At 39.6% G+C, this 72,089-nt stretch overlaps 1 protein-coding gene across 3 annotated transcripts; it reads right to left on the bottom strand.

Moving 5' to 3' along the window:
* Positions 1-31,823: 31,823 nt before the first annotated feature.
* Positions 31,824-56,967, bottom strand: FAM204A (family with sequence similarity 204 member A). Of its 3 annotated transcripts, none has more exons than XM_054034193.1 (8): positions 56,904-56,967; positions 54,296-54,571; positions 53,193-53,283; positions 52,534-52,570; positions 51,825-51,924; positions 48,553-48,642; positions 34,134-34,240; positions 31,824-33,605 (listed from the first exon to the last, which is right to left on the bottom strand). In XM_054034193.1, exons 2-8 carry the CDS (start codon positions 54,554-54,556, stop codon positions 33,554-33,556), a joined length of 738 nt encoding a protein of 245 aa, XP_053890168.1. In that variant the 5' UTR covers positions 54,557-54,571; positions 56,904-56,967; the 3' UTR covers positions 31,824-33,553. The 3 variants fall into 3 exon arrangements, with proteins under 3 accessions (XP_053890168.1, XP_053890169.1, XP_053890170.1); XM_054034194.1 differs by lacking the exon at positions 56,904-56,967 and adding an exon at positions 56,772-56,833; XM_054034195.1 differs by lacking the exon at positions 56,904-56,967 and adding an exon at positions 56,024-56,079.
* Positions 56,968-72,089: the final 15,122 nt, after the last annotated feature.

Raw genomic sequence — 72,089 nt, 5'->3', positions numbered from 1 at the left:
CATAACCCCGTCACCCCAGTCTCAAACAGTTCTGCTGACTTCCAGCAGAAAGAAACAAAAAGTTTACCTCTTGGCTTTCAATACACTCCAGAACAAGGAGTAATAACAGAAAAAGGAGTAATGGTCTCAAGTCACAGTGCGGGAGGTTTAGGTTGGATATTAGGAAAAACTTTTTCACTATGAGGGTTGTGAAGCACTGGAATGGGTTACCTAGGGAGGTGGTGGAATCTCTTTCCTTAGAGTTTTTAAGGTCAGGCTTGACAAAGCCCTGGTTGGGATAATTTAGTTGGGAATTGGTCCTGCTTTGAGCAGGGGGTTGGAATAGATGACCTCCTGAGGTCCCTTCCAACCCTGATATTCTATGATTCCATAGACTTGTTCCAGTCTAACATACAGATCTCTTCCCTCCATCTGTTTAGCAATGGTCTAAAATCTGTTCCATCATTTCAGCCTCACAATAGTTGGTACAAGAGTCACCTCATCATCGGTTCCTGCCATTAGGGACAGCCTTTCTGTATGTCTCCATCTCATTAACTGTCTATGGGCTCGTCTTCACTACGGGGGTAAGTCGACCTAAGTTACACTCTCACGTAGCTGGAGTCAACATAGCTTAGGTCGACTTACCCCAGTGTTTTCACTGTTCTGTGTCGATGGGAGATGCTCTCTGGTTGACTTCCCTTACTCTTCTCGGAGAGCTGGAGTACCGGGATTGATCGGAGAGCGCTCCGCCGTCGATTTAGTGAGTCTTCACTAGACCCGCTAAATCAATCATAGCAGCGTTGATCTCCCCGTAGTGAAGACCAGCCCTATCTTTTTCCCTTTCTGAATGTCTAAGCTTCTCTCCCCCTCTGTTTTTTTCAGAGTTTTCACTGTGTAAACTTGATTATTTATATTTGCAAAGAATTCTGAAATTGGTTTTTAATAAAGGAGGGGGACTATAAAATACATTTCAAGTTGTATTTAATGACATACAAAGTTGTCAAATAGACGCACCTTCAGTGACACAAGGTGTACCTCAGGGGCTCTTTCTCTAGGATTTTCAGAGTTACTTAGGGCCTGATTCTATATGAAAGACATGTGATTTCCATGGAAAAACAAAGCCCAAAATGGTGGGTGAGTGGGTGGGGACAGAGCTCCCACACTATGGAAGGAGTCTTACTGTTTGTTTTTTACCTGAATGAAGCCCTTAATGACCCCAACTGGATTCAAGCACATATTTGCTGCTCAAAGGGTTTGGCTTCACTTAATTTTTGTCCTTGATCTAGTATGTTTTTGTGGGGTTATTTTTTATTTATTTAGCCAAAATTACAAGCACACTGGCATTATTTACAGCTCTAGAGAAGCTGATGTTTTCAAAATTTGAATTGCAGTAAAAAAATTGTGGGTACAATTTACCCACAATGAGACACATTGAACTTTGCACAGGCCATGCTGCAGGGGTTGTGCAGATGGAAGTCACCCAGCCATACACATGACTTCTGGCTGGGTGTGATGTAGCAGTGCCTCTCTTCTTTTGCCACTACTCCACCTGTAGGCTGGAAGATCAGTAGCTGCCTCTCCAGAGCTGCCTGAACTGGCAGCCGAGGATTGCCCTGTTATGGGAGAATACCCACCGGCATATTCAGTTCTATGTCACCCTTCTAAACACCCCTCGCCCCCAGTGCATAGGGATATGTCAGGGATGCAACACGGACATAAGGGAATGATTGCTGGCAGGTGCAACACCCACTGGGGTCTATCACAATCTGATATAATTTAAAGCAGCCGCAGGTCCTCAGCTTTGATCAGATTAGCACAAACGTGGTTTACAACTCTTTTGTCTCCCATGCACAGAGGTCCTGTGCTGAGCGCCGTTTGGCCAGACTGAGAATTCATGCAGCTTAGGCAGACCTCCGAGTACAATTCTGATTTCAGATCATCCAATCACTTAATTCAAGATCCCATCAAAATTGCAGTCTTGAAAGTTTCATCTCATTATCAATCTTAGTATTGTCAAAGCTTTCCAAGTCAGCCCATTTCAACCTTAGAGCAAACAGACAAAGACACAGGTTGTTCTTGCGGCGTTCGACTTGGTTCTATAGTAACTGCCTGCTGAACCATATTAAAGAAGTTCTAAGTATCCCCTTCAGATACCATGATATGTGCCCACGGGAAAACACAGCAAAAACTCAGCCATAAGATTGTTCCTTATTGTGCTCTGATTTTACATTAAGGGCAGATGGAACTAGCTAACAGTGTGTGCAACGGAGGAGGTTGTTCATGCAAACTAGGTCATTGAGGGCCTGATCATAAGCCCATTAAAGTCAATAGAAATTTTTCCCATTGAATTCTGTGGGTTTTGGATCAGCCCCACGTGCACAATTCCAGTCTGGCATGTGCACATGCATAGATTCAGATCCCTAATATTGAAAATGTGGCTCTTAATCTTTTCAGTTACCTGGGAGAATGTTTGGCTTGCGGAATGAATCCAATACACAAAGAGAGTGAAATAGGTATTAAAATCTATTTGTTATTAAACCTGGAGTTTTGAACATTTAATTGCTGCAGTTTATTAGAGGAACAAAACAGAGATCTTTCCTGGCTTCAGCCATATCCGAGGGGATTAATTTGTCACTCTTCAAAAACAATTCATTGGAGGAATACCCTCTTTGATTCTTTAGTCACACATTAATTAGGAGTAATAAGAACACTAGATACACTTGGTATTTAAAAATTAGGAGAAATAAATCTGCCACACATCTCAAGAGGGGATAAATAACAAAGATATGATTAAGCAGAGAGACAGCATCGAAAGTGAACCTAGCCAGCACAAACTATCACTAGCGTTCAGAATGGTTTCAGTTTGCTGAGGGCCCAAGTTTTGGTGAAACTTGGGCAAACTATTAATAAACTATCATCTGTTTGGGTAGCATGTACTGCTGTGTGATGCAACAACAACAAAATATAACCCAGGCATCTGATGAGCACTGACACCATATACTGGCTTCTGAACAATTAATTGGATTCTGTGGAGCAGGCCCCTAGATGCATCAGAGCAGCAGCAGGTGGTTTAGGAGGCTTTATGGCATCCTTCCACCTCCCTGATCCTGGGACCCTTTGTGTAAATTAGAGCAGCCCAGGGATTAAAGTAAGTGGGGAAAAGGCGCATATTTCATCCCCCTCTGCCAAAAGTGGAGGAGAGCTCTCTCCTGGCTTGGGTGAATAATGCTTCCCAGCAGCTCTTCCTCCTTGGCTCCTGTGTGAGAGCGCCCCCTCAAGGCTCAAAATACACCCACCACAAGAGCAGCCCATGTGGAACTGGAAAGCCTTGCCGTCTCATTTGAAGGCCATCTCCATCAAGGAAAAAAGCCAGAGACATTACTTCCTTTAGAAAAGTACTGCAACTATTAAATTATCATGTGTGCTAACAACTACTTTATTTTAAGAAGTTGTATTTTCTGCCAAACCAGCCTGTGCACTGGTTCTAGTGAAGGACTAAGGGCATGTACATTATCAAATTTTTACGCCTAAACCATTTGTTTTCATTTCAGTGCCTGCTCTTCAGCAGCTGTCAATTAGCGTAGCTCCATTGAAGTCAGCCAAACTTCACTGATTTATACCAGTTCTAGGTGCACACCCAAAAAGGATTATTTTTGGTTAAAATATGAAACCAAAGTGAATTTTCATTTGACTCTTCCTTGTCAATGATCACCTTGAAACAGAGTTTTCCCCCCACGCTCCTGAGATTAAATCAGCCAATTTTCTGACCAAAATCTGTTTCTGCTGCTACTGCCCGTCAGTGGGACTTGTGCTTCTGACTGAATCCCTTAGATGCTTTTGAAAATCTCCCAGTCTTGCAAACACTTGTCCTCTTGACCTCAGTGGGACTAGACAAGCAGAATTATTCACTTACACCTTAGGCCTGATTCTGCTTTCCACCCAGGTTTACCCGCGCTGTATCTCCCTTGACTTCCATGCTATGCTCCTGATCTACATTGGTGTGAGAGGAAAATCAGGATGCAGTATTTCAAGTCAGGCATTATGTACTAGGGGCTGCGGACACTTCCACTTTTCATCCCGTCCTTTAACTGCTTTGCCTGAGAAGCAGCTTTTATTGCCTGCTTGTTTAAGGTAATTACTACATGTATTTCCTCCCTGCTGGCTCTGCTGAAGCAGAAAATGCTTCAGCGTTTACTCACTATACATAATAAAGAAAAAAAATCTAGTATATAAACACCATTTTTTCTATACATTCAAAGGCAGGTTGTAGGATGACAGGTAGAAGAATAAACCCAAGTTGGCAATCAAGCTAATAACTATGAAGTTGATGGGGAAGAGAACTCCTATGGTGTCACTCAGAGCCGAAGTGGGCGTTCAGAGCTCTTTGTTCCCTTGTTGGTAAACAACAGTCCTTTATTGAGACACAGTTGTTTCCTTAAAGAAGATACTAAAAAAATAAAAACCTGTGTTGTGTCCTGAGTTGCTTTAATTTGAGAGCTGGAACAGGGCATTTGTGAATTTTAAAAGAGACTTAGTGCTAATTAAATCTGTGCTGACCATGCAAATATGTCAACATTTTTGGCCCTATGTTTCAAAGGGAAATGAAGGCGATCTGATTAGCAAATTATTTAGCATGTTAACATAGGCCTTGATACCTCAGAAAAAATATGCGTTTGTTTTCATTCCTGATAGTATTGAAACTATCCAAGTGATTTTAAATGATAAAGGATAGAATATGATGAAGAATTTATGCATATACCTGTTACCTGTAAACCTTAGACTAATCATTTATTTTCAAATATTGTAAAGGAAAACAGCCATCTCAACCAGATGGAAATTCTCCATTTAAAAACTACCTAGCAGTCTAAAGTGTTTTGAGCTGAAACATTTTGCCTTTCTAACTGTTTCCCTCCTAATAAAGCACTGCATCCAATTTGTATGTTATTCTGATGAAATGGTTTTAGCAAGAGAAAATGAGTAGTTTGAAAAAGGAAGGAAAGTTCTCTAGAAGAAATGAAGTGCTATCATTGAAATCTTTATTTATGTGAAAAGAAAGGCCTAAAACATTACCTCAGAATTCAAGATTACAACATCAGTAGGATATAAAGTAAATCCATTCTAGTGGCGAAACATCAGAAACCATAATCCCTTTTCAAAGACCTTTTGTTATTTTAATGTCTGACAAATTATGCTTTTTTTAAAAGAAGAAAGACACTTAGATTTAAGAGGTTTCTTTTACTTCAGTAAAAGTAGTTTCACTGTTTAAAAGTTTTAATTTTCTGTAACCAATAGTATTTACTATGCAGGCTAAGTATTAACACAAGAGTAAGGTTATTTTAGCCTCAATAGGGTTTAGTACAATGTTACCACCAAAGACTTTTGCATCAAGTTGTTATGGCAACTCTGTTTCTAAAAAGTACTTAAGTTTAGCAGAAGGTTTTTTTGTTTTGTTTTGTTTTGTTGATGTTAATTTGGTAACTTTCCTGCAGTTTTTAAGTTGCTGAGGGTTGTTAAAAAAATGCTACATTTTCATTGTGTTAACATTTAAATTAAAAGGGACTAAGCACATCTTCAAAGCTTGTTTTTATCAGAAGAAAGTACAGAGTCAGTCTTGTAAAAGGTCCCAGTCTTGTAATGCAAATCACATGAATGGATCACTACACCTGTGTAGGAACCCATTGATGTCAATGGAGCTACGCACATGCATGGTGGTCTGTCCACACTATTCTCAGTGTAGGACTGGGGACTAACACATCACAGACAAAAGGAAATGCAATACTTAAAATTTCTCTCCAGGAGTCCACCACTGTAAAAGAGATACTGGATGGCCAAAGGGATGGGGGCAAAGGGCCAAGGAGTCTTCCATTTCTAGGGTCCCACTTTGACTTGGGTTTAGGTTGATAAGAGACTAAGGGTGAGATCTTCACCAATGTTCTGGCCCTATTATACCATGGAAAAGGGCTGGAGAAGCATAAAGAGGCTCTTATTGCCCAGTGAACCAACTGGGGGGACAATTCCCTTAGTACAGGTGTGATAGAAGTTAGCTATATGGCTGCCTCTTGAGGACAACTTCACAAGCCCTGGTGTGGGGGCTATGTTGGGGGTAGGGCTAGGGACCAGAGGGGGTGTCAAGGCAGGACCACAGCATGCAGTCCTGCAGGAATTCCAGGCAGTGCTGCAGCCCATAGGGCAGCCAGTGGAGGCTGCCGTAACTTAGACAAGCCCTCAGAACAGCTTAAGATCAGGAAGTGCAAAGATGACTTAAAGCCACTATATAGCTCCTGGGACTGTGAGTTCTGTGCTGTGCCTCTTAGAGGCACAGAACAGGCCTCCACGCATAGCATGATTGCCATCCAGGTGTTTGATGCTGCCAATGAAAGGCGTTTGTTGCCTCAGTCCAGTTTGTTAAGGACAGGTAGCCACTTCACAAAAGGCCACTGGCTTTTTTGGAACAGTTATGGACAGTCTCAGAATAGACTGTACATGGAAAATGAAAGGCCATTTGAATCCCAGAGATGGCCCCATGCAGCTTACAAATGAGACACATCATTGAAGTGGAGTTAGGAACCTGCCTGTGCTGTACTTAAGCAACCTCTTGCACTCCAGTGGCTTCAGTTAATGTGGAGGATTACAAAATCTCTCGCCTCTTCTGACCTCTCCCTCCTAGTTCAGTCTTGCAACCCCCTAAGATATTAGTTTATGTCTACAAGGCATAAAGACAAGGACCTTTGTCCTAAAGATCTTACAATCTAAGTAGACAAATATAATAATACACAAAAGGGAGGAGACGAGACAGAAATAGTATGCTGAATGAGTGATAGTTGGTGTATAGATGTTATGCTATCTGGTTAATTAATTCCTGAATGAGAGGAGACATGCACATTGTAGGCCTTTGGAAGAAATCCAAAGAAATGACTTGAAGGTCACGGAGGATTACTTCTTCTCATGGATGTCAGACTGCCATCCCAAATGCGTAACTGAAAGTTTCATCTTTCTTTCCTCCTCTTTCACTGTTGGAAACGCAACTCTCCTCCAGTGCTTGCAACTTGGGTGTCACCTTTTACCTTGTCCTCAGTCTCTCCCATGCTGCCCATCATGTACAGAAGCAAAACCCCATAAAATCTGCAAAGCCAGCACATTGTCCTCCTTCCAATCTCTGTGACCAGTGCTTATCATGCTGATCATCTTCATGTTACTGTTACGTTGTGCTCCCTCCATCTGTTTGTTGAATCCACCTTTTGACTCATTTAAACTTAGGCTGTAAGCTTTTAGGGACAGGGACCGGGGCCCTCTTTTAGTTTTATGTTTATACAGTGCTTAGCGCAACAGGGCAATACAAATCCTAATAATGAGCTTTGATCCCTCCTTCACTACATCATTTCCTTCACTCACCATTTCAACTGGTAAAACCCTTATCCACACCTTAGTCATCTTTCACCTTGACTATCATTATCTGCTCCGCTCTGGTCTTCTTGCCTCTGTGCCCACAGCACCTCCTCCTGGAATCCTTTCATTAGCTTCACACTCTTTTCCCCACATCCAATTCAAAATCCTCCTCCTCATGGTCACAGTCCTACATAAATGTGCTCCCACCTACATCTGATGTTTTCTCCTTTTATTTCCGCTTTTGCACCCCACAATTCTCTCCTGTTGCTGCCCTTATGTCCTTCCCTCCATCTGCTTTACATCTTCTACCATGCAGCTCCCTACACTGGGAGCAGCATCTCACTGTTTACCACACACTCACTAATCGATAAACCTCTTTTCCAGCAGTCCTTTCTCCTGGCTTTCCTCCCCAGGAATCTTTCCACACCCGCCCTCCCTGAATGGGTGTCTGCCTCTCATCTCCGATTATTATTCTTAGATTGTAAAGTCTTCAGAGCAGAGAACACAGGTTAATCTATGTCCCTGTAAAGCTCCGTATAAATTTTCAGCACTCTGAGTGTGCAAGAGGGGAGGGCAATAGGCAGAAGAAAACAGCCTGCTCTAGGTATAGGGAACAATGTGATAGAAGGGACAAAGCTCAGATGGAGGCAGTTAAAAGGTTTGGGAAGAGCAGCAGGAGGAGGAGAAATGGGAAATAGCAGCAAAGTAAAGGATTTGAATTTAATGTGGTAACAGAAAGGACAATAATAGAACAAATGGGAAATTGAATGAAACCTTTCTCTGTGAAAAAATGGCCATTTTTCAAATTTGGAAATTTTAATTTTTTTAAACATTTCATTTTTTTTCAGTGAAACTTGAAAATAAAAAAAAGAATTTTTTCCTCTCTTTTCAGTTTATTTTTTTCCTCCCCAGCTCCCTCCCCTGCCTTGTTCCCCACCCTCACAAACACACACTTCTTCACTACCATCATGAAAAAAAAATAAAAAGGCAGGGGAAAGGGAGGAGAGGGAAAGAGCACGGGAAACCAAAAGTTTAAAATAAGAAAAATTAGAAAATAAACAATGCCAACAAAAAATTTCTGTGAAATATGCTGAATATACCAAAAATAATCATTATTTTACAACAATATGGAATGAAAATAAACAACTGACGTTTTTTGCATTTTTTTTCTTTCCAATTTCTGAAAAAATCTCTGTTTTTATAACTTTCTTAAATGGTGCACAGGACACAGCAACCTTGTGGGGTCAATTCCTGAATATGCCACCAACTTCCCCTGTGACCTTGGGCCATCACTAATTTTTCTAACCCTGTTTCATTTATTTACATCACTCACTCTTTGAAGTGATGACTCTCTCTCATCATGTACAGTGGCTAGCCTAATGGAACCCAGATCTTCGCTGGAGACTCTCGGTTTAACCACAATACAAATTAATAACAATAATCACTAATCAGCTACTTCCAATGCACCATCTGCAATAATTATGCACACCTGTATATTCTAGAAAGTTAAATTATTTCAAGGGAGATAAATGGGTTGGGGTTCTCAAACTTCATTGCACCGCGACCTTCTTCTGACAACAAAAATTACTACACGACCCCAAGAGGGGAGACTGAAGCCTGAGCCCACCCAAGCCCCACCACCTCGGGCTTGGGGGGGGCCAAAGCACTGAGCCCCACTGCCTGAGGTGGTGGGTTTGGGGCTTTGGCCCCCGGGTTCCAGCAAGTCTAACGCCAGCCCTGGCGACCCCATTAAAATGGCATCGCGACCCACAGTTTGAGAACGACTGGGTTAGAGTAAACCCCACCTTTTTCACATTAGTGCTCTTTATATTGTACAAGTGCTTTCCAGGAATCCCCTGTCTGTAACTCTTGTTATCTTTTTCTGTGAAAAAGTGAAAGCTTCAACAAATAAAAAGAAGGATTCTGTTTGGCCAGTCTCTTTCCTCCAATCAGGTACTGCCATTCAGGGAATTGCAGCAAAATGTATCTACTGTATTAGTTATTTTCACAGCGATTTGTACACGTGCCCGCTGCTGGCCATATGCTTAATCTACGAGGAATTCTCTATGTTCTGTGTTGTCTGTGAATGTTTGTCTGTATATGTATTTATGTTTTATTATGGCATATTATAAATCTTGCTAGCTTAACTTTTATAGTTAGGATCCAAACCTTCTGTTTTTTTGCAGGCCTTTGTGGAAAAATCCTATAGAAATTAATGGAATTAAACAGATAAGACTCTATAGGAATTACTCTCAAAACCTACAGCATTTTACTGAGAATGATATTGTTCCTATAGATTTTTTTAAAAATTATCCTATAGGATTTTATGGCAGAGAGATAATCCTAGGCACTATAATAATACAGGTACCAAACAATAGTAATAATAATTCTCTATCAAATTCCATAGGAAAGTCCAAAATTTCTGGCTGCTTAATTATTTACCTGACTCCCACCACAGTCATAGTTGAGTGTCTCACAAACATTAAAGAATTTATTCATTGCTCACCACCCTTGTGAGTTAGCAAATTATTATGAGCATTTACAACAAAGAAAGGCAGAGAATGATTAAGTGACTTGCCTATAGTCACAGAAGAAATTTGTGGCAGAGCTGAGAATTGAAACCCGGTTGCCCAGATCTCACAGCAGAGCCTCAGCCACAAGGCTGTCATTTTTTTTGTTGTAGTTTGTGGGACATTTCCACATGAATAAAGTCAGATTTTATCATATGCCTCTGCACATACCCATGTTACAATGATACACATTGCAGGACATCAAGACAACAGCATGGCTTTAAATATTTTGGCATCAGTGAATTCATACCATGAAAACATTTTAAAATGCATTCTATGTACCAGGCTTATTTTTCAGAGTGTAGGTACATTTCTCTAGGGGCTGAAGATTGTTTCCTTTGGATTCAACTTAAACATTCCCATGCGGTCAAATGAAGTGGGAGGATCTAGTGAGAGAAGTGCTCTTTTCTCATTTAATTTACTGCCTAATACTCAGCAGCCCAAGATTTATAAGACACTACAGAACTGTCTACATGTTTTCCCTTGTGGCAGATAGCAGATAAGTGTTAATAGACTTGCTTATAAAGTTTATTTAAAGGGAGAACTTAACTGTATTATTTTTCATGGAGGTGTGAACATTGCTTAAGGAGCTTAAGTGTCCGTGTATAAATATTATCAGATAGGTTCCCAAGGATCCTAATGTACATTAATAGGAAATCCAGAAACCAGCTTTCACTGGTGTATGTAGATAGGTCCATTTTGTAAATAATGCCCTTTCTGATATAGCTGAGTTCTGGGAGTGCTGAATATATAATTATTTCCAAGTATAAGAATATTAACATGTAATCCACACCCTCCCCAGTCTCTTTCCTCCTCTCCCGTAAAATCAACAACAAAGTCACTGTGGTGGAAACCAGTCTTGTCTGCAGTTGTATCTGGCTCCTTCATTTCTTCAGCCATCCTAGATCGGACCATGCCGTTGTTGTACGGATGTGAAGATGCTGTTTTTTTTTTTTAAATAGTCTCATTTTTCACCTGTCAACGTGTTCTCAGACAAATTCAAATCCGGAAATGGTCCAAACTGAAACCGAGGCCCTGATTCTGCTCCTGTTGAAGTCAATGGCAAGGATCTCTGAGAGAAACAGGGATCGGATTGGGCCCTTCAATTGCTCTACAGTCCAGTACAAGGCTTTGATCCTACAAGCTCAGAAAACACCCTTGGCACCCACTCCCTTCAATGGGAGTTGAAGGTACGCAGCACATCATGGTGCTGCTCAGCCCCTTGAAGGACCAAGCCTGAATTGCGCACACACTGTTAGGTTGGAAATAAAAATAAAAATTTAAAGGGATACACATTACATTATGCCCAGATATTATAGGGTTTGGGGGGGAAAGGCTATTTAAAAAGCCCAATGTTAAAAGAAATGTTTTAACAAAATAAAGATATCACTGTCAACGTATTTTTTTTCTTTTTTAGTTTAGATTTAAGCATTCCTCTAGTGCTTTTCAAACTGGAGTACATGTACCCCTAGGGGTATGCAAGCTCTCACTGGGGGCATGAGAAAAATCCTGAAATGGCAGACAATATCTCTTACAGACCTTCCCCCTCCCCATTTTCATAGGTATATTATGACCCTATCTCAGGTGGGGGCATGCGGTAGACTAGTAGTTCTCAACCAGGGGTACGCACACCACTGGGGTTATGCAGAGGTCTTCCAGTGACTACACCAACTCATCTAGATATTTGCCTAACTTTACAACAGGCTATAGAAAAAGCACTACTAAAGTCAGTACAAACTAAAATGTCATGCAATGACTTGTTTATATTGCTCTATATGCTATACATGAAATGTAAGTGCAATATTTATATTCCAGTTGGTTTATTTTATAATTATAGGGTAAAAATAAGAATGCGCTTTTTCAGTAATAGTGTCCTGTGACATTTTTATGTCTGATTTTGCAAGTAAGTAGTTTTTAAGTGAGATGAAACTTGGGGGTATGCAAGACAAATCAGACTCCTGAAAGGGGTACAGTAGTCCGGAAAGGCTGAGAGCCACTGTGGTTGACTACATTATTTGGAAAAGGGTACGCAGCCTAAAAAGTTTGAAAACCACTGCTCTAGAGTATTTACAGCCTAAAACACAGCAGTATTGATATAGGTAATAGGATCCAGACAAGGAACCTGACTAGGAAGAAAAATGAAACAGACTATTTTAGTTTCACCAACCAAACTGAAGGGCAGTCAGTGGTGAGAAATATATTAGATGTTAAAAAATATTTCATTTTAGATTATCTTAGGTGTTGTTAATAACCCAGGTAAAAAGGAAAACTCATGTCTTTAACATAGATTTAATTTGAGAGCTCCCCATTAAGGAGCAATTTAGATTTTACTGTGCCGCCACATACAAAGCATTAATAAAACAGGAAAGCAGCAAAAGAAATCTGGGTGTGTTTCATGGCAGGGTGCAAGAAATTATTTTCTGTTTAAATTCATAGAAAGTAGCTATACAAATATATAATATTTATCAGAAGTATTATTTGCCTTCTCCTCCTCCCCTCCCCCAACAGCATTACATTACTTAGGTAAAAAGCACATGAGAATTCATGATTTCCTAGCTACCGTGTTGAATATTCACTTCTAAACAAAGAAAAACTGGGGAAATTACTCATATCTTAAAATGATAATTAACAGCAATTAAAAGGCCAGTGAATAAGCTCTGATGAATTCCAGTTTGTAGAATGTGACACATTAATTCAGATAGCATGCACGGCTGTAACAGAATTATAGTATCCAAACCATACTCAGGTTGGTGGGGCAGAGGTGGTCATGCCATATTTCCTCTTCTCACAGCTGCTGGTCAGAAATAAATACTGGGGGATGGAGTATTGAGAAAACAGTTGAGGAATGCTAGCACTTTTGGGGGCATAGCAATAATTTTAGGGGTGCGGTATGCCAATATTTTCATTTCTAATTTCAGTATTGTGAGCAAGGCAATTTTTAAAGCAGAGTTTGGGCTTCAGATATGTCACCCACCCTCATTAGAATCTACTGAACAATTGTGCCAGACATTGACGTCAATTATTTACTACTATGACACTTCGTTCCTCTAAAAGAAAAACTTCCAGCTAAGGGTGGGACTGATAAACCTGAATTGTTCCCCTACCCATCCTCTCCAGAAAGGGGTTATAATTTCATAGGTCTGGCCTAAACTCCTCTTCTCCTATATCCATCCTTGAAAAAATTCCTTTCCAGGCATTATCTTTCTCTCAAGCCCTATCTGCTTGGTCCTGGCAATTCTAAGTGAAGATCCACATTGCGGATGAGAGAATGTTGTCCTGTAGATTTGTTCTGTGGCAGATACTGGAGAACTGGGTGGGATCAGCAATGGAAAATACAGCTTCAGTAATAAGAGATTTGTCAAAATTCCCACGAGTCTACAGCAGAGCTGCGAATAGAACCCAAATATCCTGATGCTTAGCCACGTGCTTTAACAACTAGCAGAACCCGCCTTAATATTTTGCGGCATGTCTACGAAGCAGTATTTTTGCAGAAAACCTTTGTTCTTGTTCCTCTAATTTGAAAGGTGGGAAGGATGTAAGCAAGGCAAAAGGATATTTTAGAAAATACCTGGAAAATGGTGCAATTTGTGTATTTCACCGGCCCCGATATTGTTTCTCTGAAGTATTTTTGTGAGGCTTAGGAATAACGGACATTTCTGGTAGGGAAGATTTAGTATTATCCAGAGAGTGGAATTCCAGCAGGGTGGATAAAATCATCCCAAACCTTCCTTCAGCTTGGGTGAGGAATATTACCAAGGGGGCTTCTAGTACCTCCCAGCAGACCAGCAATTCTAGTTCTTCTCACTTCATAACGGGAAACGGTCAGAAAAAAGGACAGCTGCTTAGTGTTCTTTCTGGTTTACTTCCTTCTTAAACTGATCAACACCTAGAGTATTGCTTACTCTTCGCTTTAGACACATCTTTGCCTCAGATGCTTTATTCTCTTACATTAAACGACTTAAATGTATATCTATGTGCATAAAATAATTTCATTTTTATGCTTACCAGGCAGTGTAACTACACGTTTTCAGTAATCTTTTTTAGACAAAGTTGTCTCCCAGCCTCAGAAGGAATAGCTAGAAAAAGCTGTACTTAAATGATTACCCTTTACAACCTTCATCTACTATATAATTATTTGCAGTTTGCACTATGCAGCATACCTAAAATAGTTCTGTTATAGTACGGCATGTTGTAGGTAGTAAAAATATTTGCTGGCATTTACTTCTATCTATTACAGCTGTGGTTTACGAATACTATGTAGTTAAAATCTAGAAGCCTCGTATCCAAAGCCCACAGAAGTCAGTAGGGACCTTTACATTGAGGTCAATGGGCTTTGGTCCAGGTCCTAGATTTGTCAGTTCCTATTACTGTAAAAACACAAAAATGTATAAAAGGTCAGGTAAAACCAGCTTTTTCTAATGTTAATCTGTATTCCAGCTATCTCCAGTGAGTATCTACATATCTGGCAGCTTAGTTGTCTCAATACCAGTGCAAAACTGAAAACCAGAACACACTGTATCTTGGAAGTATGCCTGAAAAGGCTAGTGTTTTAGCCTTACTCCAGTCCTCTTCAATGATGTCTCCTACATGGCTACATCTCAGGGAAAAGTTCTTTTATTCTTACCTAAATGGGAGAATCCAATGTTTTTATTCATGTTAATTTCAAAATTAAAAAAAAGTTGGAGATTTGGGACTTATTTACATGTGTTACCACTGTTAAATCTCTTCCTAAAAAAAGAAAGAACTCAGAGTGTTTAGTGCCCCTCTATCTTTGCCTTCCTTCATAACAAAGATTGACTCTGTCCTTTTCCTCTGTTACCTTTCAGAAATTGCACCGATTTGTCTTTACCATAGACTGTCTCTTAAATTCATGGTATAATCCATCACAAGCTGCACCTGCCCTTTTAGCCTTATGCCCTCCTTTGATGTTTACAAAATGCTAGACTGAGATGAGTAGCAACCCACCATTTGAGATGGAAAAAACAGAGTTAAACCTACTTACCAGCTAAAAGAATAGAGATGTAGCAAACAGCAGTCAATTGCAAAATGGCCACTTTAGGGCTGTAGCAGTTTGGTTCTGGGAGATTTAAAGGGCGAGCCTCAGAAAGACATTGTAGGAAAATGCCCCTCTAAAAAGGCATCCAAAGGGCGGGGAGGGGGGATTAGAAAGAGCTAGGGTCAGATTTTAAAACTATTTAGGTAGCTAAATATGCAGAGAGGCACCTAGTAGTATTTTCAGAAGTACTTAGGTGCCTAACTCCTATTGAAATCAATGGGAGTTAGACACCTAGGATGGGATTCATCGCTGCTGCAATACCTAGTGGAATTCACAACCCTGAGTTAGGTGTCTAGGCTCCCTATGCAATGCCTGGGCATGGTTGGAGGCCTCAGAAAAGGATTCACAAAAGCCAGCTTGCTGAGCAGGGAACTATCTAAGCTAGCCACTAGGAAATGCAGAGAAGAGCATCGTGGCTTAAGCTCTGCCCATCAAAAGGAATTACGTGCTTAAGTCTGGGCCAGACATACATGTTGCTGTCCACTCAGGCTTCACAGCCATGAACCCGCTCCTGGAGTTAGTTTCCTAAGCCAGGCCAATCCTTTCTCCAGAAAATCTGAGGAAGCAGCATTCCCCTTACAAAATTTAGCCCAGTGGTTAGAGCATTCACCCAGGATGTGAGGGATGCAGGTTTAAATCCCCCTTCTACCTGATGTGGAGAAGGGCCTGGAATCTCCCACCACACAGGGGAGTGCCTTAATGGCTGGCTGAGGAGGTATTCTAGGGTGAGGGGTTATCTCAATCTCTCCTATTGAGGCTCTTCCATGGTGTATAACTAATTAAATATTAATTAGCACAGGGGGACCAGAAACTGAGTCTCCTATGCAAGTGCCCTAATCCCTGGACTACAGAGTCATTTTCACACTCGCATGCAATGAATACATAAGTAGTTATACACAGGGGAACAGCTTCAACAGGAGAGATCTGCCCCAAAATACTCATAGCCCAGTGGTTAGGGCATTCTCCTGAGAGGCGGGAGATCCAAGCTCCCAATCCTACAGTAGGCAGAGTGGAGAATTAAACTCAAGCCTCCCACATCCTGGGTGAATACTCAAACCACTGGGTTGAAGCCTATATGGAAGTACCATCACCACCATTTGTGTTGGGTTAGGCCTGCTCAGAGCACACCTGCTGGCAAAGTAGGCAGGGGAACACCTAGCTTGTGAATCTCACTGGGGTTTAGACGTGACAGTATCAGGATTGAGGTGGCTGTGGGCATGCCCAGTCACTATAATTTATGGGCATTTAATGGTGAAAATGTAGGCACCTGCAGGGTCATACAGCAGCCGAGCAATGGTTTTGTGAATGTCAATGGTGCCTAAAGGTTGAACTCAGGTGTCTAATGTGGTAGTTCAGTGTCTAAGTCCCACTTGTGGATTTCATCTCTAGGGGCTTTTGAAAATCCCAATAGACACTTATCTGCATCTTTAGGTGCCTAGTTACCATTAAAAATCCCACTCTAAGTGCCTTTTCTGAGGTCATACAGGGAATCTCTGACAGAGCTGAGTATGGAACCCTGATCTTCTGAGTCCCAATCCATATCTTAACCACAAGATCTTTCTTTCTCTCAGTATACATAAGAGGTATTTCTTTTTTTCTGATTGTTCTTTTTCCTTTTGTGAAGGTGGATTTTATTGTTAACACAGCTGAATTTCTAGATGAAGAAAATTCTGCTCTTCACAAGTCTTCCTTGATCTTACTATCACAAACTTTGTATGTAATATGTTTCTTGAGTGCCATTACTGTGTTCTCCTGCTCTTCGATCAGAGATAAATTAACCAAATACAGCATGATGCCTGTTATCTAAAAAGATTCAGGTAGAACAAGTATTGTAGCACAATCATGGTACTTGAAAATTGTATTCCCCAAAAAGCACTTTTTCTAACCTTCTTGGATCATACACAGAGGAAGTCCATGGTCTAGAGGGAGAAAAATCTCTCCGTAATAGAATGTTTGAACATTCAAACAGGATTAATTACTTTGTTTTATTTTTCTTTAATTTTAAGTGTTTGTATTGATTTTGCAAATGAAGGACTAAAGACTCTGATCTCAGCCAGGCACAGTACAGGCAAGGGGTGTATAAGTTTCCCCCTGTCTTTAGGAATTTCAGAGTGTACTACATAGACAAAGTGGGCCAAAACCTTTCCCTATGATAAACATGTGCAACTCCACTGAAGTTAACAGACCATTCATTTCAATGGAGTCACACCAACTTAACTCAGGGGATATTTATGCGGTTAGTCTATTATTAGATGGGTGTTATCATCATAAAGAAGTCTATATGATTTAAGTGTCATGCTGTCACCTATAATCCATATTTTCCTAAAATAAATCAAAGTGGAATTAAATCTTTAAATGATGGGTTACACTGTGGAAATGGAGTAGTGTATTTACATCTGCAATGCAAGTATTTTAGATGCTGATGGGAGTTTTCACATGTGATGTACCAGGTAATAGAATGGCTTCTTTTAGGAAGCTTTTTGTCCGACTTAGCACACTGAAGGTCTTCTGAGAGGCCAGCATAGCCTATGGCATATTGCACTAACACAGGGGTAGGCAACCTATGGCACGCGTGCCGAAGGCGGCACGCAAGCTGATTTTTAGTGGCACTCACACTACCTGGGTCCTGGCCACCAGACCGGGGGGCTCTGCATTTTAATGTAATTTTAAATTAAGCTTCTTAAACATTTTGAAACCTTATTTACTTTACATACAACAATAGTTTAGTTATATATTATAGACTTATAGAAAGCGACCTTCTAAAAAGGTTAAAATGTATTACTGGCACGCGAAACCTTAAATTAGAGTGAATAAATGAAGACTCGGCACACCACTTCTGCAAGGTTGCTGACCCCTGTACTAACAAATCATCAGCAATATGATTAACAACCTTCTGATTGTTCAGCAGTTCATTCCAACAGAGACCACAATGGTAATTACTTATCTTTTTATTTACAGCAATAATTTGTTGCATAAAAATATTCACCTGGAAAAGTGGCAACCTTAAAGATTATGAAAATTGAGGCTTATAATGAAAATTGTTTTTACCTGATAAAGGTTGCTGCTACATGCTCAGTATGTGAAAATAACAATAGCTAGAACAAAGCACTAACAGTCAGAAGGTCTGGGTTCTATTCGTGGCTCTGCTAGACACATCCTATGTGACCTTGGGAAAGTCATTTAACTATTCTATGCTTTAATGGGGAAGACACTCTAATTCTTAAAGCCTTGAGAGGCTTACTTCCTGAATATGAGATCTTCAGGTGAAAGATGCTATAGGAGTGCATTATACTAAAAGGCAACTGGAATGAATTTACACACAGTCCTAGGAATAGACTCTTTGGTCATGCTTTTTTGTGTTTGTACTGGCAGAGGGTGTGCTATCTACACTAGGGGAGATCAGGCAAGGAGAGTACAGATTATACTATAACACTATTTTCCACATTCCATAGCAATAGGAGATATTTTTAAAAGACATTTAGGATTCCAAGAACATTTCCCTACTGGATTATATCAACAAATGAACCAATTCATTTGTATAATCTGAGAATTTTTTACCTCTCTCTCCAAACCAAACAAAGGTGTATGTGTCCTTCAAGCAGCCCCCAGAGTTGTCCCTTAAATGTCCATCCCTGCTACTTCTCCCAGTCTGCACAACACCCACTGCCCAAACAGCAATGAAGATGTTATTCCAGGGTGTAGCTCCAACTCTAGGTTCCACTGTGATGGTAATGAAAGAGACATGCCAGCTATGATATATTTATGCAAATCAAGGCAGAATAAGCCTCCGGGAAGGCCTTTTTATTGTTGCAACATTAGTGGTGTTGAATGTACATGGTTCAAGTGCTGAAATATAGACAATGTCTATCTGACATTGGAGGGTATTGTTTAGCACCTCCATGTATCTAAACAAAGTTTGCAATTGACTTTAAAGATGTGTAAATACTTTTTTGAATTCATATAAAACTGTCCCAATATGTTTACAGAGACTCTGGGACAGATCCTCAGCTGGGGAAAATTCTCATGGCTCCGTTGCCATCAAAGGAGCGATAACAATTTCCACCAGCTGAGTCTCTGCTTCCTTCTGGCTCTGTCTCTCTCCTTCTGGCTTTTTCTGCTCTTGATTCCTTTTCTGAGATTTTTCCCAACTTTTAGTACTCTGTTTTCCTCCCACCACAGAAATCAGATCTGCAGCATAGATGCTTTACAATATTCTATTGTAGCTGTGAGTTCAAAACTCCAAATATCTATACTGGCTATACTGGCAGTACGTACGCTAATATTCCTGGAACATTTTATGAACTAAGGCCCAGATCCTCAAAGGAATTTAGGCTTCTAACTTCCATTGATTTGTGTGGGCTGAGAATCAGCGGTTTTCAAGAAAAGTAGGGAGGCTATAAAGAACGAACACAAGTCTGAATTGTGGTGGTGGAGAAGAGACCTTCATAACTTCACTCATCACCAATTACATTAAGGTTAGTCAAGTTTTGGATTCAGAAGCCAGAAATTTCAAAATATTTTTATTAAAACCCCAATTTCATATATTTCTTGCCTACTCCACTACTGCTAATTCCCAAGTTATGCTTGCAAACCAGAGTTGTCTGTTGCATTTAACCATCTCAGCCCAACTACCTGTACCTCACCAGATCGGATTTAAAATAGACACTTCGCAGAACCACTGAAGTATCCTGGGATGCCTGTGTTGTAAATCCAAATGGAAGCAATAGATGTATTTAGACCAGGGCTTCCTGTATTATCAGTCTAGATGGTAGTGGCGGGTGTAATTGGGCCTGAGCTGCCTGTCTGATCTGTGCAGGAATGCAAAGTGGTTGTAAGGGGGCTGTAATGTGTCTCCATCCTATATCAGCATTTTATTGATTTGGCCATGAAATTTCGCCCTTTCCTGGCTGGTGATGTGTGTGAACTTCTCATGGAGTAGGAACTCTAGATGATGGGTTAAATTCCAGGGCAGGGCATACTTATTATGATCGCCTCTGTCGCTCACAAGCCCACGCCATTTGAAGATTTGTTGGTCTCTCACCAGCCACTGAAAAATCTGGTTTGCATAGATGGATAGCACTTCTCTGCTAGCCTGGAATAGAAGTTCTCACCTCCACAGGACCCTTCATAAGAATCCCCCCCATGGGAAATAAATTGTTGAGATTTATATTTGATTTTAATTTATTTTGGTATTTTAATCATAGGAACATAAGAATGGCCCTACTGGGCCAGACCAAAGGTCCATCTAGCTCAGTATCCTGTCTTCTGACAGTGGCCAGTGCCAGGTGCCCCAGAGGGAATGAACAGAACAGCTAATCAAGTGATTCATCCCCATCACTCATTCTGAAATGTCCTACCATAATGTCTTGCTTGCCTTGAAAGATGGCTTGCTGGAGCTTCTGAACGGGTCATGAATAAAGTGTAAATAAAAAAAAAAACAAGTGATAAAAAGTATCACCCTATGACCCTAAAGTGACATACCCCCCAGAAAAGGGCAGAAATCTCTTTTTTCCTGATGGTCAGACAATAATGTGCTCTTTCATTTTTCTTAGCAGGCCCTCCCACTTCTGCTGGGCACAGACTAGGAACCAACGGGAGTGGATCGTCAACTAATGTGTGAGAATGGAGAGAGTCAGGGACAAAATGATGCAGGATAGCAGCCAAGGCTGATGAACAGCTTGATTACCAAGGAGAGACGGAGGAGAGGAGGTTGTAGAAGGAGAACGAAGCCACCCCGCATGAGGACAGAATGGCCACACAGTTCCTGGAGCATAACTGGAGGTTGAGGAAGCACAGCAGAAGGAGCTTTTCTCTCACTCTCATGACCACCAGGCTGCAGGCTCCTGCTCTACATGCTGTGTCCCCTGCATGCTACCATGTCCTGAAGCCTATGCAGCCATTGGACAATTCTGAGGTTCGCTGTGGAGGTACATGAATAGTTTTCATAAAATTCCTAAACTGCATTAGCCCCAGAAATTGCTTGATAAGTGTGGGATAATTTAAGTGCAACATAACTATATTATGTCATTCTCCCACATCCACATCACCCTGCAAATCCATTCTATGGGTGCACAAGGCATCCCTGATTTCTGTTGCAGGTGTGACTCCTGCCCAGTAATGTGCTTTTTGGCTGCATGCACCGTTCCTGTAATCTAGTGTTGTCTTGAATCCACTCCTGGTGAAATGGTTCACCTTTTGCCTCGCAAACATTGTGCAGTGCACAATAGTGCATATGGCAAAATGGACAGCATTGGCAATGTGGGTATCCAAACAGTTCTGAAGGCAGTGCCATCTGGACTTCAAACAGACAAATTTGCATTCCACCACCATCTTAAAGTTCCTGAATGTGTATCTGAACTTTAATTAATTTAATATGGAGATATACCTGTCTCATAGAACTGGATGGGACCTTGAAAGGTCCTTGAGTCCAATCTGCTGCCTTCACAGCAGGACCAAATACTCTCCCTGACATTTTTTGCCCAGATCCCTAAATGGCCCCCTTGAGGATTGAACTCACAACCCTGAGTTTAGCAGGCCAATGCTCAAACCACTGAGCTATCCCTTCCCCCCCCTTTCTTTTCCAGGATCTCTGAAATCAGGGTACAAGTGTCATGACAGAACAGGGCATGCAGGGTCCCCTAGAATAGAAGTGGGGCCTCCACTTATAACAATAACACAAGGAGATAATAATGCCCCAGCTTGTCCATGAAGGTAAAATCGTGATCTCCAAGAAATCCTGGCATCATGCACCTTGCCAGTACATCCCACGTTGTTGGCATACATGAACTTGCCTCTGTGGTCAACCAAGACCTGAAGAACGATGATATAGTACCCTGGGGGTTCATGTATTCATGTGCTCCTCGTCGAGATCAAATTATGGGCCATCAAGAGCCCCAGTGCAGGTTAGGAACCCCATTCTCTCCAAGACAGCAATTATTTCAGGAACATTGTTTATGCCAACCACCTTTGAGTAATCACAGTTCCGAGCACTTCAAAAACCTCCACAACCCCCACAGTTGACTTACCAAGACTATACTGGTTTGCCACAGACCTGTAAAACAGTCTTGGGTAGCCAGCTTCCAGATGGCTATAGCGACCCACTTCTGGAGTGGCATGGCCTCCCTCATGAGTATGTCCTGTCACTGGAGACAAGCTCCAGGAACGTCTGCTTCTTCATGCAAAATTCTTTTTGCATGCACTTTTGGCCCTGTTCCAGAAGTGCCAGTCCGCCTATGGGGAAGCTGCTGTGATGGCAACAGGCATGAGCTGCACCAACTGGGTCACAGATGCCATGGCTGTACCCCCCTCTAGAGACACCTTCAATATTGAAAATACTGCCTCCAAAACATCCACCAATGTCTCACCAGTGCACTACCTGATGCCTGAGACAGCAGTGAAAGTGAAAATAGGTCTTCCACCAGTTGCAGAGAGCAGGTACATCCAAAAAAGAACAGCTCAACTCGATGTGTTGGCAGTCTAGGAGCATTTCCAGTCAAGTGCCGCAGACAAGTTCTCCCACAATACATCATGAACCTAGCCCTAGAGTGGCTACAGCTAGCAAGGGTGCTAAGAATCCTGGGATACACACACACAGCAATCACAGAATCTAACTCATATCTGTGTACCACAGTATGGACATGCTAACACAGATCTCAGGCTCATGTAGCAATGCAGCGTGGATGCTCAAGTGCAAGCTTGGAAAGAACAGGTGTGGGTCACGTGGACCCAGGTTTACTATGCAGTGCAGACATACCCTTAAGCTTTGCAATGCTGAGTAGACCAATGTCCAAATACTTTTAAAAATCTGGGCCCTTGTCTCCTGCCTTATTCTTTTAAGGCCAGATTCTGTCATCCTTGCTAATTCCAATGGGACTACTCAGAAGTAAGGGAATACTCAACATGAATAAGGGCAGAAAAATCTGGCACTTAGTGATTTCACATAGGCTAGATTATAGCATCACAGTCAGTTTCATGGTGATGTATTCAGGCATCAGAATCCTGGATTGTAGCATCACCTAATGTGTCAGACAGGAAAAGAAGTTTTTTTAAAAAATATTTTTGTGTTGATCCATAATTAGTTAGTGATCTGCAATGCTGGTAATGTAGGGTAGGATTTTCAAAAGTGTCCAGCATTAGCTTCACCCTGCTCCTACTAACGTCACTGGAAGTTGACTTCCATGGGAGCAGAGTCAGACCAACACTGAGCTTTTTTGAAAATCCCACTCATAATACAGGAGGAGAACATAGCTGTATAATGGGATTTAGATAAACATTTTTTTAGCCATAGGTGGCTAAATCCTTTATATGGGCTGCCCTTTAAAAAAAATCGAACAGTGACCTAAATAAGCAAAGCTTATTTACAAATGAAATTTATCAACATAAACACACTTAAAAATCATAGTAAAAAAGCAAAGAAGCAGAAGTTGTATTTTTTTCCTTAACAAAAAAAGCATTCTGTAATGTCATGTCTATATTTCGGCAAGAAGCATCCCTAGCATTGCCGTGGTGAGTGCAGAGGACATTTTATGAACATATTTCAGTGAAGAAAATAGAGTATTCATATTGGGAATGCCTGTTTTCCACTTGTGTGCTCCTCCAGCACATAACACAGAGAACACTTGCTAACAAGCTGCTTCTCAACATTCTGTCATTAACGCTGGGAAAAATGAAAGCACCATGCTAAATTATTTGATGGTAATTAAAAACCTGAATAATTCAATATGCCAATATTCCAGTTTTCTGTGGATATTCACAGTTGTGTATAGCATATTATACCTACTTATTTCAAGGTTTTCTTGGAAAGTTGTATCATTACAGAAAGAGAAGCTTCAGGAGATGATTGTGATGATACACCCCATATTCTTCATAGAAATATTGTTATGATATGAATATGGCATAACTAAGATGTGTTTTATGCAAGATTGATCATGTAAAGCATCACTGGAAAGATTATGTTTTACTGAATATTATTATCCTATTTGTATACATGTATCATTTCTGTATCTGAAGTTAGGACTATTGACTATGTAACAATTACAACTATGGTTACACCTGTGAAACGCCCACTAGACAGTATGCAATCAGCCTGGATAGGCCATTAGGAAAGACAATGGTTCTTTGAAGATGCTGATCGCTCATATTCCTGGAGTTCCTTCCCGTGGATGTTACAAATAAACCTTATCTCATGATTGCTTTAACACTGCAAGGTCATGTGATGTCACCTGGTACGGGGTACCATGTTGGACACTGCTTGCTGGTATTTTTCCACTGGAAACAAAGGATTCCAGACGTATGTAAATTCTATTTAAGGCTGGGAAGTGAGTTAATCTTGGCTCTTCTCCATTGCCTCCCCGCCCAAGAAGGAAGGCTGCTGAAAACACCTGAAGAAACAAAGGAATTAAGCTGGGGAAAGGCAAGAGTTGAGTCCAGGCTGAGGCAAGGGTCTAGCCGTGAAGAGAAATAACTGGAACTCTGAGCTGCAGGAACTCTGCAACCTCTCTAAAACAACATTTACTGTGAGAAATTACTATTTGTAACCTGTTTCTTTAGTGTATTAAGCTTCCTTCATGTGTTTTGTTTTATTTGCTCAGTAGTCTGCTTGGTTCTGTTTGCTATCCCTTATAAACACTTAAAATTTACTTTTTGTAGTTGTTAAACTTATTTTTTTGTTTATTTCAAAACCCAGTTTGTGCAATTCATAACTGGGGGAGAAGGGACAAAGAGCTGTGCATATCGTCCTCCACATTGAGGGAAGGGGCGATTTTTATGAGCTTATGCTATATAGATCTCTATATGGTACAAGACATTATAATTTTGGGTTTACACCCCAAAGGGTGTGTGTACAGGAATGCTGGGCATTCCCTAGCTGAGTCCTCCCACAGAGAGCTGATCGTAGACTATGTGATTCTACAGCTAGGTGTGTCCCTACCTGTGGGTGTGCTGGAAAGGGGCTTGAGAGCATGTCACAGCAGCACAGAGTAAGGGAAACCCAGGCTGGTAGGACAGGCAGGCTCAGTGGGACCCGAGCACATCTGGTGGCACCCCGAAAGGAGGGGGTCCAACCCGTCACACTGATAACTTCTTCTTCCCCTTTTACCAGCTAGGTTAGGTTGGATCACTAGATCAGTCTTTTCTAGGCATGGTGGTACAACACTTGTTCTATATCCACACCCTCACTCCATCCTCACATTTGGCGTCTATCCATCATTTTCTTGGCTTACTCTTGTTCTTTGCCTGCAAACTCTAGTCCCAAATGCCCCCCTAACAGAATCCCCTTCATCAATCTGTTGAACATGACCATACCATCTTGGGCTCCTCTCTTGCAACTTCTCTCTGATACCACAGACCTTGTTCTTACTCTTGATGACATCATTCCACATGTGGTCTAGCAAAATCATCTCCTCACTGCCCTAAACATCTCATTTCAATGGCTTCAACTCTTCTCAATTGCTTCTCTTTGGTTGCCCATGTCTCCGACCGGAACAGAAGTGTTCTTCACATGGTTTGGTATAGTTGTCTCTTAAATAATCTGGACATCTGTTTACCATAAACCACTGCACCTGCTTTGTGCCAGACTTCCCCCACTCAGCAGCCTTGCTTGCAGTTCTCTATTGATTTCTCCATTTGCTGCTAACCAGCCCCCAAGGCCCTTAAACATAGAAACCTGGTTTAGGAGCTGGCCCTTGATGTTGATGTTCATCTGTCTTGGCTCCATGCAAGTCACTCACATGACTTCAGTCTTTTCTTTACTTGTTTTCAGGCCATAGTTTGTTAGTTCCCTTCTGGAGATGGTAACGCACTTGGAATATCATTGTGAAAAAGGTAATTTATTTAGCTGTATAGGAGGGGAATAAGTTTTACATTCAAGTGAATTCATTGTCCTGGTTACCATAGGAATGTTTTCAGTTCACAAGAGGCATCAAGAATGTTGAGTTAGCAACTGATTATTGGTTCTCCAAAATCTTTCTAAAGTTCAGGTTAGTCTCAATCATCCAACAGGTGACAAAAATCCTAAAACAACTACAAAAATGTTCTCAAGCTCTTAAAATGAAAAACTTTTGTTTGCAATGACCCAAAGCAAAAAAAGGGGACAATCTTCAAAGCTGGATCTTCCTTGTTCAGCTGAGTAGTTCAAGTGGAGTCACATGGCTGGGGGTTAGCAGCTAGTGGTTTGCCCTGGCGAGGGTCCACTAACATTCTGGGGCCAAGCACGGCCACACCTCCTCTCTGGGTCAGCAGCTCGTCCCCTAAATGAAAAGCCTGTTAAACTCCAATTGTAAATACCTTCCAGAATTAAAGATATCCCACAACTCCAATCATGGGGAGAGAAGCTGTGGGTACAGAGGTTGTGTCAAATAGACTGCCAAAAAGGAAGAATGAAGATTCCTCATATTTTGCCATCACACAGAAGACAGCTTGTTTTAAGAACTGATAAGAATCAAATGAATAGGCTGATAATTTTCACTAACTTTTCTCTCCTTCCACATTATCCAGGCAGTTAGTGAACGTTGGGTTGGAGAAGAGTAGTACACACTCTAATGCACGTACTGCAGTGGTGTAAAAGAACATGGGGTTTCTGGGTAGAAAAGAAAAAGGTAATTTCAGTGTACATTCATGTTACATTGGCCTCAGAGCTGGTCATTCTTGTAAGCTAAGCAACACCAGGCCTAGCCAGGAGACCTCCTAGGAAAATGCACGTTCTGAAGAAGCAGATGATGAGTCAATACAGAACTAAACCAACATCCTGGTATGATGTTGCCTTCTTCAAAGAGTCTTCTCGCTGTTAAAAGTGTAAAAACATCCCAGAGAAAGGTGACTGGAGAACATGCATGATGAAGATATATGTAAAACCTGTGACACTGACAGAGGTGGGGATTTTTATTAATTATTTAGCTGTTTGTTTTCATTAGTATCTGCTTAACTCAAACGGCAGAACAAACAGCTAGGGGAAACACTGTTAGATTTAGGACTCTAGGAAAGCTCTAGTTCTCTGCAGTTTCAAGGAAGCCTCCAGAAAACAGGGCAAATAAAACCTGAAAGTTGAAAAACAAGCTAAAATGTTAACATGTAACAATTTTGACCTTCTCAATGCATCATAAAGTCTGCCTCATCTGGCAGGAAACTGGGACTTGTGTTTTCTCCTGTCATCCTTGGAATATTTCTTTTCAATTTCCAAGTTTTTAAAGCATTTTCAGCAAAAACATAATTTTTCAAAACCAGAGATGGCAATTTGGCTCCTAACTCCCCATGACCTAAATGCCATTTGTGTCTTTGAAAATCTTTTATCAATGTAATTTCCAAATAAACAGTAGCCTAGTCTATTGGTTAGAGTACAAGCCTTGGAGCTTGAAGACATAGGTGCTATTCTCTGCTCTGTGGCTTGCTTGCTGTTTGACCTTGCATAAATCACTTAATCTCTGTTTGCCTCTTTTCAGTCTCCCCCTCTGTTAAATGACAACTACTTCCTATTTCACATGGGTGTTTGAGGTTTAATTGTTTGTGAGTGCATTGAACATCTTGCACATAAAGTGCTATGTAAGTATAAAATATATTATTAAGTAGTAACAGATGCAGCAGTATCTGAAAAACAGTATATTTACCGGTGAGTTACCTGTACTGTCATTTCAAGTGAGAATGTATTCTGATTTTGCATTGGTCATTCAGGACAGTACACTTCCCATCAAGTTAATACATTTGAATTTGAGGAATGCTCTGAGATTAAGCAATACATTAAAATTTCCTGATCAAATGCCAAAAACCATACATGAATAGGAAATAGATATCAGTAATTACAGTTCAGACTTCATTATTTCAAAACCCCTTGCTTCAAAGAACAAGTATTAACTGGACAGACACTCCTTCACAAATTAGAGGTTGCAAAGGCTTATTACACACCATATTTATCTTTGAAATTTATCCAACAGAATCAAACCAAAAAAAGTAGCACTTTCTAATTTGAAAAAGATGTTACAGATTATAGTTGCAGGCAAGAAACTAATAAATCTATTACATCCCTATATGCATTTTTTTTTATCTGTCTCTGCAGCCACTAACTGTTTAGGAGCGCAGGAGTATAGTGTTTTGAAATATTGCTACCTGTATTAGTATGATGTTTAAGCTGATAGTGCAACTTTAAAGAGGGTGCATTTTATTAGTGGAATCAGGAAACAAAATTTTGTTCTTAATTATTAGACATCAGAACACAATGGAGATGAGATACATGGGTTTGGACTAGTGCCAGTTGTATTTTGTGGGAGAAAATGGGTGGCGGAAGGACAATGATTTCCAAGGGGATAAGAAACTTATAAGGTGAGATGTGATTGAGGAGCCAATTGCAAAATCTCAGTACATTGAGAGTGAAGTAGTTGGAAAGGGGTCACAGGTAGAGGGTCACCAGATCCCATCTTTAAGGTTGAGATGCCCACAAGAGGTGAATGACTGAGAGGTTTCTTATCCTACAATGTAAAATCTTTGGAGCAGGGATTAGCTATTGGGTATGTGTTTGCACAGTGATTAGCACAACAGGGCTATGATTCATGACTGGGTGCTCTGAGGCCTTACTGTAACACTAATAATTGTTCTAGTTTATCTGTGGAAGAGTATTTCCATTTTCAAAATGATCTTTGCTGTTTATGCTGGACAGTCACACTTGGGAATGCAGCTACACCTTTTCAAATGACTCTCAGAGTGTCAAAGAGGACTTGGAGTCACTATTGCCACTTAGGGATATGGAGTTTTGGTAGGGAAAAGGGTGCAAAATTGTTTCAGGGGTCTGGGTCCTTCAATACTTCTTGAAGTAAGTTGATTAGGGAGGAAGAATTTGCTTCCTACATGTTGGCCAGGCTCAAGGTATTTAGCACCAGTTCCTTTGGTTGCCCCTGAAGTATTATCTATATAGACAAGCCCTTGGAAGCATAGTGTTTCAGAAGTCAGGAACTCTTCGCTTCATGCTGTTTACTACAAGGTCAGTGGCTAAGAAGCTTAACAGTCCATGTTTTTCCTAGCTGTTTCCAGATGTCCAGGTAGCAGCCAGCCAGAGCAACAACTACTTTTCATCTGAGTGCACAGATGATTGGGATCTTTTATTGTTGCTGCAGACCTCACTACCATTAGCCACACTTTTGTAACCTTGACAGAAGTCCTGCCACCCTCTGTGAGGGATTATAGAAGACAACTCAAAAAGTTCAACTAGTGAAATGTTTTGTGAATCACACATATAGTGGCACATCATGCAGGAGACATTATACCAGTGCTCCAACCTTTGCACTGATGGCTAATATGTTTGGGGTACAATTAAAGGTGTTGGTAAGGATTTATAGCTCTTTATACTACTTGGACTCTGGCTATGACACCAACTCTTCCCCATCTGATATCACTACAATAGATAATATCTGAGCTGGTAGTCTCCTAAAGTAACTGAGAAGGAGCTGCTGGTTGGATGCTTTCAGTGAAGGGCCCTCAATTTTGAAATTCACATTGGTTCAACAAGAGCTCATTTGTTCTTCACAAAGTATGTTTCATAGATTCCAAGGCCAGAAGGGACCAATGTGATCATCGAGTCTGACCTCCTGTACCACACAGAACTTCCTCTGAAGAAATTCATGTAGCATATCTGAGCACCCATCTTGATTTTAAAATGATTAGTGATGGAGAATCTACTATGACCATTGATAAATTGTTCCAATGGTTAATTACTCTCATAATTAAAAAATTATGCCTTATTTCCAGTCTGATTTTGTCTGGCTTCAATTTCCAGTCTTTGGATCATTTTATACCAGGGGTTCCCAAACTTGTTCACGGCTTGTTCAAGGTAAGCCCCTGGAGGGCCCCAAGATGCTTTATTTAACTGAGCATCAGCAGGCACGGCCGCTCGCAGCTCCCAGTGGTCATGGTTCGCCGTTTCTGGCCAATGGGAGCTGCGGGAAGAGGTGGCCCGGCCCGTGCCACTTCCCGCAGCTCCCACTGGCTGGGAATGGCAAACCGCGGCCACTGGGAGCTGCGAGCAGCTGTGCCTGCTGACGCTCAGTTAAATAAAGCATCTCGCGGCCCGCCTGGGGCTTACCTGGGCAAGCCGTAAACCAAGTTTGGAAACCCCTGTGTTATACTTTTCTCTGCTAGACTGAAGAGCCCATTATTAAATATTTGTTCCCTGTGTAGGGACTTAAAGACTGTGATCAAGTCACCCCTGAACATTCTTTTTGTTAAGCTAAACAGATTGAACTCCTTGAGTTCATCACAATAAGGCATGTAATGGTCACCTGTTTTCCCAGGCTTTTGAAAAGGTCAAAGGGCAGATGGATCTGGGATGTTTAGATATTAACAGTCCTGTTGGTTTTATTACGGTGATTGATGAAATGATGGGGAACACACTTTTTTCTACTAATCTAACCTTAAAGAAAACACACATTTTTTGTATATACACTTCATTTTAACAGGAGCAGGGTTAAGGGTCTACATAAAAATGCTGCTCTACGTGTTTCTTCAGAGTCCTCCTGTTATATCTGCTACTGTTCCCCAGGCTGATTGTGGTTGAAAACAAGACTTCAGAAATGTATAAGTAGTAAAGTATTGCTCAAAACACAGATTTTGTTTGGGAAAGGGAGGAAGAGAAAATGAACAACAGTTTAGAATGCAGTTTTGCCTGTTTGGCCAAAACACAGAGCTATATTGAAGGGGGGAAAAAAGACAAGGTGGGTGAAGTAGTATCTTATTGGACCAACTTCTTTTGATGGAACAGACAAGCTTTCAAGCTTCACAGAAGACTTTAAGAGCTCTGTGAAGCTCAAATGCTTGCCTCTTCCACCAACAGAAGTTGGCCCAATAAAAGATATTACCTCACATGACTTATCTCTCTCATCCTGGGAACAACACTGGAAAAGAAAGTCTGTCATGTAAAATGCCTATGACTCACACCAGTCTTTTAGGAGGTTTTTTCCCCCCCATGGAAAAAAAGGTGCAATTACCTGCTTAAGATGATAGAGATCTGAATACATACAATCTTGCAGTATTAAGCTTTTCATATTTTTTCACTCTGTTAATTAAATCTTTAACATCTTTTTGAACAGAGTTTAATTCTGCTAATTTACAGACACTAATAAACGAAGGCTTTAGGAACACCAAAGTACTTTAAATGTGATCATTTTTAATTCATCACACGAGTAAGTTAAAGGAAATGTTCTGCATACTTCCTAAATAATTAATTACATTATTAGTGGTCTAAAATAAAACTAATTAGTTATTTTAAAAGTGAAAAATATTACATGCAGAGAGCACTGTTGAGATGAATATAAACCAGTGATTTCTCAAACACAAAAAACCCTTACCTTTTATTTTTTGACTATTATATTTTCAGATCAAATAAGAGTACTGCTCCTTCTGGTGTGATGCACATATGTCAACAATTTATTAACTAGATCAGTTACTATTAAGCTGAAGTTTACACCATGTCTTTTTCAGTTATTAAAATAGAGGTAACTTTGTTAAAGTACCAAAAAGTGTATCATATTAATCTGTTTTCAGGGCACACGATAATCAGCATCATTTGGCTTTTTCAGTGGATAGCACATAAAAAGGCCATCTTTTTTCTAACATTTATTTACCATCTGTTTAAAAAATAAACAAGCTATACACAGTAAAAATGACTTCACCTGAATTTTCAGATAGGAATTTTTGTAGAATTCTGGTACATTTGAAATTCAGAAAAAAATTCTTCATATAGTATTTTTCTAGGTGTGCCAAGGACAACTAAGGCATTTTCCCATTTTCATAGGCATAATGTCTTAAATGTAATGTTAATCCATGTGGAAAAAATACAGATACATACACAAACTATATATTATGTATTTGTAAATTTAATGCATATATAAAGTAAATATGAGGACTACATACCACTTGCTTCCTTTCCCCATGCCAATGGCTCTTCCAAAAAAGGTACATGTATTTAAAATACAGTTTGAATTTTATGATGTTCTGTTTCAGAAACCTGTTTACCCACTGGTTTACAGTCTTGGCAGTTGTCTTTAACTCTGTCATCATAACTAATTACAGCTAACTCTAGGATTACCATATTGCAAACTTTCATCTTTATGAAAGTACAATGTTCTGCTGGGGGGAAGAAAAAAAAAATATACCCAACATCCCGAGGGCTACCAAAAAATACCCTATTCCATGTTAGACTACAAACCTTAGGTCTTAGAACTGGTGCCGTAAACCTTCAAAGTACTATTCTTTGGCAAGTTGTTTTAGCCTGAAGTTCTTAAATAGTAAATCACCATTATGTTAATACCAAACCTTTGGCCTGAAACATATTAATCTTGTTTAACAACAACTGAGGTTTACATTCCCAATTCATTTCAGGCATTTTGATGACTAAACATATATGCAAAAGCTTCAGGGAAAAAAGTTATTGCTAGTCTTGAATGTGTCCTTACTTTTCACTGTGAATGATTTTGAGAAAACATTATTAACAATTCTTATTACTTACAACATAAGCATTCAAAGAATAATTCTTTTATAAAACATCTGGCACTGAATAAAATTTGCATTTGATATTCGAGTGTAAGTTGATCAACTCCACAACATAACAGATTTTACATATTTTCAAGATTCATATTTCTACATTTTGTCCCATTGACAAGATAGGAATTTTAAAACTTGAACACATGTGAAGTAAGTGGGGAAGGATAAACTGAAAGGGTTTTCAAGAGGGTGGTTCCAGGACATGGGGCATACTAGATCCCCCCAGTGAATCTAAACATTGCGCTTCATGAACTCTCAGACTAAAATTTTCTGTTGCGATTCATCTAGCCACATAAATAAATAATACAAAGAGAAGATACTTTTAGTAGTATAGACAACAGCTTAATTTAAAATTATTTTCATACTTAATACAACTAAATAAAAGAAGCATTGGGTAAGGTCACAAAAGTCAATATTCTGGTATTCTTCAGGCATTTCATGGTATACCTTCAACTCAATCAACTGATATCTTGTATCCAAATAGTTCAAAGAGCAGCCTCAAAACAATACTGTGATAAGATCTGTACTACTTAGTAGATCAGATGTATAATTGATAAGATATTGATTTTTTTTAAACTAAGAACCTGCCCCTTTACCCACACCCATGGATCACGGACATGAATATTTTATCATTATAAAAGCCATGACCACCTAACAGAACCTTACTGCACTGAATGTTTGGGTCCAGATTTATGGGAATCTTGACCAGACTCCACAATTCTTCAGACCTGAGATGTGTTATACAGAATTTTCTCCATTTGGAGAACATGAGTGGAATGTTAAGTTTCTGTGTGCATTAAAAATAATAAAATATCTATTCCCATTACAATTTTAACAGGAATTTGAAACAAGATATTGAAATCTAACAGTATTACAGGAAATAAGTAAACAAACAGGTTTTGCTAAGTTTTTTTAAACTACTATCAATCTTGCTTAGTTGTTCAAGATTTAGTTAGGCAAGCATAAAAGAGGCAACACGTACTGTATTAAACCCCCAATAATTATATTTTAAACAGCTTTGCTTTCAGATGAGATCAAGACAGAACTACATGTATCCCATGTTGCTTTTTGTTTCCCATCTTTTCTTCGCTTCAAATCTGAAATGAAGCACAAAACCATGTTAGGTACCACTACAGTGATATTTGGAAGTTTTCAAGAGAACACATTTAACTTAAATGAAAAAAAATCAGAATTTGGTTTTTAGTACCCTACTAATTACAAAAAGGCAATATAAACATTAGAATAACTTATCAGTTGTGGTAATAACTACACCTCTACCCCGATATAACGCGACCCGATATAACATGAATTCTGACATAACACGGTAAAGCAGTGCTCTGGGGGGGCAGGGCTGCACACTCCGGCGGATCAAAGCATGTTCGATATAACGCGGTTCCACCTATAATGCGGTAAGATTTTTTGGGTCCCGAGGACAGCATTATATCGAGGTAGAGGTGTATATATTTAGTCCGATTCACTATTCAGGAAAAAAAAGCAGGTCAAACTAAACAAACAAGGATCAGCACAAGTCTATTTGAAGTAAGGAAACATTAACTGAGATTCTATTGAATCCATTTAGTGCCAACAAAACCACAAATACTGAATATTGTACTCAAATGACGCACCCCCAGGCAAGCTTCTTTTTCTTTCGAGCTTCTTGGGAAGCCTCCGTATCTTGCTTGGCTTTTACAAAGTTGCGACAAGCAACAGCTTTAGCAATTTTCACGCCGAGCTAAGAAGGGGTGAGAAGGAACAGAAAGAAAAGTCAACAGAAGCAAATGGTTTACATCAAACATGAGGCCTATCAATGAGTAATTTAGTTTTAGACACTTTCCCATGGGCTAACATGAGTTACGATATCTTTTGAAAAATCAGATGGACAGATGTACTCATAGGACTGAACAGGACCAGATTTTCTATGGGAGAGACAGATGATCCATTTTACCCTGCGTGCTTCGGTCCAAAAAAGACAACTAGAACTGAAGGAGCAATGATTCTTGTCTGTTCCCACCTCCACACCCTCATCAGCCAGAAAGATGGCAGTGTTAAGAATGGTGAGCAAGAACGTAGGGGTCCTCAAAGCTCTGAAAAATCCCACCCATCCAACAGATGGTATACTTGTAAATTCAAAAAAATTAGTATTTCCTCACATACGGTACCTTTCACATATGGAATTTAAAGCACTTTAGAACTGGTGAAGGCAGGATTTTAGGCTAATCTCAATAACACGAGACAAGTGCAAAAAGAAAGAGCTTATGTATTGGGCATTACTAGAGCATCAGCTACCCTCCTTAGTCTAGTGTTTTGTCTAATACATCATGTTAAAGAATGAAAATTATTCATATAATCACATGAACTAAAATGACAAGAAAGTTTTAGATATGTAAAGTTTGTAGCCAACCAACCTGGACAGTTTTTTTAAGTAATAAAAACTTGGCATTTTGGCCACTGCTTTGAGTGTTTCAGTATTCAGTGTATATTTCAAACTAAGGCCAAACTCAGTAGTGATGGAAGTGCCAGAGACATGTTAGATACATAAGTTGATCAGGAAAGAATAACTGACAACACTGTAATATGCACCGGTTTGGTATCCTGCTATAAATGTGTCTAATTTCCAGTGACTCAATGGGAATTATTTCCACTAATCCTAGGGATGAATTTGGCTCAAGTGGTGTTTAGGATGGTGCAGGTGAAAGAGAAAGAAAGGAGCTGCTTTATTTTACAACTCAAGTTGGCCAGAGAATGACAACTGCATTTCATGATAATTTGAGGTTTCAATTTTTTTTTTTTTTTTTTTTTTTACTAACTGGAAGAAAATCTTTTGAACATTTTGCAAAACGGAACTGTGTTGAATCATTGGCTTTTGGATCAAGAAAATTAGGTATTTGGTTCACGTCTCTCCTGCTCTTGCCTACTGTGGACCTCAGAAGCCTTATGGTTTAACTTGATAAACAGTACTTTTTGATGAAAAATGTTTTGAAAATGTTCTGACCAACTCTACTTTCATCTTGTTAGTTGCTTTCGTGACATACTCTGAGTCAGTAAAGACAACAGAAAATTCCTTTCAGTGAAACATATTGTGTTGTGCAGATCACAATTTTCAGAATGCATAATATGATGGAAATCAACCTTGGAAAAAGTTAGAATGTGTAATTTGATCTTCAACAGATTTATCAGAACTAAACAATGTATTCCCATAACACCTCAAGCTGATCTTCTCAGATAAATAGTGTCAGGCCTTACCAATATCAAGCAGAAGACCTCCAGGGAAAACCCACCATGCTGCAGGAAATAGTAGTGATATGTTTCAGTAATCCCCTTTTTAGAACATTACTGAACCAGTGCCCCAGCATGGCTCTAACTCTTGCCCATGTGTGGAGATTAAAATCTTCCATAGCACTTTTTGCAGGAATGGAGGTAGTGAGGATATTACCAGCATCTTGGCCAAAATGTTAATTTAGAAAATTATATTGTATCTGCCTACAGATCCAATTGTTTAAGTGTTCTTCACTTCCATCCAAAACTATCTCGAGCTACTACACACTGTTAAATGGTTGCCGTGTTCTACTGAGAAGCTGACTGAAATAATGTATTTAGAGATCATTTGCAATAGGTTAAGATGATCTTCATATTATCAGACTCTAGATTATCATTATTTAGGTAATTAACATGCATGTTATTCAAATAAGCTTTTGACAGGATGTAAGTTGGATGCCATTTTATTTATGTATTTACAAACTTTTTCACCCAAGGGGAATTGAATTGATGCCATGGTATATGTCAGAGAAAAGACAAGATGGAATAATGCCAGACAACAATTTTGAAATTGCCAATTTCAAAGATTTCCTTTACTGAACATTCCTAACTTTCTGCTCATTTTAATTGAATTTTGTGATATCTGTGCATGATGTTAAATAATGCCAGCAAAAATATAATGTCATGGAAGAATTTCTTCTCAAAATTACTCCTATTCTTCCTGACAACCAGAAAACTCATTTGGCGAAGACTGCTAGAACACGTTAGAACAAGTTGCTGCTTCTTGCAGCAACAACACACTCAAGGCGCTATCCAAAGCCTGAAGTCAATGAGCATCTTTCCAATTGAAGACTGCCTTACACAACCCAGACTGCAAACAAAAGCATCTAAAAAAGATACCAGGGTGCAAGGCCCAGATAACAGAACAGGGGTCTCAGACTACTGAAAACATGACTGGAAACTGCATTTGTCATGGCAACACATATAGAGCTCAGTCTGTTGTCCGTATACAGGTAGGGCTGCAATTTACTTCTGTGAAAATTGTACTTCTTAAGGCCATGAATCAAACCCCCAGAATGCAGTATTTTTAAATGTAATCTGAAAAGGAAGGTTGACTGTGGCATACTGATCTTGTTTCACCAGTGAAATACTGGTACCTGTATGTTATAAAGACTGCATACAAAACACTAACAGCTGGGCAGCTGGTGAATTGAACCTACTGCCTATTACTCAAGATGTTTCTTTTATTTTTATCTGGTTTCCCACTCTCGCACCCACCCTGCTTTTCTGTTTCACTCACCCACCTGTTGTGTCTTCTCCTTAACCTAAATGATGAGCTCTTTGAGGCAGGGACAGCCTGGTTATTTGTTTGTACAGCACCTAGCACAATAGCGGTTCTTGATAATTGATTGAGGCCCTAAGCGTTTCTATCATACAAATAATAAATAGCTAAAAAGTGAGCATTGAGTATTACACTCATTCCTTAAAAAGTCTAAAGCTAAACATTTCTCTAATCTAGCTTTTGTACCTTTTAAGGGTCACAAATATGTCCTGCTGGAGTCCTCTGACGCACCAAATCAATCATGTGATCAGCCAATATTTTACATCATTAGCCATAGAATGATGTTTTGATTAACAAAAATTAACAATCCAGTAATTCAACAGACTGACATCTGAACTATAAAATCTGAAGTTAGTCACAAAGCATATCACACGAAGACTAACTAAAATATAACATTGTTACTGACACGCAGCCATTTAATATTTAAGTGTATTTACAAGCATTAAAATTTTTGCTATAAAAAATTAAATACCTTAAAATCCCAGCAACATTTATAAATAATCCAGATTTAATGAACTAACAAATTCCTGAAGTTACAGTAGAAACTTAAAGGAATAGGGGTAGATTTTAATGCACTAAATGAGTATTTATGTGACAAAGCACAATCATTTTATTAACTTAATAAATAGAGCAATCAGAGGACTAAGTAGACAATGAATTCACAGCAGAAGAACTGTGCCTTTAAATATGTCCTTTTGGGATTGAATTTTACGTTCTAGTACAATAATTAACTAAAAGTTATTCCTTAACAAGTATACACTTAAAATATATTCTAGCAGGCCTATTTAACATCAATATACACACAGTCTTACATAACTGATGTCTATAAATGTATTTTAAAAAAATCTTATAGTCTGTTTCTGTGAAGGCAGAATGAATACTTCCATCTTTGAAAGTATGGAAATAAAATGGGATAATAAGATCCTCTGTAGTATATGTGGAAAGAGGGGAAATAAATGTTCTGCAGTATTAATGCTATCACTTTAGGGCAACATAAAGCCTAGTCTGCAAAACATACAAATAAATATGTTGTGTTTAAACATACACAAACATTTTATTCAAACTAAGCAGCTTCTATACCCATCCACACCCAGACGTATATCTTCACTTCCCCTCCCAGAAGAAATCCTTAAAAGCTTGGTCAATGGATTTTATATTTAAAAAAAAAAAAGCACAAACATTTCGGGTCATCAGATAACTCAACAAAATAAAATGTTGTAAGAAGTAAGAAAACATGAATAAAAATATATACAACAATTTCTTGTGTAGCCAAAGTATCAGCATTTTCCATATAGAACATCCAATATTTTGCTGCATTTTAATTAAGGTGTCTAAACATTATCACAAAGAACTGCAAATTGGTCAGAGCACGCAGTAAGGAAAATTAAGCTCTAAAGGCTTTTTATCACCATATTTCAGGAACCAAGGGTGTAAAATGTTCTAATTTGGGATATATTAAAAGCCATAAAAGGTCTTTCAAAAAGATTAATGGTACTTTGCTTGGATTTAAGATAAGGGCTTTAGCTGGTTGGAAAAGCAGGGCCCTGGCTAGACCCTTGAGGCATTCATCTTTACAGCCACTTGGAAGATTTGTAAAAGCGTCTGCATAACCTCAAGCAAACGCACTGCGACATTTTTTTTTTTAAATTCCTTTCAATTTTACAGGTTTAAAGTGTGTAAATCATGTTGGGTAGTAAAGCAGATATAATGGCTCATCCTTGTAATATAGTATAGATTTTTTTAAGACAAACTTTTTAATCAACTCAGTTTCCATGAGGCAAAAATCTTTCCATATTAAAGTTCACCGATAATCATTTCAAATATCTTACTCTATCAGCTTAATGTAGCATAAATGCAAACTTCTTATCCATCGTTTTTCATAAAATTTTACTCATCTGAAATTGTTACCTTGTGACAAATTTCTAAAGCTTTCCCTCTTTTTGAATAGTTTCAAGGCACTTATTTAAAAATACCAATTATCATACTTTAACTTTGTATGGAATAACAGGTTTCTATGAAAAATATTTATGCCATTCTCTTTTGTTCTTTAATTAAATGAAAACAGATGTTTTCTGAAGTAAAGCGGAACCATTACTGGAGTACTTAAAGTGTTAAGGTCTTTAATTTTTATATCAGTTTGGTCTACAATTCCTGATTGTCTTTACTCAAGCTCAACATTAATGTCAAGCAAGTTACCTAGGAGACGAAAGAGATCAAAGAGACAAAAAACCCTCAAATGTCTGATTAATCAAGCCTGCAAACAGCTTATTTCTTTTAGCCTGCATGCAAGTATGAAAATGAGATTCTGGGAGCCGTACATTGTGCAGATTTGTTCATTCTTATCAGAACAAAGCCAGCGGCAGCTTATTTCATGGATCATTGGCACTGTCATCAGTGCTACACAGAACGGGTGACAGCTCCTCATTTTGAGGCTTGAACAAAATTAGCAAAAAGTCGGCACAAATTAGCCTCTCATCTTTTTAGTAATATGACATTATTCATTTACTTTTTATCCAATTTTTAATTTTTTCCTTGTCAGCTATCCCTTTCTAGTGTTTCTTGCACAGCATCATAAAACACTTTTAAAACAAGCAAAGAAATGGCTGAAGTTGAAATCGTATGTAAAGTTCAGGCGGCAAGACAGAAAACATTTTTATTGAGTTGCAACAGACATTTACTGTAACTTACAGAAAACTTTCCAGAAAATCTTGAGATATTTAATTTGGAATATTATTCAGCAGAGACCTTTCATTAAATGAGAAGTCATGTTTAAAATACAAACTCTCTATGATACGAGTAATGAGATAGCAGATTCAAGAACTGCTCCAGAAATGTCATATTTAGGTGTGATCTATAAAATGCTAAACCCACAGAGGCTTTTACAAAACATCTTTATTCAAACAGGTCCTGAAGCATCCTATGGTCATACCAGAGAAGCCAAACAGCCTTTTAATACAGTATTACAGTTTCTCATCAAATATGAATCTAGTTATTTCAGGCTTTGCCTTTAGCAATGATTTTCTCCTTTTATGTTATGGAATGTTATCCATTGCTGACGTATATAAAATATACAAAGCAAACAAGAATATTGAGTGAATTTTGCAGTGAAAATTGTCTGCTTTCAAGGATGTGCTCAACTTTCACTGTAAAATAGTTTGTAATACCTTTGTTGTTTTTTTATGCTGGATATTAAAACATCAAATTATATTTAGATGACACTAATGTAGCAAGGACAGAAAAATATTCTAATATTTAAGCTCTCTTCTAGATTTAAACATTTATATGGAAGTAACTTCTTCCATTCATGAGAAAACAGCATTAAAAATTAACTATAAGCTGTTAGATGCTTTACACAGTCCCCTTATAAGAAAGGCAGTTTAAAAAAAAAGAACTGTAGTACTGTTTTCAGCAATTTCTTTATCTCTGTTCTTCTAAGTAAGAAAGCTTATTAACAAGCTTTGAACTTAAAATCACATTTACAATAATGTGCCATCAACAGTTTTATAAGCTAATTAGAAAAAAAAAGATTAATTAATGACTGGCTGCTAATAAAATGGCAATCATGAAGAAAGAAACCAAGGGTGCTAAGCTTCAACTACCACCAATTAAGAGCTAATTACAAACAAATTATATATGTGTTTTGCTGTGGGCTTTAATTTACTAAAATGGTTTTAATTAAAAGAGAAAACATGCTGATTAATTGAACTGCAGAAAAAATCTACACTATAAACTCGGCTTTGTCTGTCTCTTTAATTAGACTTGTAACATCTGAAATCTTTTTTTAAGGTTTGTTAAGAAAAGATATACATAATTAGAGGAGCATAAGAATGTAATTCTAGGTGATAACCCTGTCATATAGCAAAGGTTAAAAGAAAACAATCTTAATGAAGAAAGATATTTGGAAGCACCTCTACTAAATGTTAGGGGGGGAAAAACCCATCACCAAGGCAAAATAAAATCTACTCTTCTTTTTTCCAGGTCTTTTAATATAAATGAAGCCTAAGTTAACTGTTGTGCAATTATAATCTTTAAATTTGTTGCAACCACTTTGGGTACCTACACATATTATGGTAAATTCTGAATGGGGTAGATAAATGCAGAAATACAACTCCATTCATAGTAGTGGTAGTAGAGTAGCCATTTCCCCATGCAATTAATTTACCCTGTTTATATCTAACAGAGGGACGTTTGTATGACTTGGCAACCACGAGCTATATACTATTTCTTTAACAATAGGATCAAATTTTAAAATACAGAGATAGTTTTAGGAACCTAGCTCATGTGCTCCCCAATCTAAATGATCAAGCTAGAATTTGCTTCCAAATGAGGACAATTTCATCAACAATTATTAGTAAGTGGTCAAAAAATGATGTCACAATCAGAGTCGATAGAAAGCTCAACAGAATAGCTCTGCTGGGAGATGAGAATCATATCCCAATGACTGGTTAATTAATTTGATTATAATGCATACATTTCATTTAAGCTTTATTACAATAATGCAGTTTACACTTGTAAATTATAGCTTTTGAAACTTCTCACCAAAATGCCAGAAGCCACTAAGCTAAACACATAGGAATAGTGCTGTCAAAACAGGTTATTTAAAGACTGACAACTGCTTCAGTAATTTAGTACTCTAAATTACATAATATTTTTAAGGTTTCTTTTGACAGGTAAATCTAATGTGGTCAAGATACTTTTATTGTGTTCAAGTTACTGCCCTCAGGCTAATGCACTCTTAGACAATGTGGCACCTATGCAGCAATAATAGCTACACAATAATCACAAGTGAAATGAAAAGTTTGAATTTTAGCCAGAATAATTCTCAGGACTATTAGAGCCATACAGAAATCTGCGTTCTGTTTCCAGAGACAGAACAAAACATTTGAGCATGACAACATTAAAGAAAAATATGGTTCACTCGAAGAACAATGTAAAAGTATTTTCAGGGTGAAGTATTGAAAAGATCTCTTTTCAGGTCATGCAAAATCTATATTAGAACAAGTTTACAAAGAATTAAATAGCCACAGCCTTACATATATATTCATATCTCAACATATGCAAGCATGTAAAGGAAATGTGAACATCTTTAACAGATTACGTTGTTTACACTGATGTGATATTACTAAGTAATTTGAGTCATAACTCTTACATAGGTTGTACATTTACTGTTATGCAGAGTCAATATAGGTGTTCTAAGTTCTCAATATTGACTTATTTAAAGGAGTGCCTGAAAAGTCCAACAAGTACAGTAAGTGAACCATTCACATTGCAATTTAAGGTAACAGCCTATGTTAGAATGAAGTCTACTTCATTAAAAAATGTCTATTGATTAGAAGGATTCTCAGTCATATTAGGTATGTGTTCAAAGCTTGCTACCAAAGCAAGCGTGGTTAGCATATTCTATATACCACCACAAAACAAGGTTTTATGAAATCCAGGGAATCTCTATACAAACATTGCAAAGCTGACCATGCTAACTTCGTTCTTTCAACAATATCCATTCTAAAAAAAGATTCAAGGTTCCTTGGATAACTCCTATATAAATATTCAATACTTTTCTCGATATCTCTCAGGTTAAACAAGTTATCATTAAATATACGATGTTGCAACCAAAGCCTTAGGTACTCATTTCTACATTCAAGCAGCAGAGCTTTAAAACATGGAGCACTTTGCTAATGCTTACAGTCTTAGATTAGGATATGATAAAGAGAGCACTTGGATTACAATAAAATACACTAACTGTGAATATTTATATTGTGCAAATTGTAAGAAAATTAAAACTATCCATTCTTAACGTAGTAATTAAAGTACGTTTCTTGGAAGATGTATGCTTTGCAGAAATGTTTTCCAGTGCTGTATAGAGTATTTAAAAACCCTAGATAAACTGTGTGTGCTTTTTTAGATTTAGAAGTATCTAACCCACACAGATGAGGTTGAGCCTCTGCAGTAGTATATTCTATGAAGTATACTCTCTCCGAATGAAATTCATTCAGTAGTGGAGAACCTGCCCAAGAATCACTGAACCACTAGAGCTCCATGGTGGGCAAAAGAATCAGAAAGAGGACTTGTAGAATCCATGGGCCCTGCATTCAGCATTTACAGATATCCACTAGCCCTCAGACTCTCAAAGGACGTTCAAAAGAACTGCCATCACTATTCCAGCCTATAAAGTGGAATAATGACCACAAAATGAGTGTGTTCATTACTCCAAGCCATACAGAGTTTCTACGGTTTCTTAGTAGAAATCTTTGTGAAGAGATTGGGGTGAATTTCACCAGCCACATACTTACTACATTTCTGTTAATAATTAATTTCATGTAGCTGCATCAAGGGAGGTTATACATGTAGTCCACAATCTTACAATCAGATCCATGCATAGTCACTTGTGAGTGAACATCAGTGGGTCTGTCTGTGAGGAGACGCATTGAAGTCTGTAGGTTTCTGTGCATGGGTCTACTTGTGCACAGCAACTTCAGAATTGGAGTTAATGTGTTCACTTCCATACTTCCTCCCCCCACACTTTTAAAAAAATATTTGATCAATAAGAGTTAGACATACAATTTTACTTTCTCTTGCTTATTTTCCTAGCACACGCACTAGCATATCCAATTCCAAGCTCAGAAACACCTTACCTTAACATGATTCACTCTACAATTGTCACAATACACATGCTAATTTTGATCTAGAAATTTTTTGTCATGCACACTGTAGAACTAAAAAAAGTTTACTAAAAGAAAATAATTTTTGATATTGTAAACGATTCTACATTTTAGCACTGAAAATTAGAATTTATAAGGTCCAAGCTGTCTTGGAAAAGATCTGAATCTGTTTTGACTTAAGGATAGTAACAGAGACACCCTGGAGAATTTTGCCCCATTATGAAAGCAATCAGATTTTATATGTTCCACATTCAATTGCTAGCCCATAACAATCCAGCAACCAGGCTTTAGAGCACAAAGAAAATTGTGTGCACAGTGCTATGAAAAATATCTCTTGAAACAGCAATCCATTCCTTGACAGGTGTATTTTCATCGAAGAAATATAGACAATATCCAGCTTCCAGACTTACTCCTCATCCTACAACATGACAATGTGTGCCCCCAAATACCCTGCAACAAGTGTTACATGGAGAAAAAAAAAGAAAAGAAAAACCCTTGCTACAGTATCATTTGAGTTTCAGGGATGTGAATTTCAGTGATCCACCCAACCAGTGTCCAGATTATGCACATTCTGTAAGTCATCACTTGGATTCTAAGGGAATCAGATTTCACAAAAATCATCCCTCACTGTGTCATAATGATAGCACATCGACAGCATGATTTTGGCATTCCCTAGCTTTTTTATGGCATGTTTTCATTGCCTATTCCCAGTCATCTCTTTATTTTTGGCTTCGTTTTTCTAAATGCTGATGCTGCCCTATCAGTTTCACAGGCTTATAAATGTTATACATCAAAAATTAGTTTCACTTATTAAAGCAGGAAACAGCTTTAAGAACTCTGGGATCTGTGCCTCAAAGCAAAGGCTTTATCAGCAGGTTCCAGTCACTGCTTCTTGAGAAAGAAAATGGTGCTGATTAGATTTTTTTTTTTTTTATACACCTGATTTCCAAAAGAACACCCACCCACTTAACACACATTCCACAGGGCTGCAAGGGGGCTGTACCCCAAATAGAATCAGCTTATTTTTGATATCTCATACAACACTGCTCAGGAATAATAATTAAGAGAAATAAAATGTAAAATAATGCAGTTTGTGTCTGAGAAACAGCAGCTCAACTCGTTTTTTTACCACCTTCATGGGTGCCATACTGTAACACAGTCAAGATCTTTCTCTGTGTTTGGCTCAAACCATTTCTTGATGCTTACAACATTTGGAGGTGAAAAGAAAAGTAACACTAATAGCTTAAATTGTGTAGACTGAAAAAACTGGGTAATTTTTTAGAATAAATTCACTTTCTACAAAAAAAGGCAGTATTTCACAAAAACAAGGATTTTTTTTTTTAAAGTTCAGAATGGGACGGGAGAAGATCACATGGATGTTTGCATCAATATTTAAAAATGCGAAAGCAATTTTGTTTTATTAGTCTGTACCTGGTCTATGAGATAATAGTGTTCTGACTCAGCTGCTCCCATAACTGCACCCTTTCTTTGGCTCTTTATGCAAGCAGTTACTACATGAATGATTTCACCAGAACAAAAGATAGCACTTCCCCCCCCACCCCCCCCGGCTCCCACAATTATGGAGACCCACCTTAACCCATGCAGATTCTTTTTGTAAGTCACAAAAGAAGAACCATTCTTGCAATGAGTTTCGCATAGGCAAATCCCTGCACCTCTGTAAAGTCCCACAGAAGATACTGGGAGACTGCCCACATGAAACGCATTGCAAAATCAGGGCCACGATCATTTGCCTTTTCCTTCTCTCACAACGTATTATTTATTCAGACTAACCACCTTAACAAAAATGGAATGAAGGTTGTGAACACTAACATTGTTTCAAACGTATTCTTGTTTTTAGAACCTGCTAATACTATAAAGTCAACAATTTGGAGCTAAGGTTCCACAAATAATATGTAATGATAGCACTCAATATGCTAGGTGTTGTACAATCCCATGTCTATCCAATTCAGATAACGATCATCTTCTTTCTTGTCATTTCCCAATTTGGGGTCAGCGACTTTTCTAGCCTTCTTCCAAAACTCAACATTGCATGCCAGGCTTTCATACAGATTGGTCTCTCGGAGGTCCACTGATATTTGGCTCATGTATTGAATCTTTGGTCTCCCCCTGGGTCATCTTCCATCCACAATTACTGCAAGAGCCATCCTACTGATAGAACTCTCAAGTTGCTGCTAGATATGCCCATACCAACATAGCCTAGCCTAGCCTAGCCTCCCTCAACGTGGGTTCAATTAGAGCAACTTGCATTAGGTCCCTTCCAACATCATTTCATTTCCTATCATGGAGTGTCCTACCATTCGACCACATCATCTTCATTTCTGTGGTGGAGAGCACACTGATTTACTTTGTTGTGGTTGGCCAAATCTCTATTCCATACATTAAGATGGGTCCAATTCCAGTTTTATACATTCATCTTTTCGTCACACAGAACTGGGATCGGCTCTCACCAGCTTTAGTATGATGCCGGGCATCACTCAGCAGGGCACCATCATTAACAACCACTGATCCTAGGTATTTAACTTCTTTCATTCTTCTAAGCTCTCTGCCTTAATGAAGAGTCCTCCTCCTTCAGTTACCATAGCCTTGGTCTTACCAACATTCACTCTAAATCCCTTCTGCTCAAAGCTACATTGCCACTGTTCAAAACTGGCTTGCAGGGCCTCACAATCTTCTACACATATCACTAAGTCATCAGTGAACAGCATGTTCCAAGGTGGCTCCCTTCATTTATTCTCTTATCACATCCATGACAACCAGAAACAAAAATGGGTTCAACTGACGCTGATCCTGATGCTAGCCAACATTTACTGGAAATTCTCTACTGCAACCCCATTTAGTTTTGACTCAGCAGTCACTCCATATTCTGGCCTCACATAGCTCCAAACTTCTTCCAATCATCATTCCTACGTTCCAACTTGCACATCTCAAGATTACACACTCATTTCTTTAACTTTAGTGGCCCTTGCCCAGTTACAACAGTGATCCAATTCAGATAATAGTATATCATAAATGGTACAAAAACTTGTAACTTTTTATATTAATGTGCATTTGTAGTCAAAACATTTGAACAGAAATCGCAGCATGTTTTATTGATTGTTGTACTCTAACCAATTAGAGTAGATGAGGAAATCGTGCATTTCAGGTCTCTTCTTGGAAGGAGATATATTAGGAATGGTTTTATACTGTACTTGAAAGGATAGGTGAGATGTTGGCACATTTCATTCTGAGCAGGTGGGTGATCTCAAAAAGGGAGACACATGACCGATAGTATAATTACAAACTTAAGAACGTCTGCTATGTGAAGTGACGGTTTTCCAGTCACTAGTGGAAATGTAGATAGCATATGGTAGTTACTTACTAGTGCCCTCAGTGGCTGAGTAAGGCAGTTTCCAGTAAATATTTAGAGGACAGATGCTGAGGCACAGTCAGAATTTATTTATGGGACCTTAAGTACAAATTTCCTAGCCTCCAAAACTCTGGGTAACTAGAATGGTATACTGAACAGTGTTAAATTTAACTGATAAGCAACTGCAGCTTTAATTCTATTTTTAAAAAAGTTTGGCTGGAAATTTTCTTATGTTAAAAACATTTATGTGAAAATCTAAGTAAATTGTAGTGTTTTCCTTCTTCATTTTTAAACTTTCAAAACCCCTTTGAATTCTAGTGGCTTTTCCAACAGACCTGAAACCTCCAACCCGTGTGTGTGAATTGGAAGATTCACAGGAGGTAGGAGATATGTTCTAGCAGGAAAATGGAAAACCTTGTAAGAGGAAACATACAAACCATTTCTTCTCTTTATTCAAAGCCACACTTGACTGTTCTCCCTTCCCTGGCTTCTGAGCTGTTCTCCAATATTTTCTTTCTTCATATTTTCCCCACCCTCCCTCTGCCTTCATGGAAGCTGGAGGCCAGCTGCCTATGCTGGACTCTAATGATGCACTGCTGATGCCATACACACACATTTATTTGTGTGGTTTCTCATTCTAAATCCCAGTTCACAGAGGCATCTAACAGATTAACTACAAAAGTTGAAAAGTTCTGTCAGCATTTTACAAACCTTTTGAAAGATCAGAGTTAATAAGTTAATTCTACAAATAGTAACCCACCTGCCATATAATTACTCAGACACACTAGCTACCACTGCAAAGAATGTAATAAAAGATGTGAAGTTTCTGGACCAACCTAATTTTGAGATATGTTCTTAAAAACAAAAATAATTACAATTATTCCAAAACAAAACAAAAAAACCCTTTTTATTACATAGCTATATCTCTGAGCTCTCTAATCCAGTTTGCTAGAGGATAAATTTTGTTAAGGTGGGAAAGAGAGGCAAAGTCTGAGGTACGGTATATTAATAAGAAAGCTACTTTCCATCTGAAATTTCTTGAGAAACTGATGTGGAAGAAGGTTCAAATTTTAGGATTATTACAGAAAACTATTTATAGTCATAACTATGGCGTTACTAATGTGGCTCCACAATAACTTGTTTGTCTGAGACCAATCCTTTTAGGGGTTATGTGTTCAGGTCTTCTTGTGATAGATATTACTCGAGCCATTGAAAATACAGATATCATTGTCCAAACAGTCCTAAAGTTACATCTGTGGCTATAATAGGTCGTGGCTGAAAGAAGCCTATGTAAGCAGCAGCAAAAGGAAAAGATGCCAGGAACAATCTTTAACAGTATTTGGTTAAATTATAATGACTTATGACTAGATACATAAAGTTAAAAGAGTTCTAAGAGGTAGTATTTATCTAGGTCAACTTACCTCACGAGTGGCTAATCTATTACTCAGTTCCTCAGCTCTCTCAATATCCCCTTCAGTCACAGACTTGTCTATGCTGACTTCAAGACCAGACTGGAAAAAAAAAATGACAAACATCTTCAGGCCAAAATGAAGGGGAAATAGGATTTATAGAGAGAACTCTTCAGGTACATTTTAAACATCTGTTTAACAGAATTATATTTATTTCACACGTCTGTAATTTCCATGTAAAACAAATCACATTTGTCTAAGCGTTGTAATGGATAGTATCATTAAGTAGTCACTGAAAGGCTGACTGAGCACAAATCATTGTATTAGCTCCACCTTATGTGTAGGGTAAATACTGTAGTTAAAAATATATATATATGGACTAGTTTATACCTGTCACAAGAAAATTTCATCTCACGATATGGCTTATCTATTCCATCCCTGAAGCTTTCCTAAATAAAATGTGAAGTGTATGTGTCAGGTAACATGAAGAATGGCAATTACCACTGTATCTTTGCAGTTCTTAGATCTTATCTTTATCTCAAAACTGAATTCTGGCACCATGCCACTTTGCTGTACTACTAAGTCCAAGTCTTCAAATAATCACAGTATGAAAGGGAAAAACATGTTTTACATTTTTTAAATTTCTGAATACAAGAAAAAAGTATCCTAATAACAGAGGCAAATTCTAACTTGTCTAAAGTTAATGTTTGCAAATTAAGGATGACCAATGACAGTTTAAAAAAATATATATATATAAAATACACCTGTGCTCTTTAAAAAATTGTAGGTTTGTATTTGTTGAAGATTCCAATTGTAGTATTTCTGAAGGAATATAGGAGTGGAACTGAGGTTGTGCCAGAGTGGGAATTTTCTGTAATATTTTGTATGACTTATTGTGTGTGCCTCAGTTTCCCCTATATGCTGTATGGCAGGAGAAGGTGGCTTATTCTATGCAGAGACCCAGAGATACAGGTGTAACTGGCACATAGCTGTCTAGGGCAATGGCCGCTGGTATATGGGGAGTCCAATTGCCAGACAATGGCCATTCCAATTGCCTGGACATTTGGTATCTAGCAACTAAGACCCATGGATGGCCCACCCCTCTGCAGGAAACCAGCCATGTTTGCCCAGGGAACAAGAAAAAAGGACTGAGGAGTGGCCAAGTGGGGGGTTGTTAAGAGTTGGCTGCTGGAAGCTTGAGACTCTCTTAAACAGGGACAAAAGAGGGGTCACAGGGCTCTGGGCTGACCATGATGGACCATGCTTCCCATTCTGTGCGCTTCCCATTCTGGACTTCCCATTCTCTGTGCTGACCAAGGACTTTATATGCTGTGTTCCAAACATCTAATAAATCTTATTGGTTTTGCAATGCTGGCTGAGAGTCACTGCAGATGCCAAAGGTGAGGATGCATTGCTCCTTTTAGGTGTACAAGTTTCTCTCAGGTTTCTAGCTCAGGCGGACTCACTGAAGGGAGCTCACCGCATGAAGCAGGGGTGCTGAAGGTTGAGGTTCAGTCTAAGGAGGCAGTAAAGCCAAATGACTTACCCTAGTGAAGAAGTGAGTCCGTTAGGGGACGGGGGGGGGGACCCGGCCCCCTGAAAGGGGTTCTCCCAGGGACTGTTCCAGAGCATCAGACCTGTGGATCCGTGACAGATGTCCACAAGGAGATTGTTTAAAAATTCCACCAAAAAAATCTTTTTCCAAATCAAGGAGACTTCCATTTCTTTATTGGATTTAAATATTGTTAAAGTACAATAATATGTCATAGCTGGTCAACTAACCTACTTTGTTTTAAAGATGTAATGATAAATGAAAATATAACATCTGTTACTACTGAGAAATACCGTTAAGAGGATTTTTCCTTTCATTTTCATACATTGAAGATGTAAGTCAGAGAAGAACAAAAATTGAATAAAATAATTCGAAGTTGTGGTGGCAGTCAATCCCATTTGATGCCTTATGAAATTAATAGATATAATTAACAGTTTGCCAGCACTAACAAAAACAATTCATCTAATCATCTCAGCTGGAGAGCTTCCACATTTTGCTGGCCGAGGCCCCTCCATTATCCAGGTCTACCCTGAGGAATTCAGTGCAAGACTGTGGTTTCAGTTAAGGAGAATTATGAGCAGATGTTTGCCTAGAATTAGGACTCAGAAAACAGGGATCAAAGTCACTTTGCTTGGGATATGTAACCTAGAAAATCTAATGTGGTTTTATAAAAATTACTTAAACCTTGGCTAGAAACATCACTGACCAAATAATGCCATAAAGCAGTGGTTCTCAACCAGGGGTACACGTACATCTGCAGGTACACAGAGGTCTTCCAGGGGGTACACGTCATCTAGATATTTACCTAGTTTTGCAACAGGCTACATAAAAATACAGAAGTGTCATAGCACACTATTACTGAAAAATTGCTTGCTTTATATGGTAAAAATGAAAATTACAAAATAAATCAACTGGAATATAAATATTGTACTTTTTCAGTGTATAGTATATACAGAAGTATAAAGTATATGTCTGTATGAAATTTTAGTTTGTACTGATTTTGTTAGTGCTTTGTATGACTGATTTTGTAGGCAAGGAGTTTTTAAGTGAGGTGAAAGAGGGGTACGCAAGACAAATCAGTCTCCTGAACGGGGTACAGCCGTCTGGAAAGATTGAGAGCCACTGCCATAAAGAACACAATTTACAGAGATAAATGGGTTTTGAAAATGAGACATTACTGATGACAATCAATAATAATTAGTGCCAGAAATTGCTAAGAGAATTATTGGCCGTGTTAATACATTTTAAGAACATAAATGTTTTAATAATCCAAAAGACTACTTCCGATGAAGTATCACTTTTAGATAACTAACGCCTGTACCTCAAGACAATTCCATTGTTTTCAATTAAAAGCATTAGCTGAAGTATTTTAAAATTAAAAGAAATTCACCCTAGCCAAATCAGATGTGAACTTATCTCTATGTATATCACAGAGGGAAAAAAAAAAAAAAAAAAGAGAGAGAAATAGAAGGCGATACCTAGGGATATTGTGTCAACAGAAAGTGTAGCAATTCTTCAATATAAGTAATATCTATAAATTGCGTGTGCTGTCTAACTAGATGATCGTATTACAAGTGTTAGATAGAATTCTCTCTCTAATAGAAGTCTATGATTATTTACTCACCTTCAACCAACTTTTTTGCTTATTCTTATTTCAGTTATAGCTGGATTTTAGTTTTGTCATAATATATCATTGTCATCATACTTCTAAGAAACTATGAATAGCAATCACCTTTTGGGCAGCCCTGTTGCTCACAAGAGATTCAAACCTATCATTAATTCCAAAGTATTGTGAGAGTTCCTTCCATTGACCTTCATTTGAAGACTGCTGACTGAAAAACAGACAAACACAACTTGGTACTAAGCACAGAGTAAATTAAACTGATTATTCAGTTAAAATATGAATAGCAGTTAACATTATCAGCTATGTATTTTTAAACTCACCATTGTTTGTAATAACCATTTAAAAGCCAGAAGGAAAAAAAAAAATCTTTTGTTCCCCCATTTGGTAAAAGTTACCCCCTACTCAACTTTCTAATGGCAACAAAATTAACAGCTCCTTTTGTTTACTTCATACTATCTGTACTTGAATCACGTAAGGCCGCAACCCTGCACTTAACTTTGCATATAACTACACACAGAAGTAGTGCAACTGAGGGCAAGTCGTCATAACTATGGGTTAAGTAATAATAAATTAAGTCCCTCCTCTCCTATTTTAATTTCTACCCAAGTCAATTTTTGTTAAATCAAGAAATTTCCCCATCAAATAATTTTAAGGGTCAAATTCGGCCATTGACTGCCCGAGACTCTGGCTGACTTGGAAACTGCTTACAGATATCCAAAGAGAGTATGTGGCCCTAAGGTTAGTCAAGTTTTGTACTCATTCTTACTGGCAATGTCCCTTTACAAACACACTTCAGGTAATTATATTGACTTTATACCTTTCAATCACTTCTTTTATGCTCTTTTTCAGTTTTTCTGAAAAGAAAAAAATGAAGAAATCAAATGCATTTTAAAGACATTCACAAATGTCTGGTACAAATCATTACAAGAGACTCGTTCAAGATTAATGTGTAGGTTATTACTAAGTAATCTTTAAGGCCTGAGGTACCAATAGATCCCCCCCCCCCCAGAGTTCCAAGAAGTTAATGGAACCCCATTTAGGCAGACCCCATTAGCAGGACTGGTGCCATAGTGCCTACTTCCTAAAAAGCAACAGGATTATGCTCAGTAGTAAGGGTTTTCATAATAAGAACTTTATACAGTATCTGTTAATAGACAATTGTATTTAGAAAGCTAAAGCAAGAGTGAGTCATTGGATTACTGAAATAAATTTTAGCTAACTGGTAATCCTGATAAATCAACATTAATTGAAGAATGTTTACAAGTTGAATTTCCTTGCAAGTGGCACAACTATAAATCTATACCGTTTCCATAATAGTCACACAACAAAAGTGTCTGGTTCACAGGCACAGAATGCTGGCATCAATAGTGCCCTCCAGCCTGGTCTTTCACTGTAATTCTTGAAAAAATAGTTTTTCCAACTCTCTTTAGTAAATCAAAATGCATTTGGTATTAATTCTATAGTTAAATGAAATACCTTTTCTGTAACGTTTTCTCTTTTTCCCCCTGTTTCCCTGATTTGTTTGGACTTTCATTTCCAAGTTTTTCTTCTGCAGCTCCTGAAATTTCTACAAGAGGAAAAAGCAAACTCAGAATTTTTTTAAGTCAAAAAGTATACTGAAAACATTACCCAAAATTCTAATTCTTACTATACCAAGGCTCTTATACAGTGCATGTTCAATTCTGCTGGTACTAAGTTGCAAAGGTTACGCACAACAGACTCTGATCTTCATACCACTTAATATTATCTGACTTTCTGCCCCCACTCCTCCTTTTAGTCCCCATGATTCTTCAGAATTGCATCCAATCTTCATTATAAGGTACACAACTAACTTGAAACACATTAAGGGTGCAACAGTGAGCATGTTCATAAAGTCCTCTGAGGTCAGTTTAGATAATGGGTGAATGTCCAAGGAAGACTGGAAGCAGACCTCTTACATAACTGGCTATCTAGACTATGGAGAGAGATGAGCGACTAGTTTTTTGCAATAATTATTCAGAATTAGAGGCCTACTGTGAAATATCAGTGTAGACTGGTCAGCTCATAAGTATGAATTCTCCAATCTTTTTTTTCCCCACATGAAACATGTTCAGATCAAAGAAAATGGTTAAGGTTTTGTTACCCAACTTCCTACTGAATGGCAGGGCTTACATGAAACTGAAGGACACAATTTTTTGTTGAGTACATCTTAAATATTCAGGAAATTGGATAATATGCAGAATTACAAATCTTTAACAATACAGAAGCCAGTTGAAAAGAAGTTCAGGTGCTCAGACCCTGAAGTGAACAGAAAACTTTGTAAGAAGCAGTGGTTGTGCTATATTATTTTTCTCCCCTGGGCTTTAATTTACCAGTCTGTAAAGAAAGCAAAAGTAAAATTTACATTAAAAAAATTCCTCTTAGCAGCTTGTTAGGTTAAAATTGGTTCCAAAGGGTCATGGCAATCTACATTTTATTCAAATTGCTTTATTTTATCCTACACATTGTATGCCCCTTCACTTAAATAAAAATTAGCCACAACACTACTGAACATGATATACTTTTGCACTGGTCATTTGAAGACAACTAATAATACCCACATTCCACATTTTTAAAGAAACTCCAGAAGGGCATTCTTGACATTCATTTTCTCCATCTGCCACTGCTATAGGAATGGATTTACTTTCAATGATACTCTCAGGTCTATTTGTCTGAAAATCAGAAACCTGAACTCCTTTGACATCCTCATCTCCTTTATCTTCCTTGGAGCAAGATATAGGGCCATCCGCTGGGTCTCCATCATCAGAACTCAAGTCAACATAATTTTCATTCACACCAGGAGGCAACAGCCCACTCCACATCTTTCAGTCTAAAATCTAGAGCAAAACAGCAAAAAAAATCTTTGTGAAGACATACACTTCATATGAATTTACCCAGATTCTATTTTCTCTGTGGATGCAGAGAATTAGAAATAATGAAATACGGCATTACAAATATTTTAAATGCTCTTGACAAGAGGAAAAAGCAAAAAATAATCTTTCTTCCATTAGATGTTTTAAGTGGTTTAGACAAGCTTATTAGAATTAATGCAGAATGTCTTAACACTTGTAGAGAGGACAGTTTACACAATAGTCCTTTTGCTCTCCTATAATTTTAAACTGGGTTTTTAATATAAAGGATAGAAAAATTGTAACTCAAGATTTTTTTTTTAAATGCAATAAGTCATACTGCCTGAATCTAGAGAACACAATTATCAAAGGGTTGTGAAAGTGCATGAATGAATATTTAAAAAAACACTTGGGAGACACACATTAAGGGCTAGATGCTATTGAAGTGTGTACAGTCAGATTTGTGCGTACCCTGGAACTGTAAGTCAAGTGTCTCTAAAAGTGCTTGTTTGGTTTTGCACACACACTTTTGAAAATTTGGTCCTGTGATTCACTGAATTATGCAACACAAAAACGTAAATCATGAGTGGTACAAGACCAGATTCTATTTTGCTGCACCACTGTAAATCTTGACTATAATAGAGTTATTTTTGATTTACACTAGTATAACTTAGAGCAAAATCTGCATCAGACAATTTCAAATTTAACTTAAAACGAATTAAGTGACTTCCTCCCAATGGAGAGACTTGGTCTGGGGGGAAAAAAAGGGGGGGGAAAGAGGAAAAAAAAAACTGCCTGACCATGACAGATGGGAGAAAGAAAGAAAGAAGTCACCTGCTATTTGATCAGAAATGGACGATTCTGACAAATGGCCACAAAGGATCAATACCCAAAGGCAGCAAGTGCACAGGCGATCCTAGGCAGATGTTACCTACTTCTAAGATACCTATGGGTGTGGTTGATTTATTTGCCTTTTAATACAATTTGGCAACATTTGTGCAGCTTATGTCAGCATTGAATCAGACTGAAAAATATAACGTGCTGTTTTCTTTTGAATCCAACGATGGTATGACTTAGTGACTTTTTTAAAAAGCTAAACCCCAACTTAAGTAGATATTTATAGGTACAAGTTAACATGATTCCCCTATAGTGTCTCTCAATGAAGGGTATGACAAAGCTTATTATTCTCATGCTCATTTCCTCCTGCAACTGCAATCTGGGACAGCACCACCCAGCCCGCACTCTCAAAAGTTGTTTGGATTTGATTTACAGTCCAAATCAGGTTTACTTTGGAAGAGGTAAGTAGGAAAAGAGGGAGAAAGGCCTCCTTTTTTTTGGATTCTTTTAAGGCAGGTTCCCCTCCAAAAGCAAAAGAGGGCTCATGCTAGGTGGGGTTTTAGAAGAAGTTTACAGGTTCAACCAGAACCTCTTGACATTTACCACGTGTCACAGTGTCCTAGCACTTTGATATGCAACCATGAACCTCACATCCAGGACCAACATGAAGGCCAAGCCCTGCCCTGCCCTCCCCACCTACCTAACCTGCTCTGCCCACCCAAAGACAAAACCAGCTCCACCCTTCTCCTGTACCTTCCCCCTCCACGGCCCACTACCCCACCCCTCCCCCAAAGTGCCCTTCCCTTCCCCCCCACATCTTAAAACCTCCACCCTCCCGGAATGCAAAAACACCCCCTACCCCTCCCCCAACTACCAACCCAGCCCCCTCTGACGGCTACCACCGCCCCACTCCTCACCCAGCAACCCCCATTCACTGCCCCCCAGCACCCCCCACCCACTGCCCCCCCAGCACCCCTCCACTACCGCCACCCCGCTCCTCACCCAGCAACCCCCACCCACTGCCCCCCAGCACCCCTCCACTACCGCTACCCCGCTCCTCACCCAGCAACCCCCACCCTCTGCCCCCCAGCACCCCTCCACCCCGCTCCTCACCCAGCAACCCCCACCCTCTGCCCCCCAGCACCCCTCCACCCCGCTCCTCACCCAGCAACCCCCACCCTCTGCCCCCAGCAACTCCCCACTACCCTGCTCCGCCTCTCCCCCAGCAACCCCCACCCCCTGCCCCCCCAGCACCCTCCCACTACCGCCACCCCGCCCCTTCACCCAGCACCCCCCCCTTACCCTGCCCCTCAGCCAGCGGCCCCCACCCCCAGCTACCCCCGCGCTGCACCTCCAGACTCCCTCCTCCGCCAGGTGCCGCCCGTATGCAATGAACTGACGCTCCCTCCCCGCGCGAACCATCCCCCCGCACCGGCTCCCTGCTGCCCCACCGGCACCGGCAGCCACCGCGGGAGCCACTCACCCGCCGTGTTTACCTCACCGCCATCTTGAAGATTCATTAACATCTTACCCTGCTATTGGGCACCTTTCCCCCAGCCAATCAGCGGCTGCTTTGCTGCTGGCCCGCCCCGCCTCCCTCCGCTCGCCGTGGTCTCCATGCCAACCGGCTTGGGCCTGGTTTGGGCTGGGCTGAACTACAAGCAGCGAGAGGCCGGCCCCATCTGCGGGGAGAGGAGAGGAGAGAGATTCCACCCTCGGCGCGGGCGGGGGGGGGGTCTCTCCACCATTGCTAGGAAGGGTTGGGGCTGAGGCACTGGGGGGCGCCTTGGAGGAGAGAGGCTCTCATTTGGCGGGAAGACAAACACCCCCTCGCAGCTGGGGTCAGGGTGCGACTGGGAGATGAGAGGCTGCTCATTTGGGAAGTTCGTATTATAGGGAGAGGAGAGGAGTGACACCCTCACTTTAGGGCTAGGGAGAGGCTCCCTCATTTGGGGATCCCTTGTGCTCTACCTCAACATGACATGGGTAGATTTGGAGAGAAGGGCAGTTGACAGGCAAGGGTGGCAAATGTGGGTAGCCTAAGGTGCAGCAAAGCATGGGCTGGACTAAGATTAAAGACTCCCTTTGGATGACGAGGTTCCAGCTTGCACAAAATTGCCCCCCATATAGGGTGACCAGATGTCCCGATTTTATAGGGACAGTCCCGATTTTTGGGTCTTTTTCTTATATAGGCTCCTATTACCCCCCCCACCCCCATCCCGATTTTTCACACTTGCTGTCTGGTCACCCTACCCCCATAAGATCCCTGCTACAAAGCACCCTAATAATTGGGACACTTCTCTGCTCTAGGGAAGTAATAGGGAGATGTGTTACCAGCGAGCACAGTGGGTACATTATGGGGAGATTTGTGTTGTGAAGTTATCAGCATCACTGCCTGCATCACTCCTGGAGGGGTTTCGGGATGTTTTAATGCCTTGTAAGATGGACTTAGTCAGAGTCATGACTGTCGCTCCAGGCAAAAACATCCCAGGGATCTTGGTTACTGTAGACAAACATTAAATAAGCATCCATCCCAAACTCTAGGTGTCTTTCCATTAATTAAAATTGCACAATATCAAAATATTCAAATATTTCCACTAGGAAACATTTGCCTAATCATCTCAAAGGAATTGTACTTTACTTCTCAAGGCTGAAAAAAAATTCTTTTAAAACATCAAGAAGCAGCCACCATCAACAAATCATGCAGAAAGAGGAAATCTCAAAGAATTTAGGCCCTAATCCTGCAATATGTTCTGCACAGAACAAGTTGCAGGTCAGAGCCTCAGTTTTCCCTAGCTAGCTCCGAAAAAATCTGTAGACGTGATCTTTTCTGAGGAGCAGATCTAGGATTCTGATCCAGGAAACTGAGTCTGCCAGATGTTTGAAAGGTAAATAATAAAAGATACATGACTGCACATGGTATTCACTAAGGCACATACTCGCTTGGAAAGTTCTGTTACACTTTATTTTAACTTTTTCTTACTCTTTAGTTTTCATGGGTGACAGCAGAAGTGGGTGTTCAGGAGGGATTTGAATATGGCTTGGTGAAGAGGTTCAGGCAAGGTATTTCCTGTGAAGAGAGCAGCATGGGAGAAGGCAGAGTGGGAGGAAGTAGGGTGACCAGATGTCCCGATTTTATAGGGACAGTCCCGATTTTTGGGTCTTTTTCTTATATAGGGTCCTATTACCCCCCACCCCCTGTTCCGATTTTTCATACTTGCTGTCTGGTCACCCTAGGAGGAAGAGATAAAAGGGATATTGAGGCAGGCATCACTGTTAGAACACTGTGACTAAAAGATGGAAAGGTAATGTGGTTGAAGTGACCTGAGAAGATTTGGAAGCAACATTTTCTACAGATTGGACGGTTGCACACTTGATATCAAATTATGAGGTAGGAATCGCTGTAGTGAGGGCAGATCCAAAAAGGTATTTAGGTTCCTAACATCCAGTGAAATTGACATTTCAATGGATGTTAGGAGCCTAAATACCTTTTTTTTTTAATCTTCACCAAAATATGGACAAACAATTCAGTTATTGGGACAATGTGACCCAAGAACCTCTTGATACCAACTGGCATTGGGTACAGGGGTGCATAAGGGTTACAGGGATTCCTTGGGTGTAATATTTATATTCTAGCTCACCAAAGAGTGTCATGTTAGGTTTCCGTTGAAAGCCTGTGCCACACTGATCATCATAATCTTTTGAAATATATATGCAGATAATATGTAAGGAGATATGTTTATATTGGAAATTATGTTCCTAAGGCCTTGTAGTTAAAAGTAGGTCAACCAGAGGTAGTATGCCTTAAGTCAGGTTCCAGCAGACAGAAGATTGGAGATGCTTATCTCTGTGGTTGATTATTGTGTATCGTGTCTTACAATGAGAGTGTATTTCCATACTGAGTCAAATGCTAATAAGACATTGGGAATGTCAAAAGCAAAATTAACAGGAAGAGATAAATGGGTGGGGGACTCTGTGTTAGAGGTGAAGTACAAAGGACAGGTCTGGTATAGCGGGGTGTGCGGAAAACTGCCTTCACATGGTTCATTCGGGGAGGCAAGCTGACAGCAGGCTTGGCCTTAGAAAGAGGGGTCTCAGCCATTCTGGTTCAAAAACACTGTGAGAAGGACTTGGAGTAAGCAGTACATTGTTAGACAAGAGGGCATCTTGTTAGTTGAGTTTAAGCTCTAGATTGTGTGATATGATTTTTTTTATATCTAATCCTTAGTTTCCAGTATTTCTGTTTGCTATCATATGAATCTCTGTTAAATAAACTTATACTTGCATTCACTATAAACAAATATATGTGCTGTGTGTTAAGCGGTGCTGTGTTCTAAGGTGTAATTAGTAAGCAGCAGTGCATGGGTCTGGTAATTCTGTGAGTGTCCAGTGGATAAAAGACTGGACACTGCAGGGGTATGCTCTGAGAATTCGGGGATTGGAGTGTGCCTATCACTAATCTGCCCAAGGGAGAGTGGAGCCCATGTAGGCTGAGAGGGGAGTGCTTGTGTTGCCTGTGGCTGAAAGAGTCAGGGCAGGTACAGACAAGGCTTCTTCACAACAGAGGTGTCTCACAACTCTGGGTAACCCTGGGAAGCACCACAGACAGAAAAGAAGGAGCAATTTTTTTTAAAATATTGGGGGGGGGAAGGGAAGAATAGTGCAACATAAATGCTAATAATAGCCTGATATTGCAAACCCTGACATATGAATGTTCTTACATCATTGACTTAATGGGACTGCTCATTTTTGCAAGGACTACTTATGTGAGTCAGGGTTTGCAGGATCAGGGCTTTATCTGAAGGGCATACCAACATGCTCTATATTGAGATATAAAACAAATATTCATGTTTCTTATTTTTCTTTGTGCCCTCCTTTTGCACCTCAGATACAAAGTATTTAACTGTGTAAACAATCACTTTTTCATGAACTTCATGTAAATTCACACTCAGTTTGTGAATACCCTTTTTCTCTCATCTGGGAAAATCATTTTTAGGAGTTATATTTCATTTACATTTACTAGTTGAATCTAATTGTTTATACAGGTAAACAGTTATTGATAACTGAATTTATTGATATTGACTATTCATTGTCTTTTATTCTTGACAGATGTGATAGGCCACCAGTCTATATTCTTTCCTAATACCCTCTAACGTGAGAAAACTTCTAAGAGCTACAAACGTGACACAGTTATAGCCTGCTAGAGTCATATGGCTGACATTTTAGGGGTAAGTTTTCAGAGGGATGGCCTCTCATTTCTCAGCACAATTTGTATCTGCAGAATTAGTGTCCCCACTTTTGTACCCACAATTCAGTTTCAGGTACAAGTCTGAATAGTTGCACTAATTGCAGCCATAAATCGGCTACTTAGATTTATATCTGCAGTTCATTTTGTGGTTGAAAATTAATTCTATCTACAAATAAGGAAGCCAAAATTCAGGCCAGCTCTAAATATACCTTCATCTCACTGGAACAAATTAAGGCCACCTTTTACACATACTTGCAAGGGAAAAGCCATAGCGAGGCAGATTGCAACTACTGCACCTTATTCCAGCTGTTACCCATCCTTTACCCTCCCCAAACCTGCAAAATTTATGTTCCACAGGTCATTGACTGTTAGAGTTACAAGAGGATTATTGCAGAATGCTTCCCTTCTTGGCTGCTTCATGTGTCCTGCAAGTTATTTCTGCCCTTCTTCTGATATGGGAAGAAAGGGCAGGGAGCACAACCATGCCACACTAAGGGCAGGTCTTCACTACGGGGGGGGAGGGTCGTCAATTTAAGATACGCAAATTCAGCTATGCGAATAGCGTAGCTGAATTCTACGTATCGGAGCCGACTTACCCCGCTGTGAGGACGGCGACAAAATCGACCTCCGCAGCTCCCCGTCGATGGCGCTTACTCCTACCTCTGCTGGTGGAGTAAGCGTGTCGATTCGGGGATCGATTGTTGCGTCCCGATGAGACGCGATAATTCGATCCCCGAGAGATCGATTTCTACCCACCGATTCAGGCGGGTAGTGTAGACGTAGCCTAATACTGCTATTGTATGCCTGTTTATACCTATCTGTACTTTAAAATCAAAGGGGGCTGATGTTTTTGTCCAAAACTTGCTTCAGATTCCAGTTCCTCTGGTATTTTCTCTCCTACCAGTTTTCTAGTCCTTGTCAACCAAATGTTCAAGTCATCTGATTTATTTCCTTTTAGTCAACTGATCTAACTTCCTTTGTCACTTAAATTCCTGTCCTGGAGACCTGCCAAACAATGCTTTTTATGAATGCCTGTGAGATGCCCATGGAACATAAAACTACTAGAACACCAGTAATTAAACTGTAGTCTAAACAATTTTTTGATGCTATTGTTTGAAAAATTAATCTAATGAACTGCAGAAGGAAGGTCTAGAGCAATTGCAATGTGCTGCATAATGCATAATTTCAGTCATTTCAGGCCCCTCGTTTAAATTTGCAGGTGTCACCGCAACTTCTCTTTATCTTTGTTCCCTTTGTTTTCCTTACCTGCTGGTGGTGATATTTTCAGATGCAATGTTACTCTTAGGACCAGTTATGATTGTTTAATAATGTCATAAATAAGGGATTATTCTTTCCATCGAAGAAAATACTACTATGTAATAACATTAATATGAGATTCATCATATAAGAAACTGTACTGATAAATACAAAAAACATGTGCAGGAGACAAGATCATTGGCTTTATTTTATAAAGTCAAACTCGTTTCTGACAGCAGCCTGAGGAATCCATCTTTCTTGTTGGACAGTCTTTGTTGGATTATTCAGCTATATATTCTAGTGTAATATAAAATGTTTGTAATTTGGTACCACCGTACATTAGTCCACACTATGATTTTGATGGCTTAAAATGGTCTCACAACTTCTATTTGACTGCTTGAGAAGAGGATATGACTGCTGTTGCTCCACTGCACACTCTGCTTTTGGATGTAAAAGTGTAACTGGTTAACCGGTTAACAGATAAGCACATTCTTATAGGTTTTGATTAACGATTAAACTCTTCTGCCCCCCACGCCTTGGTCCCGAGACCCCAGGCACGGGGCAGCAGTAGAGTCCCGGGGCTGGTGGCTGCGGAGTGCTGTGGCTGGGATGCTGGGCCCAGGGAGGCAGAAGAGCCCTGCACCCGGGCTGGCAGAGGGGACCCCGGGTGCTGGGCCAGCGGCAGCGGAGTCCTGGGACTGGCATACTGGCAGACGGGATCCTGGGCGCGGGGCTGCAGTGAAGTGCTGGGTGCTGGGCCAGCGGCTGTGGCGTCCCGGGTCCCAGGGCTGGCAGCCGGTATGCCAGGACCCCGGGTGCATGGAGGCAGCAGATCTCTGCATAAAATGTGGGGGTGCTGCAGCACCTCCCATACACCACCCTTAATTCCCCGCCTATGTGAACTCCTTAATGGTTAACCGTTTAACCAATAGCATTTTAATCAGTTAAAAGGTTACCATTTTAAAACTCTATTTACATCCCTACACCCTACCAGGATGGATTATTCATATAGATGTCCAGTTTGTAGTTCAAAATGCCATTTGTGTTGCTTCAAATATAACATAGGTGGAATGGCATACCAGCTCTGTTGCCCGCACTGCTTCCCGCAGCTCCCATTGGCCGGGAACAGCGAACCGTGGCCACTGGGAGCTGCGGGCGACCATGCCTGCGGACGGTCAATGTAAACACTCTCGCGCGGCCCGCTAGCAGATTACCCTGATGGGCTGCGTGCGTACTGGGTGGTACCTCTCTGAAGGTGTTTACAACCTGAGTGATTCACCTTAATCGCCCCCACTATTCTTAGTTCCTGGAGGAGCTGTAGCAACCCTTCCTGCAGTAGCTGCACACAGTCTGTGGCCCATGGTGACAACCAAACCCAATATAATATGGTTCCCAAGGATCCTGCATGGGACAGCAATAACTGTCACACTCTTTTCTTAAACATTTGCTCGAAACAGTAGTAACATGATAAGATGGTTTATTAGCATTGGGGCAATATCCTTTTTGTAAATTACTTGAAAAATTCATAGAGAGTGCAGAGTGCAGAGAAATATTTTTGTGGTCACAAAGATATAGCCAGGTTGTTTTGATTGTTTTACAAAAGGTGCGTAGAGTTGTATGGAAGTAAATGTTCCTGATTGATCACATTTACACTTATTTCCACAAAAGATAGCTAATTGTATGTACAAAAAAGGTGTATGTATAATATAAATTACATATTACTAGCTGTTGTTGTTGACAATAGGAAATGGGGAATGGACCTAAGAAACTTTTCACAAATATGAAAACAGTACATTTTCTCCTTTGTAGACAGTATTTTGGAAATAAATTGAAATAATCAAGAACTGAATTTTTGTTTAAACGTATTGTGAAGAGACCCTATTGTATTAGTAGATTACAGTCATTGTGAGAATATAGTATTTACCTTGTATTCATTTTTGTTGACCTAATGGGAAATTTTCTAACATGATTATGTTTTAATACAATAAAATACTGTGAAAAGGAATAGTAGTTTGATATTAAAGATGCAAAGTCAGTGAAATGACTTCTAATTTTTTTCTGCCCTTTTTCTATATACACAGCTTTTTAAAAACTTTTTATTAATTCTTTAAAATAATTACACTCAAATAGGCATTTAAAAGCTGTGAAAAGGGATTACAGGTTTTTTCACATACAGAGCCATATAAGAAACAAAATTCATTTCTTGCTAAACAAAGACTGTAGGAAACTTCATAGGGACAATAAATGGAAATCTCACAAGAACATTATCTAGGGCAGCACATGAGAGTAAATATTGGATAATATATTTTCTAATAGTAATGATGTCTTGTAATGGGAGTCCTCTCTACAGCACTGATAGTAAGGCTTTGATCCTGCAAGCCCTTGCATGGGTCCTGGTCCAAAGCCTGTAGAAGTCAATGGAAAGACTCCCATGGTTTTCAGAGAGTTTTGGATTAGGCCCATAGTGTGTGGTAGTGAACACAAGGTTGTTGCCCTCCAGCACAAGTGTGCGCCAAGATTACATGTGGTTGCAATTAAATTATGCACTAGACACTGTCATTTGCACTGAACAAAAGCAAGTCAGTCTAAATCCCCTTGCATGCCTGCTCCCATCTTCTCAAAGACTTAGGGCAAAAAAGGGGTGATATAACAGAGAACAGGCATTCTGTGAAAACATGCGCTTAAATATAATCCTCAGCATACTGCATGAGATGCTTTGCTATGTGCTTTTAGCCCTTAGGGAGCATGGATCAGCGTTCACGTCGCGCTCCCCGTCAGCACCCAGCCTGGGCCAGAGAAGCGAATGATCCAACCAGTGGTAGGGTGGCTAACTTTCTAATCGCACAAAACCAAACACTCTAGTCCCGCCCCTTCCCCAAGGCACTGCCCTCGCTCTACACTCCCTCTCCCTTGGTGGCTCGCTCTCCCCCACTCTCACTCACTTTCACTGGGCTTGGGGAGGGGGTTGGGGTGTGGAGAGGGTGAGGACTCTGGCTGAGGGTGCAGGCTCTGGGGTGAGACTGGGGATGAGGGGTTTGGGGTGCAGGAGGGGGCTCCCGGCTGTGGGGTGAGGCTGAGGGATTAGGCATGTGGTAGGGATGCAGGAGGAGGTATGGGCTCTGTGTTGGGGGTGCAGGCTCTGAGGTGGGGCTGGGGATGAGGGTTTCAGGGTGTGGGAGGGGGCTCTGGGCTGGGGCGGGGGGTTGGGCACTGGCTTACCTCGGGCAGCTCCCGGTCAGTGGTGCAGCAGAGCTAAGGCAGGCTCCCTGCCTGTCCTGGCTGCATACTGCGCTCCAGAAGTGGCCAGCAGGTCCAGCTCCTAGGCGAGGGGGTCAGGAGGCTCCATGCGCTGCAATCACACGCAGGCACTGCCCCCCCAGCTCCCACTGGTTCACAGCCAATGGGAGTGTGGAGCCGGTGCTCGGGACGGGGGCAGCACATAGAGCTCCATGGCTCCCTGCCTAGGAGCCAGACCTGCTGGCCACTTCCGGGGCACAGCGTGGTGCCAGGACAGGTAGGGACTAGCCTGCCTTAGTACTGCAGCACCATTGACCAGACTTTTAACGACCTGGTCGGCAGTGCTGACTGGACCGCCAGAGTCCCGTTTTGACCGGGCATTCCAGTTGAAAACCGGACACCTGGCAACTCTAACCAGCAGACCAAATTCGGTGATAAATTCTGGCCATGTGCCACTTGAGGCACATTGCGCATACACTAAGAAGAAGCACTTACTCTCACTACTTGGCAAGAGTAACTTTTGTGGCCTCTTAGTAGGGGTCTGTATAATTCAGGATCAGGTTTGCTTATGCACTCTGTTCTGTTAGTCACTTTGTCACTTGTGCTTATTCTCAGAGCACTCTGCAACTGAGCTGTTAAGGATCAAGCCTTCAACCTTTGCGGAGAAGATTATCCATATCTTCATTTAATATGTACTAGTTCCTCAGAAACTTGTATTTTATTGTTCATTCTTTCCCTATCATCTGTGTTTTTAAGAAGTGATACTTGAGTAAGATTGTTTTATCCCGTCCTGAATAAGCAGGCCTCTCAAAAGTATTAGCACATTATTAACACCCAGAAAGGAAGAATGATTTTGTGGTTAAACATTGGACTGGGACATCTAGATTCAATTATCATTAAGGATATAATTTGGTCATAGAAGTCATGGATTCCTTGAGTTCAACAGAACTCTGTGACTTCTTCGGCTTCGACTTCAGCCCCTCTCGGCCTTCGGCTTCAGCCCCAGCCCCAGGTGGTAGGGCTCGGGCAGCCAGCCCAACCACGACCATACCCTCATTTTGTAAATTTTTACCATGATTGTTTTATGAATTTTGCTGTGACAAAATCGTATCCATAATTATCATCTTAGCCACAGACTTCCTGTGTGACTTGAACAAGTTACTTAATCTCTTTTTACCTTAGTTCCCTATCTGTAAAATTAGTTTAGCAATTCTTTCGCCTGTTTGGAGTGCAAGCTGTTTGGGGCAGGAGCTGTCTCTGACCACGTATTAATACAGCACCTAACACAATGACACTGTGATTGCAATTGGAGCCTTAGGTGCACATGTAACACAAATAATGAGTAACAATAATAATCTAATTAGGTTAGTTAATCTTACAGGGCTGTATGGGCTAGCTTTTCAAATATATTTAGGTGTCTCAAGTTGCAGATAGGCATCTAGGTGGCTTTTCAAAAGGATCTAAGTAGGTTAGTCATGTAACTCCTATGACTTTCAATGGGAATTAGGTGCCTAATTTATTTAGGCACTTTTGTAAATCCCACTAGGCCTCTATTGGCATCTTCGGGCATCTAAATATCTGTGAAAAATTGACCCTATGACACTAAATGTGAGAATGTTCAGCTATTGTAAGACAAATGATATCATTTCAAATACTGTGTTAAAAATCTTAAGTGTCGATCCATCAATTGATATGTTGGTTGTTAGAGCCATGAGTCCATGGACCCTATTTGCGTCTGGGAGGCACTTTGTCCACTCTTGCAGTAGAAGGTAAGGTGACTTCTACTGGTAGCCAACTCTATCACTGTACGAAGTAATCATAACCTTAGATTGTTTTTACAGAGGAAGAGGCAGAGAGTAGTTTTCTTAACCTTTTATAGAAGAGTTTTTCCTTGTATATTAATCAGCATAGTTTAGAGGAGTAAATAGAGGAACTGGCAACCAAGAATTCCTGGATCTGAGACTGATGATGTGGGGGTTGGGCAAGTGACTTAACCTCTCTCTATTTCAGATTGTGAAACAAATAATACTATTTTAGCTACCAGTGGTGTTATGTGAAATTAATTAGTGTTTGTGCCGCACTTTGAAAATATAAGGAGCTGTATAAGTGGAAAGCATTATTACTAGAAGCTTGATCTTGTTAGCATTATTTTTGTTCTACATTCAGTTTTCTGAGCCAAGTTTGATACTTATAAAGTATCTCAAAAATGTGCTGCCATGATCTCACTTGTACAAATAACAGTGGATTTTATATTGTAATGAACCTGTTTAGTCTCTGTGTGTACCAGTGCCCTCTGCTGGTTGGGATCATAGTTGCCCAGCTGAGATCCTGTACTGCTAACTAGATTCTCCTTTAGTAGGTAAGACTATAGTAGTAGATTATTGTCCTTTAGGATCAGGATCAGGAGTTCTATCCCCACTCTCACTATGAAGTTCCCAGTAGCCATGCTATAAGCAACCTGACATCCAGATGTGGCCATGGATATGTTCCAACATGTAGTAATATGTCTGTTTTGTTTGTTGCCCTTCTGTGTGCAGTGTTTGTTTTAAGTATCCAGGAGTGTTGGTCCATAGATATTTGCCTTCAGAGAAAGAATACTTAACTGTAAGTCCTTCAATGCAATACAATGTAGAGGTGTTCAGTCAATCCAACCTCCTCTCCTTTAGGAGCCTGTTTGCTCTAACTGCTTGGTTTAGGGCCTACCTCAAAAAGGAATGAGCAGTTATGTGACAGGGTGTGGTATAAATAACCTTGGAGGCACACAAGATGCAGAGCTAATGAAGTGCCTGAAAGAAAAAGTCTCAACTATCAAGCTATGAATCCACTCTCCTTGTGCCACAAAGCAGAGGTCATGTAACTTAGGAATGTGTAGCCAAAGATAATACTACCTTCAGAGAACTCTACTTACAGGTAAGTAACTCTCCTTTAAAGGAGGTATCTTTGTGTGGCAGACTGTTTATGGGAGCAATTTGAATTGAACTTTAAATGAAAAAGGCATATCTCTGTAAGTGGTAATAATTTTAGTCATCTTGCTGTGGCTAGGGGTTGTGGAATTCATTAGCACAGATTAACATATAAAGTGGGTGAGATATCTAATAGCAAACGTAGAGGTTTAGGGACCTTAATTCATCACTGAATGAACAGCGTGTACAGTATTAGGGACTATGAAATTTTTAATTTACACAAAGTGTCCAAGAATATAGGGAATAAATTTAAACCCAAAACAGATAATGGAGCTGTGCCCTGCCTAGCTGGCAAGTTGAATTGTTTTTACACTGAGTGAAGAAAGCTAATTATCCCAAGCACAAGGAGACTGCTAAAAATAATAAGATTATAAAGAATAATTTGCTGATATAATTACAACAAAATTGGGTACACACAATCGTCAGATACATGTATTGCTTGACCTGGGCGAGAAAGTGAAATAAATCCTTCCTCTATAGCCTTCGTAAATTTGTTTTTATCATCTCCAAGTGGTGTTTGCACAGGCAGCACAATTTGCATGTGTAATGTGGCTGTACAAATTGACAACAAGTAAATTATTCAAGGAAATAGGCTGGTCGTGGGTCTGAACTATCTCGCAAAGCCTATTCATTTTGAAGAATCACTGAGACGTGAAGCTCATACATCAACCATTTTCTGACAATCCTCAGACTTATTGTCTCCTAAAATGTCATTATGGCTATTATTTATGAAGCTAATTCATTTATTAATATATATTTAACTCTGACTTGTCATGCACCTTAGCAGGCATTCTGTGCACTGCATATTTTTGAATAGATGAAAGAGTTTTGCATGCTTTAATGATTACTGTAAGCTGCTATAGATTTATAGAATGCAGCTTTATTATCTACTTGCATTAATACCTTTTTATAACTTTTTTTCCTTAAGGCCATCAAATATAAATGGCAAATGACATATCCAAAAGATTGTATAAAAAGAGATTTTCTTGGAGTTTGTTGAATTTTAGAACAAAATGGGTTAGCTAACTGTTAAGGCCTAATTGTTATATACTCTTAAAATGAATTACATTGGATTTTTGTATATTTTGCTTAAAAATTATAGAATACAAAGTATCCATGTAGACATGTATTAAACTCTTCCCCTGTGGACAGGTGGCTGTCATTTGATTATATCCACAGAGAGAGTGCAGTTTAATAGGGGGGCAGAGTCAGATGGAAGATAAACCTATCCTGTTACAAACTACAGGAGAATGTGTGTAATTTCCGTAAGAACATAAGAATTACCATACTGGGTCAGACTAGTGGCCCATATAGTCCAGTATCCTGTCTTCCAACAGTGGCCAATTCCAGATGCTTTAAAAGGAATGAACAGAACAGGGCAATCATCAAGTGACCCATCCCCTTTTGTCTGGTCCCAGCATCTGGCAGTTCCTCAGGGCCGTGGCCTCTAAAGTGTCAAGCACTATGATGGTCTTATAGCAATAATAAATTGATATTCACATTGACCCCATGAAAGGAGTAAATATGATCCTTGCTCTTCTTTATCTTGGTTTATACAGACACAAAATGGCTCAGGTTTAAACACCAGAAAAGTGTGCAGTTGCCAAATGCAATGGCTATGTATTATTACAGTGTGTATAGGGAATGAAACACTCAAAATATGGACTGTGCACCAGTTTCTGTGTGGGGTTTAGCTAAATCCATTCTTGAGAGTACATTTTAAAATTGTTCAGAGGGATATTACTTTTTAATTATAAGAGAAAAGCACATATGTACTGAATGATTATTCATTGTTGTTTGAAAAATGGTACTAAGAATGGATAATTGCCATATGTTATAAGAAACGGTATTACTCAAAGGGAAACACTAAGGTGGGGACAGGCTTTATTCTTTGTATTGATTACACATCCAGAGAAAACTAGATGAAGATTGCAACAGAGGGTCCTGTGGCACCTTTAAGACTAACAGAAGTATTGGGATCATAAGCTTTCGTGGGTAAGAACCTCACTTCTTCAGATGCAAGTAATGGAAATCTCCAGAGGCAGGTATAAATCAGTATGGAGATAACGAGGTTAGTTCAATAAGGGAGGGTGAGGTGCTCTGCTAGCAGTTGAGGTGTGAACACCAAGGGAGGAGAAACTGCTTCTGTAATGCTGATCAGGTGGTTCCTCAGTTTCTTTGATAGTGTATGGCATAATCTCTCACTGTGGTCTGTGCAGTATGTAGATAGCAATGGATTTTTCACCTTCAGTCCATTTGGTATGATGTCCATCCGTTTGCATTTGGGTTCTTTCCTTTAATTACTGAGTTGTTCATCTTTGCGCACACTTTTGAATATGCATGTGGCCAGGAAATTTTTGCAAGTTCTTCTGTTCTATTTTAAAAGGACAGATTTATATCAGTTCCAGAATGCTCCCTCCTTTTAGCCTGGGTCCAGCAATCACTCACAACCCCTGTAGTTACTGTCCTTTGTTCCAGTTTCCTTCAAGTATCCTGGGGGGGTGGAGAGGCTCCTTCTTTAGCCAGCTGAAGACCCTCTGTTGCTTTTTACAGATTCAGACTAACACGGCTACCCCCCTGATAGATGAAGATTGCAGCTCTTCTGATACTTAAAGACGGCCAAAATTTTGAAACTTCAGTGCCTAAAGTTAGAGGGAGTTTTCATAGGCGCATTGAACAGATAGCTTCCTAACTCTTTTTGAAAGTTAATAGCAGTTGGGTACCTCACTCCCATGTATATCTTTAAAAAAATACCCCTTTAATCCATTAAAATAGTTTGAGTAACTGAGATCAATAGGTGCTCACTTAGCGCTTCGGAAAATCTGGAAACCTATTTAGCTGTCCAATATGGATTTAGGTACCTAACTTTAGACACTCCAGTTTAAAAATGTTGGCCTTATTTCTTATGACACTGCAGGAGGATGTAAGATATGAAATACTTAATCAGTATGAATTGAATACAGACATAAAAGAATCATTCTGTTCCTAACTTGAGAGACTATTTAAAGCAGCAATTCTGTTACAGAAGGGGAAAAAAGCTTTATTTCTGTATAAGGAATACATTTGGATTATTTAACTTTTTTTAGAATAAGCACATTCCTGAAGAGATAGTGAATATCAAGAATCCATGTACGTAATTAAAACCTTGGTCTACATCGTGTAAATTAAAAGGAAGAAATGTAACTCCTTGATCTTGGAAAGAAGCTATGAACTTTTGCAGTAATAATTACAGAGTAAAAAGAAAAAAATACACATTTTTTACAGTTCTGTATAAATGTATTCTAACATGTTAGCTTATGGATGAGACTATTCAGGTAATCATAGTAACTGTGTAAATACTACAGTCTGCTCTATATACTGATCTGAAAGTACATAAATACATCCTGATTGTCACCACCAATATTCTGTGTATAGTAATGGGGGAATAATTTCTTTTTATATTTTAGGCAAATCAAATTACACCTTCTTTATATTATATCCACCCATTCTCATTCTGCAACTTGAGTTCTGGAACAACTAGAGAGTTAAACCTGTATTGTAGAGCTGGACACAACTGGGAAAATATTTCTACAGAAATTTTCTATGTGACTGTGCTATAGTCTCAGAATGTTCAAAAAGGGAAGTGCCCCATCAGAGGCTGCCTCCACAGCTTTTGCTGCGGCTCTTGATGACACTAATCCATATTCCACTTCTAAGTTGGCTGCTTCTCAGGGAAATGCTGCTGCTTCAACATCTTTTACAGCTGATCCTGCTTTACATTTTTGGAACAATCCAGGAACTCTCATTTGCTCTTCTATAACCAGGAGGAGTAAACACAATTTCTAGTTTCATAAAACAAAAATGCTGAAGCATGTCACTACATACTACAACCTCCAGCTGTACAATCTTGTGTTGTGTTTACATAAGGGGCGCAAGCCTGAGTCCTGTTATGGCATCTTTGTGGTGCTCCAGTTGTTCAAAGGGG

The sequence above is a fragment of the Malaclemys terrapin genome, chromosome 7 (genome assembly GCF_027887155.1).
Source record: "Malaclemys terrapin pileata isolate rMalTer1 chromosome 7, rMalTer1.hap1, whole genome shotgun sequence".
NCBI lineage: Eukaryota > Metazoa > Chordata > Testudines > Emydidae > Malaclemys > Malaclemys terrapin.
The sequence above is the reverse complement of the archived record's forward strand: the minus strand, read 5'-3'. Positions and strand labels throughout refer to the sequence as shown.

Coding starts and splice junctions, on each gene's coding strand:
- FAM204A (XM_054034193.1), bottom strand. CDS start 54,556: ATGTGGAGTGGGCTGTTGCCTCCTGGTGTGAATGAAAATTATGTTGAC. Junction 53,284..54,295: donor TTTCTTTAAAAATGTGGAAT/GTGGGTATTATT, acceptor TTCCTCTTGTAG/AAATTTCAGGAGCTGCAGAA. Junction 51,925..52,533: donor ATAAAAGAAGTGATTGAAAG/GTATAAAGTCAA, acceptor TCTGTTTTTCAG/TCAGCAGTCTTCAAATGAAG.